We start from the raw sequence: 72,089 nt of genomic DNA, 5'->3' as shown, positions 1-72,089 counted from the left end.
TAGGATGTTAAAAACATACTTGTTTGTAAATCTAGGTCCTCGTAAAAGATATTCCAACATTAATGACTCCCCATCCTTCCCTACTAAGTATCCACGTGTCGTTTCGATTAAAATGCAAATAACATTTACCCCCAAGCTTTAGGGACATACCATGGTTCGGGAGCTTGCAGTATCTTCACCTAAGGGTTTTTTCACGCACGTTGAATTTATGATGAGTGCTTTAATTTGTTTCGTCATCAACCATCAGGTTGAAGTGTCATTATGTGGGAGGCATGATTTCCTATTTTCTTTTCACAGTGTTAAATGCTAACTTTTGGATTTTTACGCGCGTGTTGGGCGTGTGTCCTTGGGAAGCTCAAAACAACGACGATTGGACTTAGGTAGCATTTTCTTTTGCTGAGTGTCTTTTACGAATCACGCAATGATGGGAGTCGTTTCTTGGTATGTGGGGTACCCTTTCAGCTTCTCACGTCCAATCATCAAATATCTCTTGGGGCGAACTAAAGCATCGACTTCTCACAAAATGTGCCCCTTCCTGTCGTCCCATAAATATTTGCAACGACCATTTAATTTTTCAATGTTCTTGCCCGTCAAGTCCTAGGCCTTGGGTTTCCATCTTCCCAGTCCCACTTTACTACTATTAGCGCTGCACTAAAACCTTCGATTTTGTCATCCTCTCTCATCGGTAAGTTCTCCGTCCATTTGTTGTTAAGAGTTTTCGAGGGAATCTTGAATGGTGCACCCACTTTTGGGATATTGATTTAAGTAGTGTTACTTTTAGGAATTCTGGGGTCAAACAACGACCCTTTTCTTTTTATTGTGCTTGTTTTTTCACAGGTACATTATGTCTGCTCCAAAAAAAACCAACCCTTATGAGACGGCGTGTAACGTCCTATATAATAGGCACGCTTCCCAAGATACTTAAGAAACTCGAATCCCCTAAACGGGATTAATAATATAATTAGCGCGGAAATTAAACTTTAATAACAAACAAAATGAAAATAAAACTTGTAATAATTTAAACTTTATAAACTAAAAGTTTCAGTAGTCGAGATCCCAAAAATATTTACAAAACACTATTACAAGTCCTTTTTCCATTGGCCGACCTAAGCGGGAAAGTAGAGTCACAAAATACATCACTGGTAGACCCCAACCCGCTTGGTCTAGTGTGGCCCGAACATGTACATTCTTCGTTCAGCTCCTACACTCATGGTTGATTAGAAAAAGCTTTACCCTTTCCTCCACAGTAGAGCACCCGTGAGCCAAGCCCAGCAAGATAGTATAAAATATCTATAACATGTTTATCATATTATAGAAACAGTAATGCCATTTACATATGCCTGTATGACAAAGACCTGCATGTTGCGTTCACATGCCTATTTATGTCTATGTGGCATAGACCTACGTGTTGCGCTCACACGTCTAAATACAATAAGGCCTTAGAATAGTTCGTCTCGGTTCTGGTTATCGAGTCCAACCTGATTATGTCTTGAACACATAACCCTTAATCTCAACAAACAAGAACATGCATCTCAAGTTCAATATCACAACCCACAACGCAATTTCATGCTCTTCAACAAATAATTTCAGCAATAAAACAAAGATTAAAGCCATAGAAAGTTACCTCAAACTCAATCTAAGAACAAGCTCAAATTTCCACAAACTCAAAGCTTTACTTCAAGCCAAAATCAAGAAAATTCTCTTCAAGAATCAAATTTGAAAAAAGAAGAGGGTTTGAGGGAGAGAGGGTTCGGGGTAGAGGAAGAGAAATCCAGAAATTCTATTTTTCATCTTCAAAATTTTATTCCTTTGATCAGTTACCAAATAAAGGTCAAAAGACCAAATTGCCCTTAGGGCCAAATAAAGCTTATGCATAAACCAAGGGCAAAAATGTCCTTTCACACAAAAAAAAATCCAATTAAATTTTAGATTATTCATCAACAATTAAAATGCCAATAATTCAACTCAAATTGTATTTCGGGCCCGAACACGGTTCGGCCCGAAATACCCGGTTATGATTATATCGCGCCAACCTGCCAGAACACACCTGAAAAAGACATCACAGGCATACTATATAATACTATAGTTCCATAAGCACGTAAATAAAATAATTTCACTGTTTTACCCTTCTCGGGCCAAAATTACTAAAATGCCCCTGGCTCACCAACGGGGTCTTAACATAGCATAAATCATATAAATTCTAATATATTAAGTTATATAATAATATAATTCCTCAATAATACACATTTAACTAGTTAGGGTTTGCTAATCCACTTATTTAAATCTTAGGGTATTACAATTACCCCTCCTTATAGAAATTTCGTCTCGAAATTTACCTGAACAACTCTGGATATTTATTCTGCATATCTATCTCGAGTTCCCAGGTTACTTCATAATACTTTACTAGTGCACTTGTCTTGTTTCTCAAGACTTTCACTCCTCTATATAGTATTTGCACCGGTTGTTTCTCATATGACAAATCTGACTGAAGTTCCAATGCTTCATAACTCAGGGTATGGGACGAGTCTGAGACATAATTCTGAAGCATTGAAACATGGAACACATCATGCACAGCTACCAGCGCTGAGGGCATAGCCAACGTGTACACTACTCGACCTATCCTCTTGAGGATTTCAATAGGTCCAAAGAACCTCGGGCTAAGCTTTCCTTTCTTACCGAAGCATTTAATGACTTTCATCGGTGATATTCGGAGAAATACCATGTCTCCGATCTAGAAATCTATATCCCGACGCTTTGTATCTGCATAACTCTTCTGTCTACTCTGAGCTGCGAGCATTTATGCTCTGATTTTGTCAACTGCCTCACTCGTTCTCTGAACAGCCTCGGGACCCAAGAACTTTCTTTCAACCACTTCATCCAGTGAATAGGTGATCTACATTTTCTTCCATATAAAAGCTCATAAGGGGCCATCCCGATTGTTGTCTAATAGTTGTTATTATACGAGAACTCGTTCAGGGGAAGGTACTTTACCCATGATCCATCAAAGTTAAGCACACATTCCCGTAGCATGTCCTCTAAGATCTGTATTCTCCTCTTGGATTCTCCATACGTCTGAGTATGAAATCATGTGCTGAAATTTAACTGAATACCCATAGCTCGATGTAGACTCTCCCAGAATCTTGATGTAAACTTCGGATCTCTATCTGAAATAATGGACTTTGGGACACCATGAAGACAAACAATTTCTCTGACATATAACTCAACATACTGGTCAATGGATAAATTTGTCTGAACAGGTAAGAAGTGCATTGACTTTGTAAACCTGTCCACTATGACCCACAAAGAGTCAAACTGTCCCGTTGTTCTAGGCAAGCATACCACGAAGTCCATAGAAATATCTTCCCATTTCCACTTTGGTATGTTTAATGGCTGTAGCAATCCTATAGGCCTCTAATGCTCAGCCTTTACCTGCTGACAAATAAGACACTTTGCAACATAATCAGCGATGTCATTCTTCATGCCTGGCCACCAGAACATGGCTTTCAGGTCTTGATACATCTTCGTTGACCCTGGATGATCTGAGTAAGGAGTTGCATGAGACTCATTCATGATCTCTCTTTTGATACTCTCATCCATAGGCACACAAACGCGATTCTTGAATCGCAGTATTCCCGTTTCATCCACTGAAAAATCACTGGCTTTCCCAGCTAAAACACTATCTTGGGTTTTTTTTTACTAACTCTGGATCTTGCATTACTACTTCTTTGATTCGCTCTAAAACAGTAGATTGCAGGGTGATATTAGCCAACTGCCCTACAACCAACTCAACGTTAGCTCAGGTCATCTCATTTGCTAGCTGCTGAGAGATTTTTTCATAGTGTTCAACTGACTCTGACCCTTTCTGCTCAAGGCATCAACAACCACGTTGGCTTTACCAGGGTGATAAAGAATCTCACAATCATAATCCTTCACCAACTCTAACCAGCGTCTCTGTCTCATATTCAAATCTCTCTGGTGAAGAAGTATTTCAAACTTTCGTGATCAGTGCATATCTTACATTTATCACCATATAGGTAATGCCGCGAAATCTTTAGCGCAATTACAACTGCTACGAGTTCTAGATCGTGAGTAGAGTACCTCTCCTCGTAATCCTTTAACTATCTAGAAGCATATACTCTTACCTTTCCAACTTGCATAAGCACACAGCCGAGACCCTGTCTCGAGGCGTCACAATAAACCACAAACTTTTCCTTATCAGAAGGAAGAGTTAGTACTGGAGCGGGAATCAGGCGCTGCTTTAACTCCAAAAAAAATTTCTCACACCGATCAATCCAAACAACTTTAGGTTCTTTCGGGTTAATTCCGTTAAGGGTACAACAAGCTTTGAAAAACCCTCAACGAACCGACGATAATACCCAGCTAAACCTAGAAAGCTTCTAACTTCAGTAGCTAATTTTAGTGTTGGCCAATCCCGAACAGCTTCAATTTTGGCCGGATCCACCATGATCTCATCTTTATCTACTATATGCCCCAGGAAAGAGACACGAGATAACCAATATTCGCACCTTTTGAATTTAGCATACAGCTTATGGTCCCGTAACCGTTGCAAAACTGCTCTAAGATGCAACTCATGCTCTTCTTCTGATTTAGAATATACCAAGATGTCATTGATAAACACGATCACACATCTGTTCAGCTAATCCTAGAACATTCGATTCATATAATCCATATGAAATATGGTATGCAGCCTTGGCCCGTCATTCACCCTGATGGTGTTCTTGCATTTTGAATATTCAAGATATGATCTGAATGAGGATCCGTGACCTTGATGGCCACCTCAATTTCCCCAAAACTTTTTAATACTCCCTGATGTTTCGGAAGCTTCAGCCTTCCATTTGTGATCAGGGTTGCCACTATCGGTCCCCTTACTGATATTACCACTAGCAGGAGGGTTTGATGCCATGGCGGCATCCGTGACAATCTGCTCCTTTATTACATGTTGCTCAGTCTCCTCAACAATTAAGGCTAGCTTTACCACTTTCTTGTACAAAGTGTCATGAAATGGTTGAGGCCTCATTTCAGTAATTATATTAGTTTACTGAAATATCATTTATAGGTAGCTAAGTGTTTTAAGGATAAAATAGAATGAAGGGTAAAACGGTAAATTTATCCCTATTCAGTGTAGATCATCTATATAGGATCTTTGACTATTAAGATTGTAACAATGGATAACCATAACGTATCTATATCTTGGTACATATAGGGCGTTCTATATAATTAAGAGTGTAATTCAATTCAAAATTTATAGTGGCGCAAGACGGAATTAATAAGTTAGGGAATTTACTTTGTAGATTCTAGTTCTACTTATTGGAAGCTCAGTTATATAGGCTCATGGTGCCCTCATTAGTTAAGATAATACTGCTTGCAAACTCAGTTAATTGATTATAATTCTAAAATTAGAATATGTCTTATTTATGAATTTTTACTAAGCAAGGGCTTAATTGTTAAAAAAAGAGGTTTTGGGGTTAATTTATTAATTAAGAGACTTATTATTGTATAATTAATAAATAATATAAATGAAATTTTTATTTTATAATTAATTATAATTATTAAATAAATAGTGTTGGCATTTATAGGATTGAAATTAAAAATATGATATTATTAAAAGAAGAATAACTCGTTCAAATAAAGTGGCAAAATTATAACTAGAGATTGTCCTTCTAGTGGCCCGCCACTCTAGTGATTTTTGCCCAATATTTTATTTATTTTAATCCATATAATTTAAATCTAAGCCCTAGTTGAAACACTATAAAAGGAACATGATGCTCTCATCTCATCCAACTGAACTATTGCCTTCAACCAAATCAAACCTAGTTTTCTTTGTCAGACAACTAGTAGATGAGAGACACCTTCTATAGTGATTCGAACCCTCCTTAATTGTTCTTCACCTGTTCGGCCTATAGTGATAGAGTGTCGTGCCCACACAAAGCAAGTCAAGTACTCAATCATAGTGCGAAAGACAGTGGTAACCAACCCGAAGGAGAGATAGAGATCCAGGCTCAGATCTTGATAATACTCTGTGACAGAAAGGAATAAGTGTTATAGATCTGAGTGGAATGAGTCGTATTATTCCGCTGCAATCAATGTAAGATTTTCTAAACTCTTATGTGTTTAATTTTATTTTTTTAGAGATATTCATATTTAGGATGTTAATTTAACATACTTGTTAGTAAATTTAGATCCTAGTAAAATATTCCCAACATGAAACCCCACCGTTGGATTGGTAGGTGGGACATTTTTCATGTGGTCTTTACCAATGTCAGATCGTACTTACTACACTGGCGAGGCTTTGGACACGTGTCGTCTCAGGGCCACTCTCATTTGAATTTCGCTCGTTGGATCGCTTAGCACGGTACGCAAGGACAAGTGTGCTCCGTATGGTAGAATGGCGTGGGAGACAAATTCTGACATCATACGGAAAAAGGCGTGGTCAGTGGGCTTGTAGCCTGGCATGCACGGGCTGCACTTCCACAGGTCGAAGGCGTATCCCAGATTGACGCACCCCGGTGGAAGACTCGTACCCCTCACGGGACAAATCGGTCATGTCTTCTAGAATTGAGAATGTCGCTCGCCCACGGACATCTCTCACAGGGACTTGTTCCCGGAGCGCAAGGTAAGGCACTTTGGTGGCTTAATGACTCCTCGTCCTTCCCTACTTAGTATACATGTATCATTCCAGTGAAAATGTAGATAACAACATATAATACAATTATATTTTAAAACTTAATAGATCAAGTGTATATCCTATTCTTATATATATTTTTTCTACATATAATTTAAAACAAAATTAAATATTTTTTTTATAAATACAAGTTATTTTCTCTTCCTTTGAATTTATTATTTGTTATTTTATTTATTTTAATTTATTGTTGGAGACATAAAATAATAATAATTTATTTTATTTTATTGCTAGTTATATGAAAAAAAAAATATATTTTTTTCATAAATATTAAATAATCTAATATTAAAAGTAATCAATCAAAAATAACTGATCTAATCTGTACTTTTGCAGATTGAATTGGATTAGATTTGAGCTATTGTGTGAATTGGATTGGATCCAAAAAAATGAAATCCATACTTACTGCAAACCGAATGCACTATGAGCAAAATAGTGCGGATTTGATTAGATAAACACCCCTATAGCTAAATATAATAATAAAATAATAAAAGTGACAAAAAAATTAATAATAAAATTGTACATTTATGGCGGTAAATATTTTACATCATAGTAAATGTTGTAAATTTGGTACAACATTTGCTACATGTCAAAATTGCATTATATTTTGCCACACCATTGGAGCACATTTTTTTTTCTTAAGTGAGCAATAGTTTGATTTTCCATTGAGATGCTCTAAGTTATGCATAATTTGACCACGCTAAAAATTAGGCCAAATTTAATACAAGAGATAATATTGTATCAAATTTGGCACACAATAAATACTACTTTTTTAATTATAATTTTTTCATTAATCATTAATGAGACACTTTAATACATATATTTTATCTACAATATTACTATTATTAATTTTTTAAATATTTAATTTATTGATTGTCATTAATGATATTTTGCTTTTTAGACAAATTTGTCTGTTAAATATTATTGTGCATTGGAACACAATTTCAAATACTATGCTAAATATAACATTTATTCTTTTTTTGTGCTAAATTTAGTACAATATTTATATCTTTCATTGAAGATGGTCTTGGTTCTTATTTCTTTTTTTAAAATACAATTATGAATATAATTTAATATATAAATATATATAGAGGAGGTTCCAATGGTTACATTTTTATTGTAACCATCATAGTTATATTTTTTTTAGCCATTGAATCACTATTAAATGGTTGTGATTAATTTGGAAATTAAATAAAAATAATTAAAAAATAACTTATAACCTGATATTAACTTGTTAATTTATTTCCTTTTAAAACTTTAATTAAGATTAATTATATTTTAAAATTAAATTAAGTATAATTAATTAATTTTAAAAATAAAATTTTTACCTATTGGTAACCTGCTATTACAGGTCAAAAAAAAAAAAATGTAACCATGTGGTTACAATAAAAATGTAACTATTGAATAGTCACCCAAATATATATATACTAAGTTAATATTATGTATAATGCATACTTAGTTATATTCTTAATTTTTATTTTGATTATGTATATTTTTAATTGTATAATTGATATTTTTTTATCTTATAAAATAAACAACATTATTTTTTAGTAAAAAATATTTAATTTAAGTGATATTTATATAAAAAAAAATATAATAATATTTATAAAAAAATTGTTGATTATAATTTTATTTTAATCGTAATAATTTTAATTTTATAATACTTTCTATTTTTTAAAAAAATATCATAAACTTTTTTTTTTGAAAAAAAAAATATTAATAGTAGAACGGTAATGACATTACAACATAAACATAAACACTTTTTTTGTATTACATTATTTAAAATAATAATAATAAAAAGATATTTCTTAAATTATGTGAATTGAGTAAAAAAAATAATAATAGAAGGATATTTTTAAAATATGTGGGGTTTAAATTTTAAATACAATGTTAAAAAAAATACTATGTTATATAGTTACATTAATATAATATAAAAGATAAGATATATTTAGTGAGTTTAAATTTGAATTAAGATAAAAGATAATAAAGATATCTGTAGTAAATTTAAATTTAAATTGTAATGTTTGAAAAAAGAACAATATTTTCTATTATAATAATCACACTTAATATAACATTGATATATATATTTATCATATTTTTGAAATGCAATGTATTAAGTTAGTTAAAATAGTGTTATATAAAGTTAGTTATTGTTAGTTATTCAGTTAAATTAGTTAGTCCTCTATTGGTGTATGTAAACGAGCTACCACTTGTATAGATACAATTCAATTCAATCAAATATACAATTTACTTTTCTCTATTTTCACTAATATTGATCTGTTTTCCCCGAGCAAGCCACTTATATCGGCCATGATTCCCATCCCCAACATATAAAACTAGCAACAATCAACCCCACAGAACCAATACCTACAACTGAGATCCCTCCCACCAGCACAAAACCTCTAAACACCAGATCTGGTCGAAACATCACAAAACCAACTCACTTGGAAAACTACATCTATGACATGACAGTCACCTCTACTGCTTATCCCATTACCAACAACATCTCATATCACAAAATCTCTCCTACACTTCGAGCAGCAATACTAAATGCTTGTCTCATTAAAGAGCTTAGATCCTTCAAACAAGCTTGCAAAAACTCAAAATGGCTTAAGGCCATGAACACAGAAACAGATGCCTTCGAGGCAAATGAAACATGGATTATCATCCCTCTAGCCCCTGACCAACACACCATTGGTTGTAAATGGGTATATAGGATTAAATATAACCCAGATGGGTCAGTAGAAAGATTAAAAGTACGATTAGTTGCTAAAGTTTACAATCAATAACATGGCATAGATTATTTTGACACATATGTTCTAGTGGAAAAGTTCAATACACTCAAGTTGCTTTTAGGACTTGCTGCCATTAAAAATTGGCACTTACATCACATGGATATTAAGAATACTTTTCTCCATGATGATTTAAAAGAAGATGTCGATATGGAACTCTCCCCTTGGATACACTCCGAAAGGAACAATTCCTCCTAATGCAATATGTATATTACAAAAAAGTCTCTATGGTTAAAAACAGGCTTCTCGCCAATGGTATGCAAAGCTTAGTAGAACTCTCATTCAACATGGATTTCATCATTCCAAATTTGACCATTCCTTGTTTATTCAACATACTTCAAGTATATTCATAGCCTTACTCATCTATGTCGATGATATAATTGTTGCCACAAACAACTTGCACGAGTTAGCACAATTAAAAGATTGCATCGACGCTCAATTCAAATTCAAGGACCTTGGAGACTAACATTTTTCCTAGGCCTTAAAGTTGACAGTACTGACAAAGGAATACCAGTAAGCCACAGACCATTTACACTACAACTCTTGCAAGATACAGGATACCTTGGTGTCAAGCCCGTGTCCACTCTTGTGGAACCAAATACAAGACTCAGCAGAAACAATGGAGAACCTCTCCCTGATCCTACATTTATCGCAGTCACATAGGCAAACTCACATACATTACAATTTCCAGACCTGACATCAACTTTGCGGTGAACAAGCTCAGCCAGTACATACAATATCCACAACAACCACATTTCAATGCTGCCTATAGAAATCTTCAATACTTAAAGGGATCAGTAGGCCAAGGACTTTTCTTCCATGCTACAGCTCCAACACTACTGCAACTCTCTGCTTTTGCTAATTCCAATTGGGGTTCATGTCCTGACACTAGAAGATCCATCTCCAAATATTGCATTTTTCTCGGCGACTCATTTATTTCTTAGAAATCAAAAAAGTAACAGACTATATGTCGCTCCTCTGCTGAAGCCGAATACAGAGTACTTGCCAATGTCACTTGAAATACAATGGCTCACTACAATAATCAAAGACTTTAATATCCAAGTACCAAAACCAGCTACTATTTTCTGTGATAATAAGGCAGCAATTCACATATCTAAAAACCCTATTTTCCATGAGCACATGAAGCATGTCGAAATTGACTGCCATATCATAAGGGACAAGATAACAAGTGAATTTCTCAAATTAAATCATGTTACAACAAAGACTAACTTAGCAGATATCTTCACAAAACAACTCTTCCCTTCGAAATTCAGCACAATTATATCCAAGATGGGTGTTACAAACCTTTACACTCCACCTTGAAGGGGCCTATTAGAGTTAGTTAAAATAATGTTATAGAAAGTTAGCTATTGTTAGTTATTCAATTAAATCAGTTAGTCCTCTACTGATGTATATAAAATAGCTACCACTTGTACTGATACAATTCAATTCAATCAAATATACAATTTACTTTTCTCTGTTTCCACTAATACAATGTAATTTAATATTTATACGAGCAAAATGCGTATCTAAGAGCACTCACAATAGCTAATGTAAAATAGCTACAACTGTTAAAAAATAGCTAAGAGTTAAAAAAAATGTCAACAAAGCACATCTAATAGACAAGCTAAAATAATTCAAAAGTTTAGCTTATGAATAGTGCTTAGCTAAATGTAGCTAAGAATTATCTTAGATTTAGTTTTTAGTTATAATTTTTTTTATTATTGTTATAATGTATTTTATTTAATTGTAAGTGTAAAAATAAATAAATAAATATTATGTATTATAAAATAATTAATTATTTGTGTGTATTATAAATATATTATTTAAATGGTTTGAAAAAAATTATAAAGTAGTTGATGTATGATATAATATAAATGTGTGAGGTAAAATAGGAAAATTAAAATTTTTATGAAGTATCTTAAAAAATAAAGAGAAATTATTGTGAATGCTCTCATAAAAATTCTTAAAATTTTTTAATTAAATGTGATAGAAAAGGCTTTCCTCATTTAAATAATATATATAATAGATAAACTTAAACTAATGTAATTTGCTGAGGTGTAGAGGGTGAATAGTGCGTTGTTCGGATTTATTTTAATAATATAGAAGTGATATAAATTAATGTAACTTGCTCATATGTAGAGAGTGAATAGTACATTATATAAACTTAGTGATATTTGATCGGAAGTTATATTTACACCCCATTACTAAATTTACCCTATCTTTTAATTAAAATATTATATTTTTATGATTACACCCCACTTTGTGTACCAAAAGGGTATCTTTTAAATACACCCCAAAACTTTAAGTTACCATTGAAATAAAAAAGAGAAAACTCACAAGTCACATTAATTGTCCAAGTAAGATTAGTAAAAAGAATTAAATGGTTTGTTAAGAAAAATAAAAAAATAGTAGCAGTATAGGAATTGTTTTGAGAAAAAAAAAATAACGTAACTGAATATATTTTGGTTTTTTTCTGGTTAAAAATTTCTCGGTGGTGTTATATATCACTAAATTCATTAAATATATATTTATTTGTTTTTCATGCGAAACGAAACATACATACATATAATATTAATATAAAATTGAATTAAATACATATACACATAAATTTGTTTTGTATTGAATGATTGGATGAATATCAAAAAGGAATCTGTATTTCTCACTAATAATTTTGGAGTTGAAAAATAATCATATCAATGTTAGCATTTGTAAACACTTAAGAAATATAAATATCACAGATCTAAATATATTCTAAAAGTGTTTTAATATAGAAAACCCTAAATTATAAATTTATAAAACCTTTGCTCAATTAAAGAAGAAGAAGATAATAAAAGATGAACGGAAGCACTAACTTGAAGCCATTGTTGGAGATTGCAAAGAAAGTTTTGATCTTCCAAGAATATACTATTTTCTAAAGTATTTTCTCTGATGGGGAAGGAGAGAATACAGAAACCCTAGTGTTTCTTGGGGACCACTACCTATTTATAGACTCATCTTAGAATGAGTTTTGGATATTTATAATTTGGCCCCTCAACAAATTATAAATTAACTTATTGTATCTACACATTATTTTCATGACAATTTAATACCCATAACATAATTGGTCACTTAATTTTGTATCACACTTTATAAGAGCATTACATTATACATATATGCCCACAATAGGATTTTAATCCAACAATCTCCCACTTGGGCAACATATGTTACCTTATAAATGTATAACCTTATGAGCTACAAATTTGGTATTAGTAAAGGTATTCACAACAATCTCGTGCATCAACTACACCCATATAGGATCAAAGTAATTTCTATAATATTAATCATGACTAAACCCATATATGGTCACATATAGAAATATAACCAAATGACATAGATCAATCATAGATGTGTAGCATGGAAATTACATGCAATGTGAACAAAACATGCCTATTTCCAACTGGTCCTCTTTACACATAACAAACCAGAGTGAATGAGCTAAAAACTTTATTTCTGATCAGAAAATAACCAAATACATAAATGTCTTAAACAAACATAAAGCAAAGAAAATACAAACTCCCACTAAATCATGATATCCTCAAGCAATACTACACCCATATGAGCAGTGTGCCCATGAAAGACCTTATGTGGTAATCTTTTTATGAGCAGATTCGCTATCATGGAGTTTGTCCCAATGTGCTCTATGGATATCTGTACACTATGCACTTTTTCCTTCACAACTAGGAACTTTATGTCAATATGCTTTGACTTGGATGAGCTCCTATTGTTATTGGAATACAACACTGCTGATTTATTGTCACAAAATATCTTTAGTGGTCTTTCTACATTCTCCAAAATACGTATCCTAGTGACAAAGTTTCTCAGCCATATTCTCTAATTTGATGCCTCATAACATGATACGAATTCTGCTGCCATAGTGGAAGAAGCTATAAGTGTTTGTTTGGCACTTTTCCAGGATATAGCTCCTCCAGCTAACAGGAAAATGTAGCCTGATGTAGACCTTCTGCTATCTTGGCATCCAGCGAAATTAGAATCAGAATACCCTACGACCTCAAAATGATCTGACTTCCTATATGTGAGCATGTAATCTTTTGTTCTCTGAAGATACCTCATAACCCTCTTGGCTGCTATCTAATGGTCCATACTAGGGTTGCTTAAATATCTGCCTAACATCCCAACAATGTACGCAATATCTGGATGCGTACATACCTGAAGATACATTAGATTCCCTACAACTGATGCATAGGGAATCTTTTTCATTTCTTGAATTTCAAGGATGCTTTTAGGGCATTGACTAAGACTGAATTTGTATCCTTTAGCAACAGGGGTATCACATGGTCTACAATCTTGCATGCCAAACCTTTTAAGTACTTTATCGATATAGCTCTTCTGTGATAATTCAAGAATACCCCGAGAACGATCTCGATGTATTTGAATTCTAAAACAAAAGAGGCGTCACCAAGAACCTTCATCTCAAATTTCTTTGATAAAAATCTCTTGGTTTCGTTGAATAAGCCTATATCATTAGTGGCAAGCAATATGTTATCGACATATAGAAGCAGAAATATGTATTTACTCCCACTGAACTTGTGATATACACAATCATCAACAATATTCATCTCAAAACCAAATGAGAAAATTACTTGATGAAACTTGTGATACCATTGACGAGAAGCTTGTTTGAGTCCATAGATGGATTTCTTTAATTTGCAAACCATAATCTTTAGGTCACCAACAACAAAGTTTTCTGATTGGTCCATATAAATTGTCTCATCAATGTCACCATTGAGAAACACTATTTTAACATCCATCTGATGTAACTCAAGGTCAAAATGAGCAACAAGTGCCAATATTATCCTAAAAGAGTCTTTTGATGAAACTGGGGAAAAAATTTCTGTATAATCAACGCCTTGTTTCTAAGTATAGCCTTTTGCTACAAGACGTGCCTTAAATCTCACCATATTACCATACTCATTCTTCTTGGTTTTAAGTATCCACTTACAACCAACTGGTTTTACACATTCTGGTAATGGGACAATTTCTGAAACCTTATTGTCTTGCATAGACTTATTCTCTTCTTTCATGGCATCAATCCACTTTTGAGAGTTAGAACTTTTCATGGCTTGATGCAAGTGGATTGGATCATCTTCCATCATTCCAATTTCATCCTCATGTTCTTGAAGAAATAAAAAATAGTCATCAAAAATAGCATTTCTTCTCTCTCTTGTGGACCTCCTTAATGGCTCTTGTTCTTGAGGGTGTTGAATTTGTTCTTCTGGAACAATAGCCTCATCTTGATTTGGGAGTTGTTCAACATTATCTTATTGAGGTTCTAGATTCATTTCTTGACAATGACAGGTGTGGAAGCCTAAACATTGTCTAAAATGATAGTAGGAACTGAGTTTAAATTCAATTCCTCCTCAAAAGATATGTCTCTGACCTTATTTCTCCCCCCAAATTCAACATCCTCAAAAAATGTTGCAGTTCCTGTCTCAAAAATATTTCTGATAGTGGGATCATAAAACTTATAGCCCCTAGATCGCTCAGAATAACCAATTAAGTAGCTACTAACTGTATTGGAGTCCAATTTATTTTCATGTGGCCTATAAGGCCTTGCCTCAGCTGGACATCCCCAAATGTGGAAATGCTCTAGACTAGGCTTTCGACCTGTCCAAAGCTCATAAGGTATTTTTGCAGCTGCTTTACTTTGTACTCTATTCAAAACGTAAGTTGTTGTCTTTAATGCTTCTCCCCAGAGGGACTCAAGTAAGGTAAAATGAGCGATCATGCTCCTTACCATATCCTTAAGAGTCCTATTTCATCTCTCGGCAACACCATTCATGCCAGGTGATCCTAACATGGTGTACTGTGGGACAATACTACAATCCTCAATGAATTTAGCAAATGGTCCTGGACGTTGTTCACCTAAGCCATCATATCTACCGTTGTACTCAGCACCACGATCAGATTTGACGTTCTTCATCTTTTTGTTGTGTTGATTTTCAACTTCAGCTTTGTAAGCTTTGAACACGTCCACAGACTGAGATTTGTCATGAATGAGATATAGGTACCCATAACGTGAGTAATCGTCTCTGAATGATATAAAATATTGTTGACCATTCCAAGATGTCGTAGGGAATGGTCCACAAATATCTGTGTGAATCAATTCTAAGACTTCTGAAGCTCTATTGGCACCTAATCTCTTAGTTTTGGTCTGTTTTCCCTTGATACAATCTACACAGACATTAAAATCTATGCAGTCAAGAGACTCTAAAATGTCATCAGACACAAGACGCTCAATTCTACCTCTAGAGATAAGACCTAAGCATTTATGCCATAATGACGCTGAATTTTCTTTATTTAATTTGCGTTTAGTACCCCGTGATTCCACATGCAAGGTTTCATTATAGGATACAATTGTTTCTAGCAAATAAAGATTGTCATAAGAATTTAAATAATCAGTTCCAATAACATTTGAATTTAAAGACAAAGTAAATTGATTGTTTCCAAATGAACAGCAATATCCAAATTTGTCCAACAAAGAAATAGAACCTTAATCATGCCTAAAAGACGACACAATAAAAGTGTCTTTCAAATCCAAACAAAAACCAGTTCCCAATGATATTCTAAAATGCCCAATTGCTTCCACTTCCACTGATTTTCCATTGCCCACAAAGATGTATCTTTCACCATCACTTGGCTTTCGGTAGCTCAAGCAACCTTGCATAGAAACACTTATGTGAGTAGTAGCACCAGAATCTATCCACCAAGTGTTTTTAGGTAGTGAAACTAAATTAACCTTAGAACAAACAAAAGCAAGATTAATACCTTTCTTTATATGCCATGCGTGATATTTCGCACAGTCTTTCTTCACATGTCCAGGTTGGTTACAAAAGAAACAACCCTTAGAATCATGTTGTTGTTTCTTTTTAACTGGACCCTTAGCAGCTTCATTCTCAAATTTTCTATTCTTGCCCTTATTCTTAGGGGTAGTGGCCAAGTGAGAACTTATAGTTTTGTCCTTTTTCAACCTTTCTTCCTCTTGCACACAATGGGAAATGAGCTCGTTGAGAGTCCATTTCTCCTTTTGACAGTTGTAACTAATTTTAAATTGGTTAAACTGTGGAGGAAGCGTTAACAAAACCATGAGTACAAATACATCATCAGAAAGCTCAATCTTAAGTGTCCTTAATCTTGAGACAATATGATGTATTTCCATAATGTACTCCGTTACATTTCCTTGAGTCTTATACTTCATGTTCATTGAAGAACCAAGAACTGTTGTCATTTAAACCTTATCGTTTTTAGAAAAACGTTCCTCAATTTGTTCAAGAAAATTCTTAGCCATAGTAAACCCTTCAGATTTTGTGCCTCAAAAGGCTTCTACAATGTTGTGTTTCATAATCATTAGACTCATGGGATTTGAACGATCCCGCCTCTCAAATTCTCTTTTATCATCATGGGAACTTTCCTTAGTGAGAGGTGAAGGTTGTTCATTCCTTAGTGCATGATCTAAATCTATACATCCCATAACTATACGTAAGTTCCTTTTTCAATCCTTGAAATTGTCCCATTAAGCATAGGAATAGAATTAATATTAACAGATATTGAGGTAGCAAAAGATGAACTAGCTGAATATAGAACAAATAAAACAAGCTCACATTAATATGCATAATTAAACAATAAATTCAAAAATTAGTTAACCCATCTCAAGATACCAAACACACATTAATATCAAATCTTTGGACAGTAATATTAACTGTAAGAGGTACTCTTGGTGTAGCAATCAAATATTGACAATAAAACTATGTCAAACAATAGATTAATCTTTAGACTAACGTATTGCTCACAGAAAATACCTTATAATTGTCACACATTTATTGCCACAAGTATGTTTGAAAATTAACGAAATATTCACTTACCTTTGGATTACTCAATACATGCATCAATTACAAACACACAAATATTAGACATAAACCAACATCAAAATTTGAATTAAATTATTTGCACCAAAATATATATATTTATCAAAATTATACTGTAACATATATATATTACACAGTATTGAAACATATAATATATAAATATGCTTAAAACTTTAATAAAATATATATAATAAAGCAAAAAAAAAAAATAGCAGCACCACGAAGATACAATTAAGAAACCGAATATATATATCTATAAACTTATTCATTTTCAATACCACAAAGATGCAATATATATAATATATATTGAATAAATCTACCAAAACAGGTTTATATAATATCTTGTAATCTAAAAATACTATTTCATTCACACAAATATTATATAATAACACATAGCTAAACATACATGTCATAAGGAGTAATTGAATTCTTACGGCATAAACAAAATTATATATCTTTATATATTAAAAGTGTCTATCTAACGACATTTCTTGGTTTAACAGAATATATTTAAAAATAAAAAGAATATTCTGTTAAATTTAACGATTAGGTTTGATCTCCCGTTAACAAATAAACTCAATAATTAAACCAAAAATTAAACAATCTTTTAAATATTAATAATCTCTTTTTAAATTAAAAAAATTATCTTAGCCACATATCTCTCTAACAAACTTATTTGGGAGAATATTAATAATTTTTTTTATTTATTTTTTAAAAAAGAAAAATCTTTATATATTAAAGTTAACCTCACTTATCTAATGTTTTCTCTAGATAAGCATAGGAAGCAGAAATACCACTTCTATCTTTATGTGATTGCAGATATACCACTTTACAAATAGAGATGTTCATATCATATTAACACTTTACAGAATATTTATAGATATAAACTTACATTACAATGCTATGTTAAAAAAAGAACTAAATAGAATAATCTACTACTCCAATAATAAATTTATTTACAATTTCATAATTACACTAATATTATTTTTAATACATTATTAAATAATATTTCATATATAAATATTTAATTTTTTTAAACAAAAAAATTGTAATCTTTAAAAATAAAATACATTCAAAATCTTAAAAAGACTAAAATCTTAAATGAAACTAGCAATACGTGGCTCGACACGTACATTCACCTAGTATATATATATATATGAATCCAATCCATTACTCATATATAATCAGAAAAAAAAAACAATGGTAATGATCAGACAATGTTATGGCAATATACATAATATATATATGCCCAATTTAATTGAATCGAAACATGTATGTGATTGTATCCCAAAATATTGTGCCAGTATTATATAAAGAAATTCAAAATTTTAATTTTTAAAATTCTCAGATTTCATAAACAAAATTATCAGATCTTCAATAAATTTAGCAAAAGATGGTTCTAGTACCACTTGTTAAAATTTATAAAACACTCAAAAAATATAAATATGACACATCTATATATATTCTAAAAGTGCTTTAATATAGAAAATCCTAAATCATAAATTTATAGAACCTTTGTTAAATTAAAGAAGAAGAAGATGATAAAAGATGAGCGAAAGCACTAACCTGAAGTCATTGTTGGAGATTACAAAGAAGGTTTTGATCTTCCAGGAATATACTATTTTCTAAAGCATTTTCAGGAGAGAATACAGAAACCCTAGTGTTTTTTGGGGACCACTACCTATTTAGAGACTCATCTTAGAATGAGTTTTGGGTATTTATAATTTGGCCACTCAACAAATTATAAATGAACTTATGGTATTCACACATTATTTCCATGACAATTTAATACCCTTTTGATACTCATAACATAATTGGTCACTTAATTTTTTATCACACTTTATAATAGCATATACATTATACATATGTGCCCACAATAGAATTTAATCCAACAATTAATTTGGTATAGAAATTTAAATAGTGTGGTGTTTATAAAAAAAAAAAAAATAGTAGAGTGTACTTATTAAAAATTAAATTAATAAACTAAATAAAGATGTGAAGGTATTTATTTTAGTCATTTCACAAAAGGTGAAATATATAGTTCTAATTATGGGGTGTTTATATAATTTTGTGTGGTGTAAATATAACTTTTCTATTTTATTTATGTATATTGTATATATATTAAAAAATAAATGTTAATGCAGATTTTCGTTAACTAAATTTGAGCATCACAATAATAATTCCACACAGAAAAAATAAAAGCTATAGAAAAATAATGTATGAACACAGGGATTTTTACGTGGTTTTGCAGTTAAAATTCTGCATAGTCCACGAGTCAATCTTATTCAGATTTCTTATTGTGTTACTTTTTTTAGGGCCTCTCTTGTATAAGATTTTTTTCGTCACTTTTTTGAGCTTGTCTGCCACTATTTATAATTACATAGTGGACAATAAATTACAAAGTTGACCAGAATTTGTTTACAACAATCATCCCTAAAATCATGGGATTTGAATTACATATCATGTAATGTAAATACGGTTTATGATTTGAAAATCGTATAGCTGTGATTTTTCTACTTTTATTTGGTCAAAATGATCGTAAATTAAACATATCTTTAATGGTTGTATTTGGAGATGTCTTGACAGAAGCTTGGTTCCAGTGATCTCAATAGTGAGCTTGGGCCATTTTTCCTTCCGAGGTCAACGATACATGTCTTGCGACGATCACGGTTCTTATTTACAAAGAGTTCTGCGAGACTCATTTGAATGTTAGCTTCCGACCTGCCAGAGTTGTAAGCCTTGCCGACGTTAACTTCTGACTCGCCAGAGTTGTAAGACTTACTGACATTAGCTGGATGAAGTTACAGGAAGCCTTCCCATAGCAAGACGGTCACCTCACTTACTTGCTCTTGAGCCGATCTGACTTTTATACTTAATTTGTTCATTGCATGCTAAGGACTTTCATGGTTGATACATGTCGCTTTCTCCGGTGCCTCACTATTCATATTTAGCGACATATGGTTTCTCGCTAATAAACTAAGTGCTAGTTTGTACATTGCTTTCTAGCCTAAGACCTTACAGTCGGCGGATTACAAATATACTCTGATACTTACGTAATTAATGAGTTATTCCATAAAAAACTATCGCATCGATTCACATTCCCTTTATCTTGACACGTGTCCTCTAGCCGAATATCGGGTATAACAATTGCCCCTTAAATTTTTTTTTTTTAGTAAAAAGAGCTTTTTAATAATTACAAAGGGCATTTTTGTCAAGATCTTTTCTTGGAAAAAATGCATCCTTTGATTCTGGCAGTTGTACGGTTTCGAGAGTCATTATGAATCGTCTCTTCATATTTTGCACAACTTCCAACCGTTATATTTCCCAATCTTTAGCTTTCTTGTCACTGGACTTCGTGTATAAAAGGGCGGCTCAAGCTTGTCATTTTTCACAAACCTCTGCTCTTTACTGAGATCCATTTTTAGAATGGATCATCTCTTTCTTGCCAAAATGTCCCTTCTGAGTTAAGAAGTTCATCCTTCCAAACTCATAATACCCAGATACCAACCATTTTCCATTTGTTCCTAAAGGCTTCAAGCCTCAATCGGAGTCGGAAACGATGGATTCCAAGGCTGAGGAGCTTCCGACCAATCCAAACCGAGGGACCCCTGTAGCCTGCCATGGGCAATCCTCACAAGTGATCATAGATCTCGTGGGCGATTTAAAAGGTCCACCTCAGGCTGATAAAGAATTCCAACGGAAGGTTGGCATGGTTGCAGATGAATCTAGGAAGGAAGTTGGTGTGGTTTCTATCAGAGAATCCAGCCAACCCAAGACCCAAACCTGTGCCACAAAATCTTTGCATCAACCTCTTTCCGGTATCGAGGAATTTCCTAAGGCAGGGAAAGGGATCTAAGGGATCTCGATTTCAGGAAATGAGATCTTCTGATGAGGAGGAGAATGAGGTTTGTGCAAAGCTCTCTACATGTAGCCGGTCTTTCTCAAGCTATGTGAAGACGGTCTTTCTTGAGTTCATCGGCTTCTCCTCTCATTTTTGTTTAGGAAGATGACTTAATGGTTTGCCCCTATTGGTATTTTTGTAAAGACAAGTTTGTAACCCAACTTGGATTTTTTTTTTATCTTAAAAGCCTTGTACTATTTTCATTTGAACTTAATACAATTGTGTTTGCCTGCATTTTTATTCACAATGTAAACAACTATATTTTGATCAAATGTATAGCACTTTTGGATTTTTTCATTGTTTGTAATTGTTGGGTTTTGTGCCCTAAATAAAACCCTTTACAATCTGATTAGTTATCAATAGAAGAAATTTGAAGTGATTTATGTTTGCATGAATTTCACATGCTAATGGTTTAATATGTTTGTTACATTTACACACAAAATCAGTTAAATCCAGATCATATGTTTATTAACAATTACAGTATCGTCAACACAGTGGAATGTGATTGTGATCATATGAATCAAAAGACTAAGTCCCTGTTTCATCAGTGTTTTGGATTTACACTAATGTGATAATCAGCGATGATGTGTACTTACACTTGGAGTAAGTATTATGTTCTTTCCAGGACATTAGTAAAGTTTACTAGTTTCGAATGTATGGAGTATACATTGGACTGGACCAATATTGCAACTTAGTTAAGATATTATAAACTTACCGTTATATCTTTCCAAGTCAATATCAGTAGTTGATCTTAAGATTAAAAGAATCTAAATCCTGATATGCTTAGGCTCAACTCAGGAGTACTATTCATGTTCTTTGATTTATTAGTTAAGCCTACTTTTGGGTCAGGGTGATACGTATATTTTGGGAACATGATAGTATGATTGAGTGGGAGTGCTGAACATAAATATGGAATCTTTAGCTTCTACTGGTGTATAGAAGTCAAGTGATGATTCCCTTCGAGCTTAGCAAATAGAAGTAAATGGATGAGCTCTTATTTAAGTGACTAATTCTTAGTTCACTAAACACCATTTATAGGTAGCTAAATGTTTTAAGGGGCAAAATACATTGAGGGGTGAGAACGGTAAAATTATCCCATCTCGATGTAAATCATCTATATAGAGGATCTTTGATCACAATAAGATTATAACAATGGTTAAATGAGATAGCATATCTATATCATGGAACATATAATATGCTCTATATTTGTCTGAGAGTGCAATTCTAAGTTCTAAGAGTGGATTCAACGAAGAATTAATAAGTAGGAATTTACTTAGTAAATTCGGTTCACTTATTGGAAGCTCAGCATATAGATCCATGGTCCCCATTCTAGTTGAGAACATACTGCTTGTAAGACTCAATAATTGATTTGTGATTAATCAATTATAATTCTAAAGTTAGACTATGTCTAATTTATGAATTTTCACTAAGCAGGGGTGAAATTGTAAAGAAAAGAGATTCTAGGTTTATTTATTTATTAATGGACTTTATATGTCTAGTTAATAATTAAATTAACTGACAATATTATTTAACAATCTATTTTAGTTATTAAATAATTAGTTTTGGCATTTAAATGGTTAGAATTGGAAAATTGGCGTTTTTGAGAAAATAAAAATAAAATTTGTGAAAACTGCAAAACCAAGTGGGGCCCATTACACACACCATGGCCGGCCACTATATGTGGAATTTCAAATTGATATTTTCATTATTTTAATGCCAAATAATTCCTCACCTAAACCTAGTAGTTGCCTATAAATAAAAAGTGATGGGTCAGTCAAATCACATGCTTTCACAACATCTTCTGACAGAAAATTCTCTCTTCAGAAAACTTAGCCTTCCCTTTTCTATTCCTTGGCCGAGCCTCTCTCTCTCTCTTTTCTCTTCATAAATTTCAAACCTTAGTGATAAAGTAAGTGCCCACACACAGCAAGTGGTAACTCAATCATAGATTGAAAGACTGTGAAGGATCACAAACAAAGAGAAGGACATTCGGGCTCAGATCTTGATAAAACTCTGCGACAGAAAGGATACAAGGGTTAGAGATCTGAGTGGAAGGAGACATTAATTCCGCTGCATCAATGTAAGGTTTTTTTAACTTTATATGTCTTTATTTTATCGTTTTAGAAAGTTCATATTTAGGGTGTTAAACAACATACTTGTGAGTAGATCTAAGATCCTGGTAAAAGAATTTCCAACAACTGGCCTCAGAGCCATGGTAATTGATTTGCTTGCAAGAAATTTGAACTTTAAAAAGATTGTTTGTTATTTGGATGGTTTCATGTTGTATTGAGTGTTATTTGATGATTGATTGATGTTTGAGAATTTTCGTGAAAAATAATTGAAATTTTGTTTCTGGCATTATTTTTATTGGATAGTATCGAAAAAATTAACCAATTTACCTTTTTACAGAACTCAATTTCGATTTAATTTGAATTAGTTATGATTTTTTGAAGTTTCGAAAAAAATCTGGATCGTGCAAGAGGGACACGCTCGCGGAAATCATGCAATTCCTTCCCCGCGCCGAGGTTCCACGCCCAAGCACACCCCATGCGCGCGCGGACATGTATGCTCAGCATACCGTCCGTACAACTCGCATATTTTTCATTTTTCTTCGATTCTTCATGCTTTTTCATGGATTTAACTTCTGATTTTTTGTGTAGTTTTGTATTTAAACATTTACTATTTCTATTTCAATTCTAATTATCATAATTAAATTAATTAATATTTTTTTTAATTTAATTCATGATATTAGTGTAATTTGAATTTAAAAAAAAAAAGTAAATATCTATCTTTTTGCTTAATTATCTATCTTATTTTTAAATTTAATTATATCTTATCTTTTTTTTAAAAAAAAAATTTAAGGTTAGATATTAAATTTTTAAATTAAATATTTATTTTAAATAATTTGACTTTATTTAAATTTAAAATAAGATAACTATAATCATGATATTTTAAATAGATGTAAGATATTTTGCTAACTTTTAAATTTTGTTATTTTATTTATTTAAATTAAATCAAAAATCTGAAAAAGATATTTATTTATTTATTTTTTAATTTTTATTTATAACATTTAAGTTTTTTAAAAGTAGTTAGCAGATTTTGAAATGATATTTAGGTTAGTTGAAACCTAATTTTTCAAAATTGTAGGTTTAATTTTAAATAATTTTATATTAATTTCGAAATATATATATATTATTTTTTTTATTCTTTTTCAAAAATAAATATTTATTTTTTATTATTTAACTATTTAATTTTCGAAATTTATTTATTTAAAATTAAATAAATCCTACATCCAACTATCCAGCTAACCTTGTTCCAGGAGTATGTGGTTTTAGCTTGTTTGTAAGTTTTTCAAACCTATTATTGCTTGATTGCAAATAGCCATGGTTAACTTGTTGACAGATCCAATGATTTGATTTTAACTCATGGCTCCCTTGGTCAAGTAAATAATTTGTAACAGGTAAAATTTACAATCTTCTTTCATCTGTGTATGACCTAGCAACATGATAGGATCCATCCAAATGTGTGCCTGTGTGAGCCTATATGTTTATTTTATTATATAGATGCATATAGGTTGTTGCTAAATAAAATGTCACACCCTGATAGATTTTATTTAGGTCCATTTAGTTTTTGGACCTATTCAATTAATAACAGTTATTTATTTTAAGGTTAAATTCCTCTCTTTTGGGCTTTGTGTGAGAGTTGGGAGCCATAAAAGTGGGTACGACATACTGAACCCAGCACCCCCTCACATGAACTACCCCAATTGTGAAGGCCCATTTGCCTGATTTGAATAACTGTACTAGGTTAATTATATTAGTTTGACCTAATAAAATTTCATTAGCAACATAATTAACTTTTAAAATATATAAAAATTTATTTTCATTTTAATATTTTAAAGTTAATTTTAAGAAAAACACTTTTAGTTTTAGATATTATTTCTAGACAAACTATTTGTATTTTTCTTGTATTTAATTAAATAAAGAATTTTGACTAACTAGATTCTTTCTGGAGCTTATTTAATTAAATATTCCTATTTAAGTTATAAATTAGTTATTTTAACTGATTTTTCTTATCTAACTTAAATTTGAATATTTTATTTAAATTTAAAATTAAGTTGAGGAATTCTAGGCATTAGTTATTAAAGATTCTTAAGATATTTTTTAAGTTAGTTTTAAAATTAAAATGAAATATTTTTCAAAATTAAGTGGTTACAACTTAATTTTTTATATTTAATTAAATTTAAATTTGAAAATATTTAAGTTCTAGATTTTTTTTTTCTATAACAACTTAAATATGATATTTTCAAATTTTTTTTGTTGAAAAGATACTTAGTCAAATAAGATATTTTCTAGATAATTATTTCTAGACTACTTATTATTTCTAATATTTAAATAGGAAAAATATTATAGATTGTGAAATTAATTATTTAAATAATTAATTTTGGTACAATTTATTTTAAGTATATTTTTCCTTGTATTAAACTAGAAATTAATAATTAAGCTTTCTTTACACTTAATTATTTATTTCTTGAATTTAATACATTTAATTAAATTGAAAAATTTAAGTATCTAAGTTGATTCTCATCATGATACTTAAATATTATTTTTTCATGACACTTAATTAAATAGAAAATTATTTTTTTTGGTTGAAATTTAATTTTTCAACTTAATTTAAATAATTTTTCAAAATATATTTTTTTTTATTATTTTATTAATCAATTTCGAAATTGCATTTTATTTATGCAAGATGATTTTGAATTTATCTTCAAAAATAGATTAAGTTGTAAATTAATTATTTATTTCAATTAATGTTGGACCAACTTAAATCAGTGATTTTTTCATATATTGATTAATTTAAAATAAATGAATTAAAATATATTATTACTAATTGAAATAATTAGTCAAAGAAAAATCTAGATAGGTAATATTTTTGCTTGAAGTATTTTTTTTAAGTATTTATTATTTTTAGTATTTTCGAAAAATTTAGTATAATTTTATACTTTATTTTTCAAAATACAATAAATATATTCTGATGAAAATTTATTTTAAGTTGCTAATTAATTTAAATTAATACAACTTAAATTAATTTTTCTTAATATTTATATTTAAAATTACTACTAAGATGGAAATAATTCATTTTATTTCAATCACCATCTAAGCATAATTTTATAAATATTAAATTAAATTCTTATTTAGAATTTTAATTCTAAATTCGATATTAAATGAATATATTTATTAGAATAATAAAGAAAATACATTTTAAAGAATGAGCTTTATTATCATTAAGATATTCGATCTCCATTGTTGGTTTTACATCACGTTTGTTTTAGTGAGTAATCCTCCCTAATGGAGGAACGTTCATTAGCAATTTCGCACCGTTTAATCTTGAAAGATAAGTAGTTTGTAAGTGTTTTATATGGTATGGATCACCCTAATGGTGGCGACCATATTTGACTTGTAAATTATGAAACAATGGTAGAAGCTCATAAGATAGAACAGCCTTGACTCTCGCCTAAACGGGACAACGCTGGATTCCAATCTTGATCGAATAAAAGGTTGCTAGAATGTTTAACATTTTAGATGAGCTGACAACTCTATTCAATGGATGGTAGCTTTGACTCTCGCCTAAACGGGACACTGATATCAATTTGTTGAAAAACCTTGGAAATTATTTAGGATTGTATTTTTTTTAGTATTTTCTCTTATCATTCCTACATGCTATGTGCTTATAATTTCTGAATTGATTTTGTGTTAAACCATTATTGATTTCTATTTATTATTTTGTAGTATCCTGTATAACCATGATGAATTCCATGTTATCACTGTTGACTGAAAATAAGCTAAATGGATCTAACTTTCCTAAATGGAATGAGAACATTAATATTGCTCTCATAGGAGAAAGTGCCTTGTTTGTGTTAATTGAGCCGTCTCCTGAAGTGCCTGGGGATAATGCATCCAAAGCTGTGAAAGAAAAGTATGAGCGTTGGCAGAAAGCAAATGACAAAACCCTATACTTTATGCTTTCCAGCATGGTTGACACCCTTAAAACTCGGTTTTCTAAAACCGAAAAGGCTGCTGAAGTAATGACGAAGTTAACTGAGCTATTCGGTAAGACATCTCTTCAGTCTCGCTTCGACACGACAAAGAAGTACATCAATGCACGGATGGAATCCCATCAAAACGTGCGTGATCATGTTCTCCTCATGGCAAATTATTTCCAAGAAGCCCAGGATCATGGTGCTGAAATGGATCACACTACTCAAGTAAGTCTTATCTAGAATAGTCTGACTCCAGCATTAATTTCTACCATACACATCAAATTATGTCATGAATAAGAAGGACATAGACTTTCATGAGTTAGTCAATGACCTTCAGACTTATGAAAATTTGATTGGAGGACCCAAGAAAAAAGGGGTAAGCCTCAAAATTCTGGGAATGGTAATGGGACGATCAAACTTGAAGCAAATGTTGCCTCTGCTTCAAAACCCAAATCGAAGAAGAAGTGGAAGAACACCAAGAAGCGTGCAAAAGCCATGAAAAACAAAAAGGCTGCTGCTTCTGGTGATGCTACACTCAAAGGAAAGTGTTTCTACTGCAATGAGAAAGGTCATTGGAAACCCCAATGTCCTAAACTTCTTGCAAAGAAACAAGGTATTTCTTTCTATAAACTTTAAGAGTTTTAGTGAATTATTATCCACTTGGATTTATGATTCTGGACTAACTTTGTTTATTTGTTTCTTCTTCTTATAGGTCAAGCTACTTGAACTCAAAAGAGTTGGATCGGAAAGCTGGACAAAGGGTGAAGTCGTCCAAGATGAAGATGAAGCTCTTTCATCTATTTTTGAATTAATTGTTTTAGTTTAAAGATAATTTGGATTTCGAATTTTAGTTAGGGATATTTATCCCTGTTTTTCTCATATTGTTGCAATACATTTTTATTAATAAAGTATATATTATTTTCGAATTCAAACTATTGCAATTTATGAGATTGAGCTTCATTTACTTTATCTTAAACAACAATTACAACATTATATTTATATGTTTGTATGTGTAAGTGTTTTTATTATTTATGCAAATTCTATAATAGTGACAACTCTTCATAGAGTTATATTAAATAAACACTAGAAATTATTTTTATGTTTATTAATAATTGTTAATTCTAATACAATTATTAAGAATTTGTTTAATAAAAGGATCTTTTGATCTAATAGGGGTGGAGAAAAGTTAAGAAAACTATGCAGTTCAACGATCTTTTATATCTAATGAACTCTGGATTGTTTTCAACTCCACATAAACTCTATTACACTTAGAGAATCATGATCTTTACAACCTTTAGGGGTGGATCATAATCTCTATATACTTAGGGGTGGAGTTTATCCACAATACCCTATATGTATATACTTAGGGGTGGAGTTTACTCCATAATACGCTATGTAACACGTATTTTCTTTAAACATAGAAGTAATATAATGACTTAGCTATTATCAATATAAATCCTTGATCTTATTGTATGTTCCAATTCGTTTTACTGTTGTAGTAAAAAATTGATACCTATAAAAGTTCTTTGACAATGTTTCACACTACCTTAATTGAGTGGGAGAATTTTAAAATTCTTTACCCATCTTCATTAGGTTGACACTTGTGTTAGGAACTTAAGAACACTGCTGAAAAGCAAATCTAACCATTCATGTGGATAGATATAACTTATCAGAATTAGGAGAATTAGATAATAGAACTCTAGTTCAGTCTATTCGAATGACTTGAACCAAGAATTCTTAATTCTCATAACATTTTATGGTATCTTAATTTTGATTACTTAATCTCTGGCATGTATTTTTCACTTCAAATACTAGTCTGCTATGTTGATAACTTAGACTTAACTTAAAGTTTCAGACTAATAAGTCACAACTAGATAACTCTCCAAACAAGAAAGAGGTTAAAAGTATTATTTAACCAGACATCTGCTATTGAGTGGGAGCTATCTGAGATGTAATCAAATAAGGAACATTAGAAGATATTCAAGAAAGATTTATGAAAGTAATCTATATGTTAGATATTAATGAACTGTATATCAGTTATCCTTGTATCTTCACCAACTCATTCGAAATTATGAGATGGTGGTTACTTTGGGGGTGGAGGAATTATTCTATAATAATTCAAGCTCTACCAGAGAAGAATTATAACTTTGTAAATTTGAAATTACCAGAAAGTTATATTACTGAAGAAAAGTCTACGCTGTATTATCTCAATTCCATATTTTAAAATATGAGAGATATGTCTGCTGTTCATTCAGATGTACTTTGAAACAGTAAAGGATTTCGGTATCCCTTGATGAGTAAAGCATATAGTAAAGGATGTTTCATAAATGTATTTATGAACTAGTTTCTAGAAGTTTGGGTGGATTCAAATATACTACACTTGATCTAAAGATAAAGACATCATATTGACTTATTTGCACACTTTGTTTTATGTTAGTGCAAGTGGGAGTTTGTTGGGTTTTTTGCCCTAAATAAAACCCTTTACAATCTGATTAGTTATCAATATAAGAAATTTGAAGTGATTTATGTTTGCAAGAATTTTACATGCTAATGGTTTAATATGTTTATTACATTTACACACAAAATCAGTTAAATCCAGATCATATGTTTATTCACAATTGCAGTATCGTCAACACAGTGGAATGTGATTGTGATCATATGAATCAAAAGACTAAGTCCCTGTTTCATCAGTGTTTTGGATTTACACTAATGTGATAATCAGCGAGGATGTGTACTTACACTTGGAGTAAGTGTTATGTTCTTTCCAGGACATTAGTAAAGTTTACTAGTTTCGAATGTATGGAGTATACATTGGACTGGACCAATATTGCAACTTAGTTAAGATATTATAAACTTACCGTTATATCTTTCCAAGTCAATATCAGTAGTTGATCTTAAGATTAAAAGAATCTAAATCCTGATATGCTTAGGCTCAACTCAGGAGTACTATTCATGTTCTTTGATTTATTAGTTAAGCCTACTTTTGGGTCAGGGTGATACGTATATTTTGGGAACATGATAGTATGATTGAGTGGGAGTGCTGAACATAAATATGGAATCTTTAGCTTCTACTGGTGTATAGAAGTCAAGTGATGATTCCCTTCGAGCTTAGCAAATAGAAGTAAATGGATGAGCTCTTATTTAAGTGACTAATTCTTAGTTCACTAAACACCATTTATAGGTAGCTAAGTGTTTTAAGGGGCAAAATTCATTGAGGGGTGAGAACGGTAAAATTATCCCATCTCGATGTAAATCATCTATATAGAGGATCTTTGATCACAATAAGATTATAACAATGGTTAAATGAGATAGCATATCTATATCGTGGAACATATAATATGCTCTATATTTGTTTGAGAGTGCAATTCTAAGTTCTAAGAGTGGATTCAACGAAGAATTAATAAGTAGGAATTTACTTAGTAAATTCGGTTCACTTATTGGAAGCTCAGCATATAGATCCATGGTCCTCATTCTAGTTGAGAACATACTGCTTGTAAGACTCAATAATTTATTTGTGATTAATCAATTATAATTCTAAAGTTAGACTATGTCTAATTTATGAATTTTCACTAAGCAGGGGCGAAATTGTAAAGAAAAGAGATTCTAGGTTTATTTATTTATTAATGGAGTTTATATGTCTAATTAATAATTAAATTAACTGACAATATTATTTAATAATCTATTTTAGTTATTAAATAATTAGTTTTGGCATTTAAATGGTTAGAATTGGAAAATTGGCGTTTTTGAGAAAATAAAAATAAATTTTGTGAAAACTGCAAAACCAAGTGGGGCCCATTACACACACCATGGCCGGCCACTTTATGTGGAATTTCAAATTAATATTTTCATTATTTTAATGCCAAATAATTCCTAACCTAAACATAGTAGTTGCCTATAAATAAAAAGTGATGGCTCAGTCAAATCACATGCTTTCACCACATCTTCTGACAGAAAATTCTCTCTTTAGAAAACTGAGCCTTCCCTTTTCTATTCCTTGGCCGAACCTCTCTCTCTCTCTCTCTCTTTTCTCTTCATAAATTTCGAACCTTAGTGATAGAGTAAGTGCCCACACACAGCAAGTGGTAACTCAATCATAGATTGGAAGACTGTGAAGGATCACAAACAAAGAGAAGGACATTAGGGCTCAGATCTCGATAAAACTCTGCGACAGAAAGGATACAAGGGTTAGAGATTTGAGTGGAAGGAGACATTAATTCCGCTGCATCAATGTAAAGTTTTCTTAACTTTATATGTGTTTATTTTATCGTTTTAGAAAGTTCATATTTAGGGTGTTAAACAACATACTTGTGAGTAGATCTAAGATCCTGGTAAAATAATTTCCAGCAGTAATCTTCCTGTTTAAGTAGTTAGTAATCTACCAAACTTTTCGATTTTCGAACAGTTGTCAATTCTGCCTCGCTATAGTAGTTATAATCTACCTTAAGCAAACTAAAATATATACTTTAAGGATTTTATCACTTTGTATATTTATAATTTGCTCGTATGAATAGTTATATTATCTATCTATTTTCTAGGTTTAAGTACTTTTATCAAGGCATCGTGATGCCTTGTTTTGTACTTTCTTATTTTGCGAGAACCATAAGTATTCAGTTTTATACGCGAGTTATAACTTTTGATTTTCCTTTCCCGTCGGATAGTTTTTAAATTAAAAATTATAGTTGTTTGATCCCTTCTTCGTCAAAAAGGTTTGATCAAGGTGTTATAACGATTCGACCCCTCTCTCGTCAGAAAGGTTTGGTTAGAGAGTTATAACAGTTCGACTCCACTTTCATCAAAGAGGTTTAGTCGAGAACCTTTGAATTTTAAAAAAAAATCGAAATGACGGGTTTGCATTATACAACGTATTTCCAGATGAATTCTAGTTAATCATACACAAATTCCCCTTAAATAATTTTTAAAGAATAAAACTTTGTAATCACTCAGTATAAATGATTCTCTTTATTCATAACGGAACTTTACAGTTTACATCAGTAATGCGAGTTACATCATTTATTTATTGGTAGTAGGGTCGCAAATGTCCTACGTTCCAATAGTTTTTTACTAGCGAGCCATCAAGTCGAACCAATATATAAACTTCGACTCCAACTACTGCTTTGATGACATATGGACCCTCCTAGTTCGGGTTGAACACTCTTGATGATGCATCTCTCAGATTTGTAAAGACTCGTCTTAGCACCAAGTCTCCAACATTGAATAGTCTTTTCTTGACTTTTTTGTTGAAGTATCTTGTAACTCGGTGTTGGTATGCGGCGTTGGTGATTTGCGACTCAGTTCGTTTTTCCTCAAGTAGATCCAAGGACAATTTTAAAAGTTCCTGGTTTTCTTCTTGATTATAAAACTCTCTTCTATGAGTCGATATGTTCACTTCAACAGGCAGCATTGCTTCTAAGCCAAATGCTATAGCGAGAACGGAGTGTGTCTCGTGGTTGTCTTCTCGGTAGTTCTGTGGGCACAGAGTACCTGAGGTAACTCGTCAACCCATCTTCCTTTGGCAGCGTCTAGCTTCTTCTTAATGGTATCCTTTAGGGCCCGTTTGGTACGCAGGATTGGACTAAAAAAGAATTGGACTGAACTGGACAAGATTGGATTATGCTGAAAGTAATCCTGTGTTTGGTTTAAGAATACACTGGACTATTTTATTTATTTCCTTTTCGAAAAAAACAACTTAAATTAAAATAAAAAAATATAATACTAAATGAAAATTAAAATATATAATAATAAATAAATAAAAATGAATGAATAGCAGTAAAAAAAATAAAAATAAAAAATAATTAAATTATAAAATAAAATAAAATAATATATCCTAGATAATCAAGTATATATCATAAATATATAATAAAATAATTTATCATTTTTTTTATTTAATAAATAATTAAAATAGTAAAATAAAAATACTTGAACAATATAAAATTTTTTATGTTAAACACTAATTTAATATAAATATTAATTTTTTTTTAAAATATTTATATAATTTTTTTAGTAATTTAAAAATAATATATAATTTTATTGTCATATTGTTTCTCCTAGAATCAATTCAAATAATTATTGTTTAATTAATAATATTTTAAATTTTGAAAGTTTATGTATAATAATTTAAAATTATACATTTTCACTAATTTTAATGAATAAGTTTTTGATAAAAAAATTTATAAATAAATGTGAGATAATTCTTTCATTTAAATTTTTATTAAATTTAAAATATATTAATAAAATCAAAATAAAAAAAATCTCACCTGCATGGGATTATTAGAAGGATGGGATAAATAATCCCAGACAGATGAGATTAGCTGGATTAATTATCTAAAATTCTAACATTCCCAAACACGGGATTGGACAAATTATCTGGTTAATCCTATCTAGTCCTGTGTACCAAACGGTCCCTTAGGGTTTTATTGACGGCTTCCACTTGTCCATTTGCCTGAGGTCTGGATATTGACGAGAAGCTTTTGATAATTTTATTCCTCTCACAAAATTCAGTGAACAAGTCGCCATCAAATTGGGTTCCATTATCAGATACCTATCACTGATTATCATGCTAGTCTAAATCCAGTGAACTGACAAATCAGGGAATAAAACTTTCGAACATATAAACATGATTATATTCCACTGTGCTGACAACACTATAATCATGAACAAATACATATGTTCTAGACCTAATAGAATTTATAATCATGAAATAAATCATGTGAACCATGCAACATAAAATGATTTCTGATCTTTATTGATTAGTAAATCTGATTATATATTGAAATGAGTTTTATTTAGGGCACAAAATCCAACAAACTCCCACTTGCACTAATATAAAATAAAAAGTGCATTTCAAATAATCTCAACAACTTGATATTCAAATCAAGTGTAGTATGTAGTATTCTCTCCGTAATAGGATCTGATAGGTTGTATTGAATACAACCTTTTCTCCACCATTACATTTCCTTAATCACAAAATTCTTGATATTGTGAAATTCCTCTCTATATGTCTACTCCTCTAGGGATACTGGATTCTTTACTTTTCGGCAACTACTTTTGTGTTAGTCAGGTAGTAACACTAGTAGTTAATTAAATGTTGGAACAAATGCCAAAAATGTATAAAACTTTCCTTAGACTGAATAAGTATCTTTCTTGAAACTTTAACATTCAGTCTCTCTGGTAGACTTAGAGACTTCAGATAGGTTTTTACACTTCTCCAAAATCACTAGTCCACGCCCAGAGTAATCCCCATCTCATCAGCAGACTTTCTAGCACTAAGGCAAGTCTAGAAATTTTATTTGGTGTAGTCTAAGAGTATTAAATATACCCTTATTGACTAACATATAGTTCCTCTTCTTAATCTTAAGATTCACTTGATTGTCTTCCAATGTTCCTTTCCTGTATTAATCTGATACCTAGTCATTAATCTCACTCAACAGCAGGTGTCTGGTCTAAGGCATACTAAAGCATATCTGAGACCTCTCACTGTTGATTCAAGGAATTCTTTCATGGCTTTATCTTTTCTGGAATAGTTGAGACTTCTCCTTAGATAAATAAAATCTATGTCAAGAAGTCGAGAAGCTTCTATAGATTTCCATTAGAAAAAAAAATGCTTCAGCATCTTACTAAAGTAAGTTGCTTGCACTAGAGTAAGTAAATTATTAGGCATACCACAAGCTATAGGTTTAGATAAACTCAAACCTTTAATACTTGGAGCAGGAAGTTTTGTTTAGTCCCTTGAATAGACTTACTAACGAAAATTCTCTTTTCTGTCCTGGTAATAGAAAACTTTCGGTTGTTCCATACGAATGGTTTAACCATAGTTCTCTTGTCTTTTCTTCTTAGTTCTTATTCTGACAATCCATTACTTGTTTAAACTAACAATGGATTTTAATCACAAGTGTCTCCCAAGTCATAACAGGGTGAGTTCCTTGAAACCCTCCCACTACGACAAGGTACCGTGAATTTTAACTAGGAATACTAAATGGTATTGTCCTCTTTGGTTGTGTTAAAACAACAGAGGCAGTGGGACCATCTTATACAGAATAAGATGATAGAACACTTTTGGAATCAAGAAAAAAATATCTCCTCTATTTTGCTACTTTTTTTTCAGACTTAGTCATTTTTTAGAAAAGTAGTATTTGTTAAAACAAACATTTGCATATCTAATGACTATGGGATGGTCCACCCCTAATCACTTAGAATAGCTGACAAACATGCAAAACCTTGGTTAGCAGTTCTAGTTTTTCTTAAGATTACGATTAGGTCATCCATGAATCTAATAATGGTTTACACTAAGTACACAACCATTCCATCATTTTGAAATTTTCCTGTCACTAGGGTATATCCCTAGAAAGACTTATGCAACGACTAGTAACTAAACAAAGACCTTATATTATCATCACTATGCAAATCGAATTTCTGGGGAGGTAAGTTTGGATATAATTTAAAAAATTAACTTAATGATCTTTGAACTGCATATCAACTAAATATTTCTCCACCCCTATCAGTTCGCAGGATCTTTAACCACATACCTTAATGGTTTTCTACCATTGCTAGAAATTCTTGAAATTTTTCAAACATTTCAAATTTCTTTTGCATAAGGTGAAATCTAGAGTGATCGTCTTAAGGATATAACGAAAACTCATATCCACCCCTGGATGTACCTCCATCTTCGAATGAGATGAACTTACTTTCAGTGGATATAGGCATATTGACTCTTTGCAGAGAAGGATCTTGTCAAAACCACTATGAACAAGATACAAATGCCATAGATACTAAAATGTGGTTGTGTCTTTTGATGACTTAGGTTTAGTTACATTAAAGTTCTTAGAATAGTGCAAGTGGATCCTGGTCACAGAATACTAAACTCATATTCCATACTTTAACATACAGTTTGAATCCATTGATAGAAAATGGATATTAATCACTTGTGAAAGTTTAACTGTATTGTATTATGGAAATTAGAAATACAAAATTTCTATTTGGAATCTAAAATTTAAAGTCAAAGACTTAAATTTATACCAAATATACATGAGTATTCTTTCTTGGACTACCACTACTAATCTAACTCTAAGTTTAATTTTCCTAAAGTAAGCATATACAAGTAGGAGATTCTAAGAATTAGGATTTATATCATTTCGGGATAGAATGTCGGGAATATAATCATATGCGCCATTCAATTTCATTAAAAAAAATAGAATGATATTATAAGCAAATGATTTATAAACCATTCATCCAATGATATACTATGTAAGCAAATTCGAAATGAATAAGCTAAGAGGAATAAGTAAAGGATAATTTCGATTTAAAATAAGAATCCAACGATGTCTCGGTAGGCGAGAGTCAAAGTTATTCTTATTTGTATAATCTTCTTGTTTCATATTGTAAATACTTGTCTAAGGTGTCATCTATCAATGAACAGCTAGATGTTGCATTTATAAATATTTATCTATCAAGATCTAACACTGTTATGTTTGTCTAATTGATGACAATTCATTAGGATTTGTTCCATTAAAAACAACAAGCTAAGTTAGACCAACAATGAAGATTCGAAAATAAACTACAATTAATAACAGAAAAAATACATGGTTCAATATAAATTCACACACAATTCAGAAATTATCAAGCATTTAGCAAATAACAAAGACATGTGAAAATACAAAACAAGCACATCTTAAATAATATCCAAGGTTTCCAACAAACTGATACAGTGTCTCGGTAGGCGAGAGTCAAAGTATCATTCATTGAATAGAGTTGTCAGCTCATCTAAAATGGATACAATTCTAGCAACCTTTTCTTCGATCAAAATAAGAATCCAACGTTGTCTCGGTAGGCGAGAGTCAAGGATATCTTATTTTATGAGCTTCCACCATTATTTCATATTTCGTTAATTTATCTCTAAGTAGTCACCGTAGGGGAGAGTCTTATAGAGACGAAAACTTACAAAATACTTATCATATGAGATCTTTCGGTGTTAAATGTTTTCAACGAATAACCATCCATAAGGGGGACGAAGTCTAGCGTCTCGAGGTTATATTGAAAACATTTAACTATTGTAAGACCAACAATGGAGATCGAATATCCTTATAACTAAAAGCTCATTATTTTAAAGAGTTGTATTTTCTTCGATACTTATTTTAATCTATTTATTTTAATATATATTTATTTAATTAAAATTACCAATTTAGAATAAAATTCTAAATATAAATTTTAATTTAATATTTATAAAATTATACTTAAGGAAGATCTGGAAAAATAAAAATAAATTATTTTCAATCCTTAGTATTAATTTTCCAATAAATATTACGAAAATTATTCAATTAAAGTTGATCCAAAATTACTTAAAAATTTTCAACTCAAATTTAATTTTCTTTAAATATATAATTTAAAATTCAAAAAAATAATGTATTTAAAATAAATACAATTTTCGAAAATGCTATAAAATAAAATAAAATAAATCTTGAAAAAATTATTCTAATTTATGTTGATCTAAAATTAATTTAAAAATTATTTTTCAACACAAATATAATTTTCCTATTTAATCAAATAGTAAGAAAATTGACAAATATTTAAGTATTATGATAAAAATCAACTTAAATATTAATTTTCTATTTAATTAAATATCATTAGAAAAATACTTCAAGCATACAGACAATAACTATCTAGACTTTCATTGACTAATTAATTCATTTTCTAATTATAATATATTTTAGTTCATTTATTTTAATTAATCATTCAATGAAAAAATTATTGCTTAAAGTTGGTCCAAAATTAATTAAAAAAAATTAATTTTCAACTTTAATCTATTTTTCAAGAAAAATTCAAAATTTTCTGCATTTAAATAAAAATGAAATTTTGAATTAAAATGATTAATAAAATAAAAATAAAATATATATTGAAAATTATTCAAATTTAAGTTGTTCTCAAATTCACAGAATTTCCAACTTAAAATAATTTTCTATTTAATTAAATGTCATGGAAATAATAATATTTAAGTATCAAGAATGAAATCAAACTTAAATATTTAATTTTTAATTTAATTAAATGTATTAAATACAAGAATTAAATAATCAAGTATAAAAGAAACTTAATTATTAATTCTAATTTAATACTAGGAAAATATTCTTTATTTAATTTGATCCAAAATTAAGTAAAATAAATAATTAATTTTCAACTTAAAATATTTTCCTAATTAAATATTAGCAAATATAACTAGTACTAGAAATTACTATCTAGAATATATTTCAATTAACTAAGTGTTTTTCTAAAATTAACTTTAAAATATTAAATGAAAAAAAATCATATATTTTAAAAGTTAATTATGTTGCTAATTCAATTTTAATTAGGTTAGACTAATATAATTAACCTAATACAATTATTTAAATAAGGCAAATGGGCCTTCACAATTGGGGTGGTTCATGTGAGGGAGGGTTGGGTTCAGTATATCGTACCCAATGCTATTGGCCCCCTAACTCTCACACAAGGCCCAAAGGACAGAAATTTAACATTTAAATAAACAATTGTTATTAATTGAATAAAACCAATTCTAATTGGGCCTAAATAAAATTACCTAAGTAAAATTTTATTTTCGCAACCTAGTCCATTTACTTAGTAAAACTTAAATGGGCTTTCTATATGCATCTAAGCCCAAACGCAAACATATAGGCTCACACAGGTCAAATGATTTGGATGGGCCCTATCATGTTACTAGGTTTACACAGATGAAAGAAATACAAAATTTACCTATTACAAATTATTTATAGGATCTATTGACAATTGGACTATGATAAAAATCATATCATTGGATCTGTCAACAAGTTAATCATAGCAATTTAGATCAAATAAATAATAGGTTTGTTAAAAAAAAGTTTGAATAAACTATTGGAAATATTTTACCAGGATCTAGATTTACTAACAAGTATGTTTCATTAACATCCTAATATGAATTCTAAAACAATGAAATAAACACACAAGGGTTTAAGAAAACCTTACATTGGGTGCATCGGAATATAATTACTCCTTCCGTTTAGATCTCTAGCCCTTGATTCCTTTCTGTAGCAGAGCATTATCAAGATCTGAACCTGGATCTCTTTCTCTCCTTCCTTGAGCCCGATTCTCCTTCTTGTCGATTGGATTCTTCACAATCTTCCACACTATGATTGAGATACCACTTGATGTGTGTGGGCACTCACTCTATCACTCAAGGTTGAAAAATTGAAGAAGAAAAAAGAAGGAATGGTTTCAGCCTATAGAGAAAGAAGGCCTAAAATTTTTACTGAAGGAATGTGATGTATCATCAATCTTTTTCTCTTAAGCCATCACTATCTATTTATAGGTAACCACCTAGGTTTAGGTTAAAATTATTTGGCATTAAAATAATAGAAAAATAAATGGTAAAATCCACTAGTGTGGCCGGCCATAGGATGTTATTGGGCCCCACTTTGCAATTTCGCCATTTTGTCATTTTTCCATCCCATTTTCTCAAAAACGCCAATTTTACAATTTAACCACTTAAATGTCAATTCCAATTATTTAATAACTAAAAATTAATTATTAAATAATATTTTCATTTAATATATTTATTAATTAGACTTAATAAAGTCTTTCAATTAATAAATAAAACCTAGAAAATCTTTTCTTCACAATTTTGCCCTTGCTTAGTGAAAATTTCATAAACTAGACATAGTCTAATTTTAGAATTATAATTGATTAATTAAAATCAATTAACTCAGTCTTACAAACAGTATGGTCTCAACTAGTATGGGGACCATGGGCCTATATAACTGAGCTTCCAATAAGCAAACCCAGAACTTACCAGGTAAATTCACTAACTTATTAATTCCATGTTGCATCCACGCATAGAACTTGGAATTGCACTCTCAGTCATATAGAACGCTCTATATGTTCCACGATATAGATACGCTATAAATTATCCATTGTTATAATCCCAACAATCAATGATCCTCTATAGATGTTCTACATTGCATAAGGATAAAATTACTGTTACACCCTTTCAATGTATTTTATCCATAAAACACTTGCCACCTATAAATGATATTTTAGTGACCTAATATAGTAACTAAAATGAACTTTCTATCATTTATATCCATTTAGCAAGCTCGAAGGAAATCATCGTTTCACTTCTAAATACCTATAGAAGCTATAGATTCCATATCTATGATTAGCGATCCCACTCAATTGCACTATCATATTCCCAAAATATACGTATCATCCTGACCCAAACTAACAAATCAAAGAACATGTATAATACTCTTGAGATCAAACCTAACCATAATAGGATTAAGATCATTTGATCTAGGATCAGCTAGGTGATATTGAATTGAATAGATATTACGGTAACTTTATCATATCTAATCAAAGTTCAATATCGGTCCCTTCCAATGTATACTCCATACATCAGATACTGGTAAACTTTGCCAATGCCCTGGAAAGGACATAACACTTATCCAAGGTGTAAGCATACCTATCCCTGATTATCATGCCAATCTAAATCCAATGAAGTTACAAATCATGGAATGAAACTTTCGAACATCTTATCAAGATTATATTCCACTGTGCTGACAACACTATAATCATTAACAAATACATATGTTCTGGACTTAATAGAATTTATACATTAAGTATAATCATGAAACAAATCATGTGAACCATGCAACATAAAATGTTATTTCTGATCTTTATTAATTAGTAAATCTGATTATATTGAAATGGGCTTTATTTAGGGCACAAAACCCAACAAACTCCCACTTGCAATAATATAAAATAAAAACTGCATTTCAAATAATCTCAACACCTTGATATACAAATCAAGTGTAGTATGTAGTATACTCTCTGTAATATGATCTAACAAATTTTATTAATACAACCTTTTCTCCACCATTACATTTCCTTAATCACAAAATACTTGATATTGTGAAATTCCTCTCTATATGTCTACTCCTCTAGGGATACTGGATTCTTTACTTTTTGGCAACTACTTTTGTGTTAGTCAAGAAGTAACACTAGTAGTTAATAAATGTTAGAACAATGCCAAAGATGTATAGAACTTTCCTTAGACTAAATAAGTATCTTTCCTGCAACTTTAACATTCAGTCTCTCTCTGATAGACTTAGAGACTTCAGATAGGTTTACACTTCTCCAAAATCATTAGTCCACCCCCAGAGTAATCACCGTTTCATCAGCAGACTTTCTAGCACTAAGGCAAGTCTAGAAATATGATTTGGTGTAGTCTAAGAGTATTAAATACACCCTTATCGACTAACATATAGTTCCTCTTCTTGATCTTAAGATTCACTTGATTGTCTTCCAATGTTCCTTTCCTGGATTAATCTGATACCTACTCATTACTCCCACTCAACAGTAGGTGTCTTGTCTTAGGCATACAAAAGCATATCTGAGACCTCTCACTATTGATTCAAGAAAGTCCTTCATGGCTTTATCTTTTCTCGAATAGTTGAGACTTTTCCTTACATAAATAAAATCAATGTCTAGAAGTCGAGAAGCTTCTATAGATTGTCATTAGAAAAGAAAATACTTCAGCATCTTACTAAAGTAAGTTGTTAGCACTAGAGTAAGTAATTAACCAAGCATACCACAAGCCATAGGTTTAGATAAACTCTAACCTATAATACTAGGAACAGGAAGTTTTGTTAAGTCCATTGAATAGACTTACTAACGAAATTTCCTTTCATGTCCTTGTAATAGAAAACTTTTGGTTGTTCCATATGAATGGTTTTAACCATAGTTCTCTTGGCTTTACTTGTTAGTTTCTTATTTTGACGATCCATTACTAGTTTAAACCAACAATGGATTTTAATCACTGTTGTCTTCCAAGTCATAATAGGGTGAGTTCCTTTAAACCCTCCCACTACGACTAAGTACCGTGACTTTTGTCTAAGAACACTAAATGGTATTAACCTCTTCGGTTGTGTTAAGACAACAGAGGTAGTGGGATCATCATATTTCGAATAAGATGATAGAACACTTATGGAATCAAGCAAAAAAATATCTCCTCTATTTGGTACTTTGTTTTTCAGACTTAGTCATTTTCTTAGAAAAGTTATATTTGTTTAAACAAACACTTTCTTATCTAATGACTATGGGATGGTCCACCCCTAATCACTTAGAATAGCTAACAAACATGCAAACCCTGGTTAACACTTCTAGCTTTTCTTAAGATTTCGATTAGCTCATCCATGAATCTAGTAATGGTTTATACTAAGTACACAACCATTCTATCATTCTGAAATTTTCCTTTCACTTGGGTATTTCCCTAGAAGGACTAAGGCAACGACTAGTAACTAATCATCAATATGCAAATCGAATTTCTGGGGAGGTAAGTTTGGATATAATTCAAAAATTCAACTAAATAATCTTTGAACTGCATATCAACCAAATATTTCTCCACCCCTATCACTTTGCAAGATCTTTAACCACTTACCTTAATGGTTTTTCACCATTGCTAGAAATTCATGAAATTTTTCAAGCATTTCAAATTTCTTTTGCATAAGGTAAAATCTAGAGTGATCGTTTTAAGAATATAATAAAAACTCATATCCACCCCTGAGTGTACATCCATATGCGAATGAGATGATTATACGTTTAGTGGATGTAGGCATATTGACTCTTTACAGAGAATGATCTTGTCAAATCGACAATGAACAAGATACAAATGCCATAGATACTAAAATGTGGTTGTTTTTTTTTTGATGACTTAGGTTTAGTTACAATAAAGAGTTTTAAGAATAGTCCAAGTGGATTTTGGTCACAGAATACTAAACTCATATTCCATACTTTAACATACAGTTTGAACCATTGATAGAAAATGGTTATTAAACACTTGTGAAAGTGTAACTGTATTGTATTCTGGAAATAGAAATATAAAATTTCGATTTGGAATCTAAAATTTAAAGTCAAAGACTTAAATTTATACCAAATATACATGAGTAATTCTTCTTTCTTGGACCACCAGTACTAATCTAACTCTAATTCTGATTTGCCTTAAAGTTAGCATATACATGTAGGAGATTTCTAAGATCGAGGATTTATATCGTTTCGGGATAGAATGTCGGGAATGTAATCAAATGCATCATTCAATTTCTTAATAGAAAATATAGAATGACATTATATGATTTATAAACCATTCATCCAATGATATATTATTTAAGCTAATTCGAAATGAATAAGCTAAGAGGAATATAGGATAACTTTGAATTTAAAATAAGGATCCAACGATGTCCCGATTAGCGGGAGTCAAACTTATTCTTATTTTTATAAACTTCATGTTTCATATTGTAAATACTTGTCTAAGGTGTCATCTATTGATGAACAGCTAGATGTTGCATTTGCAATATTTATCTATCGAGATCTAACACTATTATGTTTGTCTAATGGATGACAATCCATTAGGGATTTTTCCCATTAAAACAACAAGCCAAGTTAGACCAACAATGAAGATTTGAAATTAAACTACAACTAATAACAAAAAATAACATGGTTCAATATAAATTCACACACAATTCAGAAATTATTAAACATATAGCAAGTAGGAATGACAAGCGAAAATACTAAAACATACAATCCTAAATAATTTCCAAAGTCTTCAACAAATTGATATAAGTGTCTCGTTTAGGCGAGAGTCAAAGATACCATCCATTGAATATAGTTGTCAGCTCATCTAAAATGATAAACATTCTAGCAACCTTTTATTCGATCAAGATCAGAATATAGCGTTGTCCCGTTTAGGCGAGAGTCAAGGCGATTCTATCTTATGAGCTTCCACCATTGTTTCATACTTTTGTAAGCCCTATTGAAGTCGCCACCATTAGGGTGATTCATACTAAAATAAACACTTACAAATAGTACTTATCTTTCAAGATTCTACGACGTTAAATTGCTAATGAACGTTCCTCCATTTGGGAGGATTACTCACTAAAATAAGAACTACGTAGAACCAACAATGGAGATCGAATGTCCTAATAATAATAAAGCTCATTATTTAAAATGTATTTTCTCTAATATTTATTTCAATCTATTTATTTTAAAAATATATTTATTTAATTAAAATTTCCAATTTAGAATAAAATTCTAAATATAAATTTTAATTTAATATTTATAAAATTATACTTAGATGGATATGAAAAATAAAATGAATTATATTCCATCTTAGTAATAATTTTTCAATAAACATTTAGAAAATTATTGTATCAGAATTAATTTAAATTAATTTACAACTCAAATTTAATTTTCTATAAATATATATTGCATTTCAAAAAATTAAAGTATATAAGAATACAATTTTCGAAATTGCTCTTAAAATAAAATAATATAAATCCTGAAAAATTATTCTAATTTTATGTTGGTCCAAAATTAATTAATAAAATTAATTTTCAACACAAATATAATTTTCCTATTTAATTAAATATTAAGAAAATTTCAAATATTTAAGTATCATGATGAAAATCAACTTAAATATTAATTTTCTATTTAATTAAATATTACTAGAAAAATACTTCAAGCAAAACATACAATATCTATCTAGACTATTATTGACTAATTCATTCATTTTCTAATTATAATATATTTTAGTTCATTTATTTTTAATTAATCATTAAATGAAAAAAATTATTGATTTAAGTTGGTACAAAATTAAAATAAATAATTTTCAACTTTAATCTATTTTTCGAATACAATTCGAAATTTCTCTGCATTTAAATAAAAAATGCAATTTCGAAAAATAAAAATAAAAAAAAATGATTAATAAAATAAAATAAAATATATTTTGAAAATTATACAAATTTAAGTTGTTCTGAAATAAGATTTCAAACTTAAAATAATTTTCTATTTAATTAAATATCCTGAAAAAAATAATATTTAAGTATCAAGAATGAAATCAACTTAAATATTTAATTTTTAATTTAATTAAATGTATTAAATACAAGAATTAAATAATCAAGTATAAAAGAAACTTAATTATTAATTATAATTTAATACTAGGAAAATATTCTTTAATTTAAGTTGGTCCAAAATTAATTAAAATAAATAATTAATTTTCAACTTAAAACATTTTCCTATTTAAACATTAGAAAATATAACTAGTACTAGAAATAACTATCTAGAATATATTTCAATTAACTAAGTGTTTTTCTAAAATTAACTTTAAAATATTAAATGAAAAATAAATTTCATATATTTTAAAAGTTAGTTATGTTGCTAATTGAATTTTAATTAGGTTATACTAATATAATTAACCTAATACATTTATTTAAATAAGGCAAATGGACATTCACAATTGGGGTAGTTCATGTGAGGGAGAGTTGGGTTCAGTATGTCGTACCCACTGCTATTGGCCCCCTAACTCTCACACAAGGGCCAAAGGAGAGGAATTTAACCATTAAATAAATAATTGTTATTCATTGAATAAGCCCAATTCTAATTAAGCTAAATAAAATTACCTAAGTGAAATTTTATTTTAGCAACCTAGTCCATTTACTTAGTAAAACTTAAATGGACTTTCTATATGCATCTAAGCCCAAACGCAAACATATAAGCTCACACAGGTCAAATGATTTAGATGGGCCCTATCATGTTGCTAGGTTTACACAGATGAAAGAAATACAAAATTTACCTGTTACAAATTATTTATAGGATCTATTGACAATTGGACTATGATTAAAATCAAATCATTAGATCTGTCAACAAGTTAATCATAGCAATTTAGATCAAATAAATAATAGGTTTGTTAAAAAAAGTTTTGAATAAACAATAATATTAAACAAACATTGTCAATGTAACAGATGTGAAACAAGATTATTAATATAATTAAATTATTATTTAAACTAACCAACTAAATTTTGAAAATTTAGGGTTGTTAAAACAAACCTTTAAAAATCTCATCAAAATTTAAAATTCAAAAACGAAAACTAATATAAAATATCTAGGTTTATTTGAATTATTTTGATCAAATTAAATTAAATATCAAATAAGATAAATGATTTGAAAAAAAAAATATCTTCAATATCATATTCTAATCTTATAATTTAATAAAATTAAAATAATAAAATAAACCAATTTTAAAATAGATGTGGTTAGATAATTACTATTTTAAGAATAAAATAATAAATAAATAATAATTATCCTAATTATATGTCAAAATATCTCAAATTAAGCAATATTCAAATTTCTACAAAAATATCTAAGTTATTTAAATATTTAAAATATAATTTATAAATTTCTAATAAGTTAAATGATATAAAAAAAATATCATTTTTAAACTTATATTTTATAAATAATTAAATATTTAACAAAATAACAAATTTTTTAATTTGAAAATATTATGATTAGAATATCTATAAAAATATCTAGGTGAATTTCAAATTTAATAATTATTTAATTTTTCATATAAGATAATTTTAATATAATATTTTTAATAAAAAAGATAAAGTTATCTTTTAATTTAAAATATGTTAAATATCAAAATATCTTATCTTATAATTAAATAATATTATTTATTTAAAAGATGACATTTAAGTTCAAATATATTAAAAAAATAATATTTTATTTTAATTTTGGGTTTGAAAATTAGAAAAATTCAAAATTGGGAAAAAAATCCTTAAAAAATCGAATTTTGGGGTGAGGCAGCAGCTAGGCTGCACGTGCAGCCTTCACAGGCTGTAAATTCCCCAGGACGCGCGCGCATGGGAGGAGACAGCCGAGGAACCTCGCGTCGTGCAGGGTGCATGTGCGGGTTTTCTCGGCGCCAGCAGCCTTCAGACACGGAATCAGCAGGGTGCTCCGTGTCTTCAAAGAGGGGATATGTCCGAACTCCCGTTCGCGTGTGCCTGGTTGTCTGAATGCTTGGTGCACTTGATTCACCCACTCAACAGCCATGGCACCCAAATTTCAAAAATTCATATCTTTTTCAATTTTTATCAGAATCGAGTTCCGTAAAACCAAAATTGCTTAATTTTTCACAAGGAATCCAAATAAAATATTTTCAGAAACAAAAAAAAATATTTTTATTTGAAAAATTTTGTACAACACATACATTCATCAAATAACACAAAAACTACATGAAGCCATCCAAATCAATACAAAACTTCGTTTTAATTCATATTTCATGAAAGTAAATCATTACCATGGCTTTGAGGCTAGTTGTTGGAAATATTTTACTAGGATCTAGATTTACTAACAAGTATGTTTCATTAACATCCTAATATGAATTCTAAAACAATGAAATAAACACATAAGGGTTTAAGAAAACCTTACATTGGGTGTAGCGGAATATACTGACTCCTTCCATTCAGATATCTAGCCCTTGATTCCTTTCTATAGCAGAGCATTATCAAGATCTGAACCTGGATCTCTTTCTCTCCTTCCTTGAGCCCGATTCTCCTTCTTGTTGATTGGATTCTTCACAATCTTCCACACTATGATTGAGATACCACTTGATGTGTGTGGGCACTCACTCTATCACTCAAGGCTGAAAAATTGAAGAAGAAAAGAGAAGGAATGGTTTCGACCTATAGAGAAAGAAGGCTTAAAACTTTTACTGAAGGAATGTGATGTATCATCAATATTTTTCTCTTAAGCCATTACTATCTATTTATAGGTCACCACCTAGGTTTAGGTTAGAATTATTTTGCATTAAAATAATAGAAAAATAAATGGTAAAATCCACTAGTGTGGCCGGCCATAGGATGTTATTGGGCCCCACTTTGCAATTTTTCTATTTTGTCATTTTTCCATCCCATTTTCTCAAAAATACCAATTTTCCAGTTTAACCACTTAAATGCCAATTCCAATTATTTAATAACTAAAAATTAATTATTAAATAATATTGTCATTTAATATATTTATTAATTAGACTTAATAAAGTCTTTCAATTAATAAATAAAATCTAGAAAATCTTTTCGTCACAATTTTGCCCTTGCTTAATGAAATTTCATAAACTAGAAATAGTCTAATTTTAGAATTATAATTGATTAATTAAAATCAATTAACTAAGTCTTACAAGCAGTATGGTCTGAACTAGTATGGGGACCATAGGCCTATATAACAAAGCTTCCAATAACCACACCCAGAACTTACTAGGTAAATTCACTGACTTATTAATTCCTTATTGCATCCACGCATAGAACTTGGAATTGCACTCTCAGTCATATAGAACGCTCTATATGTTCCACGATATGGATACATTATAAATTATCCATTGTTATAATCCCAATAATCAATGATCCTCTATTGATGATCTACATTGCATATTGATAAAATTACCGTTACACCCTTTCAATGTATTTTATCCTTAAAACACTTTCCACTTATAATTGATATTTTAGTGAACTAATATAGTCACTAAAATGAACGTTCTGTCATTTATCTCTATTTAGCAAGCTCGAAGGAAATCATCCTTTCACTTCTAAATACCTATAGAAGCTATAGATTCCATATCTTTGATTAGCGCTCCCACTCAATTGCACTATCATGTTCCCAAAATGTACGTATCACCCTGACCCAAAAGTAGGCTTAACTAACAAATCAAAGAACATGTATAATACTCTTGAGATCGAACCTAACCATAATTGGATTAAGATCATTTGATCTAGGATCAACTAGGTGATATTGAATTGAATAGATATTACGGTTACTTTATCATATCTAATCAAAGTTCAATATCGGCCCCTTCCAATGTATACTCCATACATCCGGTACTGGTAAACTTTGTCAATGCTCTAGAAAGAACATAACACTTATCCAAGGTGTAAGCATACCTATCGCTGATTATCATGTCAGTCTAAATCCAGTGAACTGACAAATCAGGGAATGAAACTTTCAAACATATAATCAAGATTATATTCCACTGTGCTGACAACACTATAATCATTAACAAATACATATGTTTTGGACTTAATATAATTCATACATTAAATATAATCATGAAATAAATCATGTGAACCATGCAACATAAAATGTTATTTCTGATCTTTATTAATTAGTAAATCTGATTATATTGAAATAGGTTTTATTTAGGGCACAAAACCCAACATAAACAATATAAATAAACAAACAATGTCCATGTTACAGATGTGAAATAAGATATTAATATAATTAAATTATTATTTTAAACTAACCAATTAAAATTTTGAAAATTTATGGTGGTTAAAACAAACCTTAAAAATCTCATCAAAATTTAAAATTCAAAAATGAAAAAACTAATTTAAAATATCTAGGTTTATTTGAATTATTATATCAAATTAAATTAAATATCAAATAAGATAAATGATTTGAAAAATAAATATCTCAATATCATTTTCTAATCTTATAATTTAATAAAATTAGAATAATAATATAAACCAATTTTAAAATAGATGTGGTTAGATAATTATTATTTTAAGAATAAAATAATAAATAAATAACAATTATCCTAATTATATGTCAAAATATCTTAAATTAAGCATTATTCAAATTTATACAAAAATATCTAAGTTATTTAAATATTTAAAATATAATTTATAAATTTCAAATAAGTAAAATGATATAAAATAGTAAAATATCATTTTTCAAACTTCTAATTTATAAACAATTAAATATTTAACAAAATAAAAAAAATTTAAATTTGAAAATATTATGGTTAGAATATCTATAAAAATATCTAGGTTAATTTCAAATTTATTAATTATTTGATTTATCATATAAGATAATTTCAATATAATACTTTAAATAAAAAAGATAATGCTATCTTTTAATTTAAAATATGTCAAATATTAAAATATCTCATCTTATAAATAAATAATATATAAATATTAAAGTAATTAACAAATTTTCAAATCTGACCATAATTTAAAAAATAAAATAATCAATTTTTTAATTTAAACCTCAAAATATCAAAGATGAATAATAATCTATTAAAAAATAAATATTATTAATTTAAAAAAAAAATGATATTTAAGTTTAAATATATTAAAAATAATATTTTATTTTAATTTTGGGGTTTGAAAATTGGAAAAATCTGAAATTGGGAAAAAATCCCACAAAATTCGGGTTTTTGAAGGTGGCTGCCAGGAGGGTTGGACGTGCAGCCCAGGAAGGCTGCACGCAGCCCTATCCGCGCGCGCATGGAGAGTTTTGCAGGGTCACCAGTCGAGAAATCTCGGCACAGTGGTGTTTGAAAAGGGACAGCGTGCGGCATTCAGACAAATTTTGTTCGAAGATGCACACGTTGCGGCCTTCTGTCCGAGTTCCTTGTGCGCGTATGCACCATCTCGACACCCAATTCTCAAACCTTCATAACTTTTATAATTTTTATCGGAATCGAGTTCTGTAAAAAACAAAATTGCTTAATTTTTTACAAGACATCCAAATAAAACATTTTTAGAAAGAAAAAATGTAATATCCCGGAAAAATAAATAATATTTAAATAGACATATTTTATTAAATATGTAATTATTTTGGTAACGAAGTAAGATTATGATCTTGCTTAGGGTAATTATTGAGAATTTACTCAATGAAATAAATAGCGTAATTTATTAATTACGGAGATTATATTGGGATATGTGAGTACCGAGGATATCAATTTCGAAATAAAATATTTTTTGGGCTCGGCAATTGTGGAAATTTAGCGATGTGGTTAGTAATGTCACGACGTTAATGGAAGAATTATTCCGGATTAGGTTAGAATTTTATTAGAATGTCGGGTTGATGGATTAGTGAAATTACTAAAATGCCATTAGGTTATTTTAGAGATTATTTAGCTTTGAGGTTAATTAAATTATTCTTAAAATAATTATTCTTTTATTCCTTTTTTATTTTTATTTAAGGGCTGTGACTTTTTTTTTAAAAAAAAAAAATAAATAGAAAACAAAGAAAAAGAAGAGAAATTTTTATTATTTAAGTTACTTGGAAGCTAAGTAACTTCATCATCTTCAACTCCTCTCCTTCTCCCTCTCGTGCAAGCTTGAACCAGCCATTAGGGGAATTCTTTTCTTTATAAAACCTACCATTTCAGAGCTAAACTCAACCACCAAGCCAACCTAGAACCTTGAGGTAAGTTCCTCCTTTTGTTTTGGTGAATTACTAGGTTTCTAAAGCTAGGTTTTTGTTAGTTTTTGTAAGTTTTCAGGGCTGTAGGCTTAGATGAGATCTGAGTATGCTATCTTAGTTGGATTATGTTTGTTTGTGTATGTTTTAATTGAATTCATGGCTGTTGGGATGGTTTTGTGAGTGAGGAAGCTAAATGAAATGAGTTTCCTTCACTTGAGCTTATGATTTTGAGTTAGAGATTAAACTACTGTAATTTGATGCTTGGGATATGTTATATTTATGTTATTATACTATTTTGGAAGGTTTGAGCAGGTTTGGAAGAGGTTGGATTGGTTTTTGGGGTGAAAAACCAGAAATTCCCTACTGCCAGGAAAAAACGATCGGCCGTTTTTTAGGCACCCAGAAAAACGGTCGACCGGTTTGGCCAGTAGGGGGGAATTTCGGGTTTTTCTCCTCAAGTCCGATCTGATTCGAGGTGTCTTTCGGAGTGAAATTCAGGATGTTTTAGAGATGGTTAAGCTAGTTTGATTCAGGGGAAAATAGGGTGTGTTCGATTGTGAGAATTAGACTCTATTATCAGAAATTTGATTAAGGTTTTTATTGAGTTTTGGTTGTTGTGACATAGGACCGGGATCGCCTAGCTTGTTTTCCACTCAAGTCAGCCCGTACGCTTGAGTTCAGAACTAAGGTAAGAAAAGTGGTAAGCATCAAAGGTGGTTAAATATTTATGGTTGAATGGTAGTGGCCTTGATTATTATAAAGACTTTGATTAAACATTTGTTGAGCCTAGGTTATGACCTGAGCTAAGATTGAGTTGGTTGTGGGGTAGTTGGCTAATATTACCCTGCAATCTACTCTTTTACAGCGAATCAAAGAAGCGCAAATGCAAGATCCAAAGTTGGTAAAAACTCGAGATAGGGTTTTGGCTGGGAAAGCTAGTGATTTTTCAGTGTTAGAGACGAGAATGTTGCAATTCAGGAATCGTGTTTGTGTACCTATGGATGATGGTATTAAAAGAGAGATTATGGATGAGTCTCATACGACTCCTTACTCAGTTCATCCAGGGTTAACAAAGATGTATCAAGACCTAAAAGAAATGTTTTGGTGGCAAAGCATGAAGAATGACATTGCTGAGTATGTTGCTAAGTGTCTTACCTGCCAGCGAATAAAGGCTGCACATTAGAGGCCTGCATGATTGTTACAACCATTGAACATACCAGAGTGGATATGGGACGATATTGGTATGGACTTCGTGGTAGGTTTGCCTAGAACCACGGGATAGTTTGACTTTGTGTGGGTCATAGTGGACAGGTTTCCAAAGTCAGCGCACTTCCTACCTGTTCGGACGAATTTCTCCATTGACCAGTTGGCTGAGTTATATGTCAGAGAAATTGTTCGTCGTTATGGTTTCTCAAAGTCTATTGTTTCGGATAGAGATCTGAATTTCACATCAAGATTCTGGGAAAGTATACATCGAGCTATTACGACTCCTTACTGAGTTCATCCACGGTCAACAAAGATGTATCAAGACTTAAAAGTCATGTGTTGGTGGCCAGGCATGAAGAATGACATTGCTGATTATGTTGCTAAGTGTCTTACCTGCCAGCGAATAAAGGCTAAACATAAGAGGCCTGCACGGTTATTGGAGCCATTGAACATACCAGAGTGGATATGGGAAGATATTCCTATGGACTTCGTGGTAGGTTTGGATAGAACAACGAGACAGTTTGACTGTGTGTGGGTCATAGTGGAAAGGTTAACAAAGTCAGCGCCCTTCCTACTTGTTCGGACGAATTTTTCCATCGACCAGTTTGCTGAGTTATATGTCAGAGAAATTGTTCGTCGTTATGGTGTCTCAAAGTCTATTGTTTCGGATAGAGATCCGAATTTTACATCAAGATTCTTGGAGAGTCTACATTGAGCTATTACGACTCCTTACTCAGTTCATCCAGTGTAAACAAAGATGTATCAAGACTTAAAAGTCATGTTTTGGTGGCCAGGCATGAAGAATGACATTGCTGAGTATGTTGCCAAGTGTCTTACCTGCCAACAAATAAAGGCTGAACATCAGAGGCCTGCATGGTTATTGCAGCCATTGAACATACCAGAGTGGATATGGGAAGATATTGCTATGGACTTCGTGGTAGGTTTGCCTAGAACCACAAGATAGTTTGACTCTATGTGGGTCATAGTGGACAGCTTTACAAAGTCAGTGCCCTTCCTACCTATTCGGACGAATTTCTCCATTGACCAGTTGGCTGAGTTATATGTCAGAGAAATTGTTCGTCTTCATGGTGTCTCAAAGTCTATTATTTCAAATAGAGATCCAAAGTTTACATCAAGATTCTAGGAGACTCTACATCGAGCTATTACGACTCCTTACTAAGTTCATCTAGGGTCAACAAAGATGTATCAAGACCAAAACGCCATGTTTTGGTGGCGAGGCATGAAGAATGACATTGCTGAGTATGTTGCTAAGTGTCTTACCTGCCAGCGAATAAAGGTTGAACATCAGAGGCCTGCACGGTTATTGCAGCCATTGAACATACCAGAGTGGATATGGGAAGATATTGGTATGGACTTCGTGGTAGGTTTGCCTAGAACTAGAGGATAGTTTGACTCTGTGTGGGCAAGAGTGGACAGCTTTACAAAATCAGTGCACTTCCTACCTGTTCGGAGGAATGTCTCCATTGACCAGTTTTCTGAGTTATGTGTCAGAGAAATTGTTCGTCTTCATGGTGTCTCAAAGTCTATTATTTCAGATAGAGATCCGAAGTTTACATCAAGATTCTAGGAGACTCTACATCGAGCTATTATGACTCCTTACTAAGTTCATCTAGGGTCAACAAAGATGTATCAAGACCAAAATGCCATGTTTTGGTGGCGAGGCATGAAGAATGACATTGCTGAGTATGTTTCTAAGTGTCTTACCTATCAGAGATTAAAGGCTGAACATTAGAGGTCGGCAGGGTTATCGTAGACATTGAACATACTAGAGTGGAAATGGAAGATATTTCTATGGACTTCCTGGTAGGTTTGCCCAGAACCACGAGACAATTTGACTCTATGTGGGTCATAGTGGACAGGGTTACAAAGTCAGCGCACTTCCTACCCGTTCGGATGAATTTCTCCATTGACCAGTTGGCTGAGTTATATGTCAGAGAAATTGTTCGTCTTCATGGTGTCCCATAGTCTATTATTTCGGATAGAGATATGAAGTTTACATCAAGATTCTTGCAGAGACTACATCGAGCTATTACGACTCCTTACTCAATTCATCCAGGGTCAACAAAGATGTATCAAGACTTAAAAGTCATGTTTTTGTGGCAAAGCATGAAGAATGACATTGCCGAGTATGTTCCTAAGTGTCTTACCTGCCAGCGAATAAAGGCTGCACATCAGAGGCCTGCACGATTGTTACAGCCATTGAACATACAAGAGTGGATATGGGACGATATTGGTATGGACTTCGTGGTAGGTTTGCCTAGAACCACAGGATAGTTTGACTTTGTGTGGGTCATAGTGGACAGGTTTACAAAGTCATCGCACTTCCTACCTATTCGGACGAATTTCTCCATTGACCAGTTGGCTGAGTTATATGTCAGAGAAATTGTTCGTCGTTGTGGTGTCTCAAAGTCTATTATTTCGGATAGAGATCCGAATTTTACATCAAGATTCTGGGAGAGTCTACATCGAGCTATTATGACTCCTTTCTCAGTTTATCCAGGGTCAACAAAGATGTATCAAGACTTAAAAGTCATGTTTTGGTAGCCAGGCATGAAGAATGACATTGCTGAGTATGTTGCTAAGTGTCTTACCTGCCAGTGAATAAATGCGGAACATCAGAGGCCTGCACGGTTATTGCAGCCATTGAACATACGAGAGTGGATATGGGAAGATATTGCTATTGACTTCGTGGTAGGTTTGCCTAGAACCACGGGATAGTTTGAATTTGTGTGGGTCATAGTGGAAAGGTTAACAAAGTCAGCGCACTTCCTACTTGTTCGGACGAATTTCTCCATTAACAAGTTGGCTGAGTTATATGTCAGAGAAATTATTCGTCGTTATGGTGTCTCAAAGTCTATTATTTCGGATAGAGATCCGAGTTTTACATCAAGATTCTGGGAGAGTCTACATCGAGCTATTACGACTCCTTACTCAGTTCATCCAGGGTCAACAAAGATGTATCAAGACTTAAAAGTCATGTTTTGGTGGCCAGGCATGAAGAATGACATTGCTGAGTATGTTGCTAAGTGTCTTACCTACAAACTAATAAAGGTTGAACATTAGAGGCCTGCGGGGTTATTGCAGCCATTGAACATACTAGACTGGATATGGGAAGATATTGCTATGGACTTCGTGGTAGGTTTTCCTAGAACAACGGGACAGTTTGACTCTGTTTGGGCCATAGTGGAAATGTTAATAAAGTCAGTGCCCTTCCTACTTATTCAGACAAATTTCTCCATTGAGCAGTTGGCTGAGTTATATGTCAGAGAAATTGTTCGTCGTTATGGTGTCTCAAAGTCTATTGTTTCGTATCGAGATCCAAATTTAACATCTAGATTCTGGGAGAGTCTACATCGAGGTATTACGACTCCTTACTTAGTTCATCCAGGGTCAACAAAGATGTATCAAGGCTTAAAAGTCATGTTTTGTTGGCCAGGCACGAAGAATGACATTGCTGAGTATGCTGCTAAGTGTCTTACCTGCCAGCGAATAAAGGCTGAAGATCAGAGGCCTGCGGGGTTATTGCAGCCATTGAACATACCATAGTGGATATGGGAAGATATTGCTATTGACTTCATTTTAGGTTTTCTTAGAACCACTGGATAGTTTGACTCTGTGTTGGTCATAGTGGACAGGTTTACAAAGTCAGCGCACTTCCTACCTGTTTGGACGAATTTCTCCATTGACCAGTTGGCTGAGTTATATGTCAGAGAGATTGTTCGTCTTCATGGTGTCTCAAAGTCTATTATTTCGGATAGAGATCCGAAGTTTACATTAAGATTTCGGGAGAGTCTACATTGATCTATTACAACTCCTTCCTCAATTCATCCATGGTCAACAAAGATGTATCAAGACCTAAAAGCCATGTTTTGGTCGTGAGGCATGAAGAATGACATTGCTGAGTACGTTGCTAAGTGTCTTACATGTCAGCAAATAAAGGCTCAACATTAGAGGCCTACAGGGTTACTGCAACCATTGAACATACCAGAGTGGAAATGGGAAGATATTGTTATGGACTTCGTGGTAGATTTACCTAGAACCACGGGACAGCTTGACTTTCTGTGGGTCATAGTGGACAGATTTACAAAGTCAGTGCACTTCCTACCTGTTCGGACAAATTTCTCCATTGACCAGTTGGCTAAGTTATATGTCAAAGAAATTGTTCGTCTTGATGGTGTCCCAAACTCTATTATTTCGGCTAGAGATCCATAGTTTACATCAAGATTCTGGGAGAGTCTACATCAAGCTATTACGACTCCTTACTTAGTTCATCCAGGGTCAACAAAGATGTATCAAGACTTAAAAGTCATGTTTTGTTGGCCAGGCATGAAGAATGACATTGCTGAGTACGTTACTAAGTGTCTTACCTGCCAGCAAATAAAGGCTGAACATCATAGGCCTGCTGGGTTATTGCAGCCAACATACCAGAGTGGATATGGGAAGATATTGCTATGGACTTCGTGGTAGGTTTGCCTAGAACCACGGGATAGTTTGACTCTATGTGGGTCATAGTGCACAGGTTTACAAAGTCAGTGTACTTCTTACCTGTTCGGATGAATTTCTCCATTGACCAGTTGGTTGAGTTATATGTCAGAGAAATTGTTCGTGTTCATGGTGTCTTAAAGTCTATTATTTCGGATAGAGATCCGAAGTTTACATCAAGATTATGGGAGAGTCTACATCGACCTATTACGACTCCTTACTCAGTTCATCCAGGGTCAACAAAGATGTATTAAGACTTAAAAGTCATTTTTTGGTGGCCAGCCAGGAAGAATGACATTGTCGAGTATGTTGCTAAGTGTCTTACCTTCCAGCGAATAAAGGATGAAAATCAGAGGCCTGCACGGTTATTGACGCTATTGAACATACCAGAGTTGATATGGGAAGATATTGCTATGGACTTCGTGGTAGGTTCGCTTAGAACCACGAGATAGTTTGTGTCTGTGTGGGTCATAGTGGACAGGTTTACAAAGTCAGCGCACTTCCTACCTGTTCAAACGAATTTCTCCATTGACTAGTTGGCTGAGTTATATGTCAGAGAAATTGTTCGTCTTCATGGTGTCTCAAAGTCTATTATTTCGGATAGAGATCTGAAGTTTACATCAATATTCGAGGAGAGTCTACATCGAGCTATTACGACTCCTTACTCAGTTCATCCAGGGTCAACAAAGATATCAAGACCTAAAAGCCATGTTTTGGTGGCCAGGCATGAAGAATGACATTGCTGAGTATGTTGCTAACGTTCTTACTAGTCAGGGAATAAAGGCTGAATATCAGAGGCCTGCAGGGTTACTGCAGCCATTGAACATACCAGAGTTGAAATGAGAAGATATTTCTATGGACTTCGTGGTAGGTTTGCCTAGAACCACGGGACAGTTTCACTCTGTGTGGATCATTGTGGACAGATTTACAAAGGTAGCGCACTTCCTACATGTTCGGACAAATTTCTCCATTGACTAGTTGGCTGGGCTAATGAAGCATGGGAATCCTATTGGAATTGGGATCCAAAGGAGACTTAGGCATTTTTTACTTGGACCGTATTTGCAATTTATTTACATACTAGAACAAATAAAAATTTTGAAAGTGTAAATTCCGCAATTGTAGCCTCAATAGGTTTTCTTATAATTTGGGTATGTTATTTTGGGGTTAATTGATTATTAGCAATAGGGTGCCTTCCTCTTCGAACTGCCCTCTAAAACTCAATTGAGCACAAATTGCCTTTCTTGGCCCATGGGAAAACGTTTGCAGATGTGACCATGAATCGAACCAGATCGAAACATTAAGCTGTCGACGGACAAACTTTGCCGAAACGTCGACCGCAAACGAAGGATGGCCAGGCCCTGACACCGCTCCACATCACCCAGATTACTAAAGTAGTTGAACCGGACAATTGGGTTAACCCTGACATCCGTAGCCCCTAACTATAGATCAGATCCACCAGACGAGAAACTCAATTCCGCACTGCTGCTGAGTCGTCGGACTTATCCACCAAGGGATTCGTGGAATTTCTATGATTGCATTGGAGGAATTCTACCAAAGCTAGGAAGATAGATAGACTCCTTTCCCGCTGCTAAGGGGGAGCAAGAAACAAAATCAAATGATTCTTTTTTAATCAGTGCCCCCTTGGCAGACGTAGCAGTGCCATCTGAAAGAATATAGGAAAAAGAGCCGCTGGAGAAAACCAATTACGCTGGGTTCCCAATTCCATGGAGTATGTAGTGAGTGTAAATTGACCCGGCCCCGTAAGCCCTCGAGGCAAGGCAAAAAAGGAAGAGATGCTCTGGCTTTCTTTGGTCTTGAACTTGCTCCCCGCTCGAGAATGAATGTTGCAAACTCGTCGATGACATCTTCCTTTGAGTGTACGATTCCTTAGCTGTGTTCGACAGCTGCGAAAACCAAAGCATCAAGGTCGGCTCGGTTGATTGATTCAAAAACCTTAGAATCAAAGGTATATTCTTTAACGGGTGAGGATACTTCAGTGGTAACTTATGTTTATGTTTTGGCTGAGCTCAGAGAAATTGTTCGTCTTCATGGTGTCCTAAAGTCTATTATTTTGGATAGAGATCCGAAGTTTACATGAAGATTCTGGGAGAGTCTACATCGAGCTATTACGTCTCCTTACTCAGTTCATCCAGGGTCAACAAAGATGTATCAAGTCCTAAAAGCCATGTTTTGGTGGCTAGGCATGAAGAATGACATTGCTGAGTATGTTGTTAAGTGTCTTACCTGTCAGCGAATAAAGGCTGAACATCAGAGGCCGGTAGGGTTATCGTAGACATTGAACATACTAGAGTGGAAATGTGAAGATATTACTATGGACTTCATGGTAGATTTGCCTAGAACCACGAGACAGTTTGACTCTGTGTGGGTCATAGTGGACAGGGTTACAAAGTCAGCGCACTTCCTACCTGTTCGGACGACTTTCTCCATTGACCAGTTGGCTGAGTTATATGTCAGAGAAATTGTTCATCTTCATGGTGTCCCAAAGTCTATTATTTCGGATAGAGATCTGAAGTTTACATCAAGATTCTTGGAGAGTCTACATCGAGCTATTGCGACTCCTTACTTAGTTCATCCAGGGTCAACAAAGATTTATCAAGACCTAAAAGCCATGTTTTGGTGGCAAGACATGAAGAATGACATTGCTGAGTATGTTGCCAAGTGTCTTACCTGTCAGCGAATAAAGGCTGAACATTAGAGGCCTGTAGAGTTACTGCAACCATTGAACATACTAGAGTGGAAATGGGAAGATATTGCTATGGACTTCGTGGTAGATTTTCCTAGAGCCACAGGACAGTTTGACTCTGTGTGGGTCATAGTGGACATGTTTTCAAAGTCAGCACACTTCCTACTTGTTCGGACGAATTTCTCCATTGACCAGTTGGCTGAGTTATATGTCAGAGAAATTCTTCGTCTTCATGGTGTCCCAAAGTCTATTATTTTGGATAGAGATCCGAAGTTTACATCAAGATTCTAGGAGAGTCTACATCGAGCTATGGGTACTCAGTTAAAGTTCAGCACAGCTTTTCATCCTCAACCGGATGGTCAATCCGAGAGGACTATACAAATTTTAGAAGACATTCTATGGGCATGTGTGCTTGCCTTTTAAGGATCATGGGTAAAGTACCTTCCCCTGATCGATTTCTCTTATAACAACATCTATCACACAACAATTGGGATGGGAATTTATGAGCTCTTATATGGAAGGAAATGTAGATCACCTATTCTCTGGGATGAAGTAGGTGAAAGAAAGTTCTTTGGTCCCGAGGTTGTTCTGAGAACGACTGAGGCAGTCGACAAAATCAGAGCGTGAATGCTCTCGGCTCAGAGTAGACAAAATAGTTATGCAGATCCAAAGCGTCGGGATATTGATTTCCAGGTCAGGGAAATGGCATTTTTCTGAATATCACTGATGAAAGGCATTAAACGCTTTGGTAAGAAAGGAAAGCTTATCCCAAGGTTCATTGGACCTTTTAAAATCCTCGAGAGGATAGGGCAAGTAGCATACGAGTTGGCTATGCCCCCAGCGCTGGCAGCTGTACATGGTGTGTTCCATGTTTCAATGCTTCAGAAGTATGTCTTAGACTCGTCCCATATTCTGAGTTATGAAGCATTGGAACTTCAGTCGGATTTATTATATGAGGAACAACCGGTGCAGATACTTGATAGAAGGGAGAAAGTATTAAGAAATAAGACGATTACACTGGTAAAAGTACTATGGAGAAACAGTAAAGTGGAAGAGACAACCTGGGAACTCGAGACGGATATGCAACAGAAATATCCGGAGTTGTTCAGGTAAATTTTAGGACGAAATTTCTATAAGGAGGGGGTAATTGTAATACCCTAGGATTATGAGTTTGGATTAGCAAAACCCTAATTAGATAATTATGAATAATTGAGGAATTATATTATTATATAATTTAATATATGTGAATTTATTTGATTAATGACATGTTAAGACCCCGTAGGTGAGCCAGGGGTATTTTAGTAATTTTGACTCGAGAAGCGTAAAATAATGAAATTGATATATTAACGTGCTTATGGGACTATATTATTATATAGTATGCATGTGTTATCTTTTTTAGGTGTGTTCTAACAGGTTGGCGCGGTATAGTCACAACTGGGTATTTCGGGCCGAACCGGGTTTGGGCCCGAAATGCATTTTGGATTAGAATATTGGAATTTTATTTGATAATGATTAATCTGAAAATTAATTGGATTTATGTGTGTGTGAATTGACCTAAATAACCTTGGTTGTGTGTAGATGTGCATTTTAGCCATAGGGGCAAATTGGTCATTTTAACCCTTGATTTACATTCAATAAAAGAAATGAATTTTGAGGAAAAAGGAATGATATTTTTCTGGTTTTGTTTTCCCAAACCCGAACCCCTCTCTCTCTCTTTAAACCTATTTTCTAAATTGGGGAAAATCTTGAAGAATTGCTTGGTTAGGCTTGGATTTGAAGCTTTGTGTTTGTGGAATCTTAAGCTTGCTTTTGGATTAAAGTTGAGGTTGTTTCTCTACTGAATTTAATGGAATTCTTGCTGGTTATGATTGTGGAAAAAGCATGATATTATTGAGATGTTCTTGTTTATGCATGTATGGAAAAATGGTGTTGATATTGATAGATTAAAGTGTAAATTACATGATCTTGTTATGAGTTATGTTGTTGATCTTTGGATGGAATTTTAGGGCATTCTCTAGGTTGGAAGCCATGTTATTTTTGGTATGTTGCTGCTGAAAATTAATTGAGATATATGGTTTTGAAGTTCTAGTTTAAAAGCTTGAGTTTTGTTAATTTTGATCTTGATTTCATGCTTGTTGAGTAATCTGATTTTAGAGGTTAACTACTGGAATTGATACATGAAATATGTTATTTTGACCGTCTAATATTTGTTAGCAACCCTACTTGATGATTTGAAAGTTTGGTTGTGATTTGGGATGGTTTAGTTCAGTTTTGGGGGTTGATTCTCGTGTTTTTGCTGCTGGTTTTTGGGTTTTGAATTCGGGTGTCGCGGCATGGTATTTTGAATGCCACGGTGCGCCTCCTTTCTGGAACTGGGAGTTGGTCCCAAGTGTCATGGCATGGCTTTTGCATGTCGCGGCCCGCCATGGAATTTTTGGGCAGATTTGAGTTCAAACTTTTAAAGTGCATAACTTTTTATTCCGAACTCCGATTTGGGAGTTCTATATATCGTTGGAAAGCTCATTCCGAGATCTATGTAATTATCTGAATTTTAAATGCCATGAATACATTTTATGAATATGAAATCAGGGGTTAACCCTATGTGTGAAAATCCCAGAATTTGTGACTAGGATTACCGGCATCTGGTCAAGAGCACCCAGGGATTTGGAATCTCTTTAATTGTGGGACATCAGGTCAGACAGTAGTTAGCACATAGAGTTATGCATGGTGGCACCTATATTGGAAATAATATATATGAGTAAATGATAACTGGGATTAGAGTGATTACCTTAACATGAGCGGTTTAAGAGCCTAGGGTTATTACCCTAGTGATATGAGTTGTGTAAATGCTATGCCATGCTAAGTGTATTGAGATTCAAGGGTTATGCGGTCAAGGCATTACCAGGTTAGACTCGGTAATCAGAACCGAGATGAACCATTCTAAGGCCTTATTGTATTTAGACGTGTGAGAGCAACACGTAGGTCTACGCACATAGACATAAATAGACGTGTGAGCGCAACACGTAGGTCTACGCCACGTAGACATAAATAGGCATGTGAGCGCAACATGCAGGTCTGTGTCACACATGCATATGTGAATGGCATTATTGTTTTTATAGTATGATAAGCATGATATTGATATTTTATACTGTCTTGCAAGGCTTGGCTCATGGGTGCTCTACAGTGCAGGAAAGGGTAAAGTTGTGTTTGGTCAGCGATGAGTGTAGGAGCTGGACAGAGAATGTACATGTTTGGGCCACACTAGACCAAGCGGGTTGGGGGTCTACCAGTGATGTATTTTGAGACTCTATTTTCCCGCTTAGGTCGGCTAAAGGAAAAGGACTTGTGATAGTATTTTGTAAATAATTTTGGGATCCCGACTTTTGTAACTTTTAGTTTGTAAAGTTTAAATTATTACAAGTTTTATTTTCATTCCGTTTATGATTAAAGTATAATTTTTGCGCTAATTTTTTTATTAGTAACTCCGTTTAGGGGATTAGGGTTTCCTAAGTATCTTGGGTAGCGTGCCTAATTATTTAGGGCGTTACAAGTATGTTATAAGCTTATGGCAGGTGAACAACTAAGAAGTCTTGCATAACAGTGGCAGAGAAAGGTGTCTCGCCTAAGGTTAATGTGCGCTCCATTATGCCAAGATTGACAATGCTTTCTCTGGTGAATCCGCAAAGATTCACCATACAAGGCCTTAATTTGGCTTTTTCGAGCTCTATTTTCTTTAGGGTCTCCTTATAAAGGATATTTACCGAGCTCCCATTGTCTATTAACACTCTCTTGATTCTCTTATTGGAGATTTGAATGGTTATCACCAACGGATAGATGTGAGGATACCTCACATTTTTCTCATCTTCCTCCGTGAATACAATGGGAGGTTCCTCGATTTTCACCTTCTTAGAAGGTTCTGGGGCAAAGGCTAATTGCTTGTTCTTTATTTCTTTCACATATCTTTTCTTGGCATTATTGCTTTCCCCTGCAATATTTGGCCCTCCGAAAATAACCAGGATGTCCTCTCCTTCCACAGGAATAGGTTGTAACCCCTAGTTATTTGGGTTGTTAGGTAGAGGGGGTTGGTTGTAACCCTAGCCCTATCTTTTCACATACTGTTTAAAAAGGCCTCGAGCGATGAGACTTTCTATCTCATCTTTCAATTGGCGACATTCATCGATCGTATTCCCAATATCCTTATGGAATTTACAATATTTGTTAAGATCTCTTTTGCTTCTCGAATTCCTCATAGGCTCGGGCTTGCTGAAGGCCACCTTCTGCTCATGTGCGAGGTAAATATTTTCTCGAGTTTCATTTAACTCGATATATATAGTATACAATGACATATATTTGTCATGCTTTTTCTGTTTCTTTTTATCCTTTGGCGGTTCCTTAACTCCGTCCTTTCTCTTCGAACCAGAAGCCCCGGAGTTATCAATTCTCGTGGAAACTGAACTTGTTGAAATATTTCTAGGTTTGCCTCCCAAGCTTGTTTTCAATAGATTCATTTCCTTTTGGGCTTCTTCTTTCCAAACAAATACCTGAGGCCTTTCATTGAACTCAGTGATGCTTCTCACTGGACATCCTTGTAAGGCATCCCACAACTCACCCCCTGTGGTCAATGGATCAGTAGAGATCCCCGCCTGAAGGGTTGTAAGTTGCGTGCTACCATCCAAATTTCTAACCCTGGCCGCAGCCGTGCTAAAACGACTTAATTAAGCCTTGAGTGTCTTGTTAGGCTGCTGCTTTATATTGGTTAGTGAGGCCGCTTCGGGTTGCCTATCCCTAGCAGCCTGAAATTACTTTTTGAAATCCCTGAACAGTTGCTCCCAGGAACTTATTGAATAATGAGTAAACTTGTTAAACCAGCTACTCGCTGCTCCAACAAGTAAGGTGGGGAACAAAATACAGTGTAAATTGTCCTTCACATTACTCGCTCGCATTATTTTGTTAAAGTTATTCAAATGCGAGATTGGATCTGTGGTTCCATCATAGGACGGGACATGCGGGTTTTTGAATCCACGAGGAAAAGGGGTATTCATAATATCTGGGTAATACAGCTCAAGGTCCTCGTCAGAGTCGTATCTAGATAGTTTCCCTAATTCCCCCACTTGATATCTCCTGAACTTGTCCTCCAATTCGTTTATCCGCAATTGGATTGGATCCTCTTGCTTTGGACCAAGCTTTTGGCGAAGGTCAGGAATCTTTCAATTCAAGTGCTCTCGCAGATCTGGTTGGGAGTAATTGCTGTCAGATCTTGCCTTACTCATAGATCGCGTCCTACTCATAGACTTTGTCTTTGAGTGGCTTGCGGATTTACTGGTTCCCATAATTTCTCAATCATTAGCTCATTGAGTACCCTTTTCTCATTGATTTGATCGACTATGGGTTGTGGATCACCTTAAAGTCACACTTGCTTCTTCAGGCTCTGTTCCTTCCTCTCGAGAGCGATATATCGCATTTCCCCCACCAGGGTATGTACTAGTCCTCGCTCAATGTGTTTGGGAAGAACGTTGGTGATTTCTAGCAGGTGATCTCCGTTCTCCCAGTTGAGTCCCACAATCATCCTCATTTTCATTAGGGATTTCTCGTTCATCAATTTTTGGTTGTCTCCCATCTGGCTGTTCCTCTTGATTTTCAGGAGGTGTCTCATTTTCCCTAGGTTGTTCTTCCCGGGTCTTCTTCTGTCTCTTGGTTCGTGAGCCACGAGGTTTGCCTCGTGGTCTTCTCACTCCATGTTCAGGTTGATTTAGGGTATTCGTTCCCTGTGTCGCCCTGGCCGAGACTGCCTCACGTTCTAACTTAGCTTTTCGACGTTGTGCCTCTTCCAGACGTCGTCTCAGGCAGCGGCTTTCTGTTTCATAAGTTCTTTCTCCCACAGATTGGGCACCTCAACGATTGAGCTCTTCATCCTTCGTCCCAGGATTCTGACCATTCCCACGCTGAGTTCTCCTCGAGCGTGTTGTCTGCGCACTAAGACCAACGTCGAGTCGAGTTCTCTAGGAACGTGTGATCTGTGTGCTGGGACCACCCTCGGGTTGAACCCTCCTGGAACGAGTGGTCCTTCTGGACTGTGGTTTGGTAGGTCTTCTAGAGCCCATGGGCTCTTTCCCAGAACGATTTTTGGTTTCCTCATGTGGGGTGTTACCATTTTCTGGATTTTCAGCCATGAAGGAGGTTTTTTTTTTAAATAAGGGAGGGTTTTTTCTGAGCTTTTTCACAGAGGCTCTCAATGAAAGCACCAAACTGTTAACGCAAATTTTCGTTAACTGAATTCGAGGCTCGCGATAATAATTCTACACAGGATAAAATAAAAGCTATAGAAAAATAATATATGAACACAGGGTTTTTTACGTAGTTTTGCAGTTAAAATTCTACATAGTCCACGAGTCAATCTTATTCAGATTTCTAATTGTGTTTCTTTTTTTTAGGGCCTCTCTTGTATAAGATTCTTTTCGTCCCTTTTTTTGAGCTTGTATGCCATTATTTATAATTACATAGTGGGCAGTTAATTAAAAAGTTGACCAGAATTTGTTTACAACAATCATCCCTAAAATCAAGGGATTTGAATTACATATCATGTAGTGTAAATGCAGTTTATGATTTGAAAATCGTATAGCTGTGATTTTCCCGCTTTTACTGAGTCAAAATGATCGTGAATTAAACACGTCTTTAATGGTTGTGTCTAGAGATGTCTCAACAGAAGCTTGGTTCCAATGATCTCAATACCGAGCTAGGGCCATTTTTCCTTCCGAGGTCAATAATGCATGTCTTGTGACGATCACGGTTATTATTTACAAAGAGTTCTTGAGGCTCATTTGAATGTTAGCTTCCGACCCGCCAGAGTTGTAAGCCTCGCTGATGTTAACTTCTAACTCGCCAGAGTTGTAAGCCTTACTGACGTTAAGTGGATGAAGTTACACGGAACCTTCCCATAGCGAGACGGTCACCTCGCTTACTTGTTCTTGAGCCGATCTGACTTTTATACTTAGTTTATTCATTACATGCTAAGGATTTTCATGGTTGATACGTGTCGCTTTCTCCGGTACCTCGCTATTCATATTTAGTGCCATATGGTTTCTCGCTAATACACTAAGTGCCAATTTGTACATTGATTCCTCGCCTAAGACCTTACAGTCAGCGGGTTACAAATATACTCTGATACTTAAGTAATTAATGAGTTATTCCATAAAAAGTTATCGCATCAATTCACATTCCCTTTATCTTGACACGTGTCCTCTAATCGAATTTCGAATATAACAATAATTATTTTAATAGTATAGAAAATAAAAATAATATTAATCTATCTATCTATATATAATAGGTAATGTAGTCATTTTTCGTGAGGCGATTTGAATTTGAATATTAACTATTTTTTATTATGATACGTAGCTTAGTTTGATAAATAGATATATAGATTTTTTTAATTAATTAATCAAAAAAATATTTATAAACTTAATAAAATTAAAAAAAAAATACAGAATTAAGAGTGAATAAATAAATAAAAAATTAAAGTTAAAATTAATAGATGTATTTTAAATGATATTATTCTAATAAAATTTTTAAAAAATAAAGAATTAAGGAGAGAATAAATAGAAGTATTGGGAGTAATTTTAAAGTGTCACGTTACTGCCTCATATCTCTCCTTTATATATATATAGATTTTTTTTATATAAAATATCTAAATAATTTTAATTTTTAAATACATATAATAATATTATAAAATTAATAAAGAATATTCTATTAAGTAATAGTGATATTCTGTTAAAGTTAACGTAGAAACTAAAAAACTTCGTTAAACCAAGAATTCTGTTACATAACCACACTTTATATAGAATAGATATAAAGGAGAGATATGAGGTAGTGATGTGGCGCTTTAAAATTACTCAAAATACCTCAATATATTCTATCCTTAGTTATCTCATTTTATAATATTTTATTAAGTCTATAAATATGTATTTATTATTATTGTTCTCTCTTTAATTTTTTTTTTATTTTCTATTAGGTTGATAAAAATTTATTTATTTATTTATTATTACTTATTAATAATAAGAAAGATATTACTCCAAATCTATCTATCACGTTTTCTAATTTTTTTTAAAAAAATGAAAATAAAAATCTACTATTTTTACTAAAACAAACTACTTTGAACGATTTTTTTAAAGAAAAAAAATCTACTTATCTAATTAATTAACTATTTTTTTTTTTAATAAAAATCATAAGATTTATTAATTAATAAATTCATTCAAAGCAATAGAACGCACTTCAGAGGAACAGTCCTCCAGCTGAAGCACACGACCTGTAGAGAAATAAGAGTCTCTTGCCAAGCAATGAGCCAACTTATTTGCAGATCGTTTTACAAAACACAAATCAACAAAAGATAAAGCCAAAAAAAAATTTCGAACATCTTGAACAATAAGACAAAACTGTGAAGGCATAAAAATACCTCTTTGAATCGCTTGGACACACAGCAAGCTATCTGTTTCCAACATGACTCTATCCCATGAATGAGTTGCAATCTAACTCAAAGCTTCTTTAATGCCTATTATCTTAGCAATTTCGGGTTGAACACAATTAATCTTCCCCTTTTTGAATGCTTCTACCATAGCACCATAATGATTCCGAGCTACACAACCCATGTCAATGTGCCCCACTTATTTAAATAAAGCCCAATCAACATTAACTTTGATCTTGTTTAACTTAGGTGCAATCCGACGCTCAAGATTTTGCCCCCCTTCATGCATCGGAGACAATGAAAGACCCTTCCCTCCTTGATCAAATTTATACTGATCAAGCATGTTTCTAGCTGATGCAACAATATTTGATGCATACCAACTCTTCTTTTGCCAAACAAATTCATTCTGTGCTCGCCAAATTGTAATACCCCGATAAGTCTAATGGTAAATAATTAGGGTTTATATTTATATTGTGGGTTAATTAGATAATAAGTGGGATTATGATCTTACTAATTTATTTCAGCATAAAATTTTTATTTTGCTATAAGTGAGTAAATAAGCATAATTTGTAAATTACGGAGATTTATATAGCATGTGTGAATGTAATATGAGCTATATGTGGAATAAAAATATTTTCAGGTTTCGGGACCCTGAAGACTCGATAAGTGGATATATAAGTGTAATTTGTTAATTACGGAGATTTATTTGAAATACGTGGATATAATATGAGTTATTTGTGAAATAAAAATATTTTCAGGTTCGGCGACCCTGGAGACCCGATTGGGGGTCAAAAATGTCACAACGGTTTTAGTTAGAAATATTGATAAATTATTGGGATAAGTTGATTTTAAAAATACTGGGATATTTTGGGGTACTCGGAGTTGGCCAAATACCCTAGAAGTAGAAGTTTTTTAATGGCTAAGAAATAATAAAATAACTATTAATAATAAAATTTTTATTAATACATTATTATAATACTATTTATATATATAAGTTAACGTTAAGTTAATTTATATATATATAGATATATTAAGTTATCAGTGAAACAGAACAAACAACGAAACCCTTATTCTTTCCCTTCGACAAAACTTTATCTTCCTATATTCATTTTCTTCGATTTTCAACCTGAAACCTAGTGATCTAGGCTCCAGTAGCAGCAGGATAGCAAATCTTTGAAAAGGGAAAGCTTAAGTTATGGTTTAATTTCGTTTTAAGTTTAAAAACAATTGGTTTCGTATAGGGGTTTTGTGAATTAGAATAGTTATTAAGGTTTTGACCTTATAGGATTATTCTCGGGTAGTCATGGGACTAGTTCTGATGTTTACTTGTTGAATTTGAGGTGATTTTGAGTTAGAAATCTAGTTTTAAACTTTTGAAAGCTTAGTCCGAACGTTAATGGCGTTTTTCATTTACGGGCTCGATTTTTATTTCTGTTACGTAAGGATGGTAATATTTATGGAATATATGCGCCCTGTGAAGTTTTGAGTGATTTGGATAAGTTTTTATAGTGTTTCGGTGAGTGCAAAAATTAGGATTTTCGAGTTTTATAGTTTTTAAAAATTCCTAAGAGATCAGAAATCGTATTTTTGTCATAACTTTTGACTTGGGTTTCCGTTTTGGACATTCTATATACCGTTTCGAAGCTTGGAATGAGCTCTACAATATGGTACGTATGTTTTATAGCAAAAATATAAGTTTTATTTTAGTGTATTTATACTACTGGGTTTGGTAGCAAATCCTAGATTATCTTATATGAATATTAAGTAGTGTTTTGGGTTAAATACTTATTGGTTTACTATTGTTGTGACATAGGGCCAAGATCATCAGCGATAGTTCTCCACTTGGGTTGGCCGAAATGTATGAATATGGATTAAAGGTAAGAAAAGTATATTGTATTGCATAGTACGTTGTATGTAATACAATTAGTATCGTTATGAATTGATTAATATTGAGACATAGTTAATATTGTTATATAATGAAAAGATTGATTGGTTGAGCAACGATAATGTTATGATATTATGCATGTGATGTACAGGCTCACCTGATTAGGTGATGCGATTTTCTTGGCAAAGTACTAGGCGTAAGTACGGACGTCAGTGATATATAATGAGTACGGAGTGTAGGTAAAGGCTCACCTGATTAGGTGATGCAATTTTCTTGGCGACATACTGGGCGTAAGTACAGGCGTCAATGATATATGATAAGTACTAGGCGTAGGTACGAGTTTGTCTGATTCGGAGATTACCCCTGGCAACGTGTAGATATGGACGTCAGTGACATATGATAAGTATCGGGCCTTGTGTGATTAGGTGATGCAGTTATGCGATATATGAGTGTCAGGCTATGGCACGGGCTCGCGTGATTAGGAAATGCAATATAGGATTATCCTATTTAAGCATCGACTTGCTTGATTAGGCAACGTGATGTTATGAAGATGGTTACTTTATGAGGTAACATATATATTTATATGATTAAATGGATATGAATTCTAGCTCCTTCTCTCTCGGTTCTTGCAGCTCTCTCTGAGCTGGTGCGATGGCTAAAACAAGGTCTAAGATGCAGGGGAAGCTTCAATCGACTGTGAAATCGAATGCGAAAAAGAAGAAAAAAGGTCCTTCGTCGTCCATTGATATAAGGAAAACTAAGTCAATGGATAAGGTTTTGGGAATTGAACCAATAGATTTCTCGGATGAGGAAGAAGATTGTACTCTGAAATCTCCACAAGCCAAATCGACTTCGTAGGGTTGTTTTCAGGAGGCTCTATCGCCCAGAACCTCTTTGAACACAATTCTGCAGAACGAAGAGGTTGTGCGGGATTTCAATTTCTTCATGGAGGCTAATCGTAGGTGTTCTAACGAGATGAAAAGAGGAGTTCATGTAACTCCCCCAATTCTGCGATCTGGGAATGTTGTAAGAAACCTCTCAACAACCTTCGAACATACCAACAATACCAGTCAGGTGAAGATACTCTAGATGATATTCATGAGGAGGTGAATTCTGGAACTCATCTCTTGTATGCTATATACTAGGTGCTAATCCTCCCTTAAATGTGATTGATGGTTTTGTGAGACGATTGTGGAAGGATAAAATAGATAAGGTTGGAATGCTCTCTTATGGAATTTTCTTAATCAGATTTCATGATGTGGTTGATAGAGATGTAGTGTTGAATGGGGGGTATATATTTTTCAATAAGAGGCCAGTTATAATGAAAGCTTGGGATCCAAATGTTGATTTCAAAAAGGAAGATGTGAGTAGGGTGCCGGTTTGGATAACAATGGATGATTTAGAGTTGAAATATTGGGGGGAAAAGTCCTTGTTCAAAATTGTTGGGCAGATTGGGGAACCATTAATGGTTGATGCTGTCACAAAGGAACGAGATAAACTTAGTTATCCTCGGGTTCTTATTGAAGTGTCTATCCATCAAGAGTTTCCCGACACCATTTACTTTGAGAATGAGTTTGGGAATACTGTACCAGCTAAGGTCAATTATGAATGGAAGCCGATTCTTTGTAAAAATTGCAAGGGTATGGGGCACGAGACAATTGACTGCAGGAAGAGAGAAGGAAAGACACAAGAGTGGGTGGTTAAAAGAGGGCCTGAGAAAGAATTTATCCAAGTCCGGAATGGATGGAAACTAAAAGAGAAAGAACCCCCTTTACAAACCGAGATGACCAATGTTTTTATAGTCCTTATTGCAGCAGATAAAGGGGTTATGGCAGCAGCAGTTCCTGCTAGTTTCACAGCAGTGGGAGACGCTACAGCAGGCAGTAAAGAGGAAATACAAGAGGGGGGGGAGGACCCTCTCTTGTTCATGGAT

The 72,089-nt window shown here is 32.6% G+C and overlaps 2 protein-coding genes across 2 annotated transcripts in view; both read left to right on the top strand.

Annotated features, from left to right (window-relative positions):
- The first annotated feature begins 21,289 nt into the window (after positions 1-21,289).
- LOC133031411 (uncharacterized) lies at positions 21,290-53,324 on the top strand. Its single transcript, XM_061104902.1, has 4 exons — positions 21,290-21,319; positions 52,269-52,537; positions 52,790-52,869; positions 52,960-53,324. The coding sequence occupies exons 1-4, from the start codon at positions 21,290-21,292 to the stop codon at positions 53,322-53,324; spliced, it is 744 nt and encodes a 247-aa protein (XP_060960885.1).
- Positions 53,325-70,807: 17,483 nt separating this feature from the next.
- The window catches only part of LOC133031410 (uncharacterized), a 2,437-nt gene continuing 1,155 nt past the window's right edge, over positions 70,808-72,089 (top strand). The window contains exons 1-2 of the mRNA XM_061104901.1: positions 70,808-70,976; positions 71,302-72,089. The exon at positions 71,302-72,089 is cut by the window's right edge and continues 1,155 nt beyond it. Coding sequence (XP_060960884.1) covers positions 70,808-70,976; positions 71,302-72,089 — 957 coding nt within the window. The remainder of the gene's footprint in view (positions 70,977-71,301) is intronic.

Source organism: Cannabis sativa, chromosome 9, assembly GCF_029168945.1.
Source record: "Cannabis sativa cultivar Pink pepper isolate KNU-18-1 chromosome 9, ASM2916894v1, whole genome shotgun sequence".
Taxonomy (NCBI): domain Eukaryota; kingdom Viridiplantae; phylum Streptophyta; class Magnoliopsida; order Rosales; family Cannabaceae; genus Cannabis; species Cannabis sativa.
This window is presented reverse-complemented; position numbering and strand designations above follow the sequence as displayed.

Excerpts from the sequence above, each read along its gene's own strand:
- LOC133031411 (XM_061104902.1), top strand. The coding sequence starts at position 21,290 with ATGAGATCTTCTGATGAGGAGGAGAATGAG. Across the intron at positions 21,320-52,268 it reads CTGATGAGGAGGAGAATGAG|CGAATCAAAGAAGCGCAAAT; the intron begins GTTTGTGCAAAG and ends ACTCTTTTACAG. Across the intron at positions 52,538-52,789 it reads ATGAAGAATGACATTGCTGA|AGAAATTGTTCGTCGTTATG; the intron begins GTATGTTGCTAA and ends GTTATATGTCAG.